Here is a 60948-nt window from a genome sequence, read left to right on the forward strand (position 1 = left end):
TATTTTTGCAGTCAAGCTTCAGCACAATAGGTTAGTATCATAAGGCATAATTATCAGCTAGACTTTTCTAGGCGAGTGTGTGTGCTTAAGACAAGCACGAGACTAAATCAAGCACCTTATACTCGACCATCTACATATAATTGTAATTTTTTTTCTAGCAAATCATTGGGGTTCAACCTATTTGGAAGTATTGATTAATACCAATTCCAATCTATTTCTTTTAGAGTGATCCCTATTCAACGCCTTAGTGAAAATATCAGTAATTTGATCTTCAATTTTATAGAAGTTGATTGAGATATTCCCTTTTTCAACATTGTCTCTAAGAAAGTAATGTTTAATATCAATGTGCTTGGATATCTTGTGTTGACAAGAATTTTTAGCAATATTTATTGGTGTTATAATAGAAAATAAGAACACGATCAACATAAATACCATAATCCCTTAGTTGTTATCTTATCCATAGCAATTGAGCATAGTAAAATGTTGTTGCTACATATTCTGCTTCAGCTGTAGATAAAACCACTGACTTCCACTTCTTTGTTTCCCAAGACACCAGGCAAGAACCAAAAAAGTGTGCTGTTCCTGAAGTGCTTTTCCTATAAACATGAAACCCTGCATAGTCTACATTAGCATAACCAACTAGATCAAAGTTATATCCTCTAGGATACCATAGACATAGATCACGAGTCCCTTTAATATATATGAGTATTCTTTTGATAGCCTTTAGATGAGTTGGGATTTTCCTGTAATCTTGCATACAGTCCCACACTAAATACAATATTAGGCCTGCTTTTTGTGAGATACAACAATGATCCAATCATTCCTCTATACAGCTTTTGATTCACACTTTTCCCTTTTTCATCAAGGTCCAATTTTGTTGCAATGGGAGTATCAATTGAATTAGAAGAGTCCATGTTGAATTTGTTAAATAGTTCTTTGATGTACTTTTGTTGATGGATCATGGTTCTAGTAGCTGTTTGCTTGATTTGTAGCCCTAAAGAGAAGTCCAATTCACCCATTATGCTCATTTTAAAATCATTTCCCATCATTTTAGCAAATTCCTTGCATATTGCTTCAGTAGTAGCCCTAAAGACAATATCAACCACATATACTTGCACAATCAGAAGATTCTTTCCTTTACTCCTCAGAAACAGTGTGTTGTCCACCTTTCCTCTTACAAAGTTATTGGTCAAGAGGAATTTTGAGAGCTTCTCATCCCAAGCTCTTGGAGCCTGTTTCAGTCCATACATTGTCTTGTCTAACTTGAACACATAGTCAGGGAACTCTTCACTCTCAAAGCCAGGAGGTTGTTTAACAAACACTTCCTCCTTCAGGTAACCGTTCAAGAATGCACTCTTCACATCTATTTGATACAGTGTGAACTCCATGTGTGCAACAAAAGCTATTAACATTCTTATAGCTTCCATTCTGGCTACAGGAGCAAATGTCTCATCATAGTCAATGTCTTCTTCTTGATTGTACCCCTAAACCACCAGTCTGAACTTGTTCCTTATGATATTTCCTTGCTCATCCAGCTTGTTTCTGAACATCCATCTGGTACCTATGACAGTTTAGTTCTTGGTTTTTTGCACCAGGTGCCAAACTTTGCTTTTTTCAAGCTGGTTTAGCTTCTCTTTTATGGCTATAATCAAATCTAGATCCTTTTGGAGTTCCTTTATGTTCTTAAGCTCAACCTGTGAGAGGAATGTTGTAAGTGCGCATAAGTTTCTCAGAGATGACCTGATTTGCACTCTAGCATTAGATCAGAGATGATGTTCTCAAGGGAGTGTGAGCTTTGATGCTTCCATGGTCTAACTTGCATGCCCATAGATGGTTCAGCCAAGGAGTGACCCAAAGGCTAGTGTCAGTAATTACAGCTTCATTTGTTTGGTTAGCAGTCAATGTATTTCTCTTTTCTTCTTGTTCTTCTTGATCACTTTTAACTTCCTTAGGATCCCTTGATCCATCTTCAGATTGTTGTTCAGGTTCTTTAGAGGTTCCTTCATTACTGACCCCTATGTCATAGTCTTCATCCTGCAGACCTTTCTCAGCCATGTTGTTAGATTCATCAAAAATAACATGAATATTTTTTTCTACACATATAGTTCTTTTATTAAATACTTTGTAAGCTTTACTATGTAGTGATTAGCCTAGGAAAACTCCTTCATCACTTATGTCATCAAACTTTCCTAGAGCTTCTTTTCCATTGTTGTGCACAAAATATTTGCACCCAAAAGCTTTTAGGTGAGTGATGTTGGACTTTCTACGTCGAAGTAACTCATAGGGAGTCTTCTCATGAATGGGTCTAACCATGCATTTGTTTAGCAAGTAACAAGCAATATTGACTACCTCAGCCCAAAGGCTCTTAGGCAGTCCACTGGAAATTAGCATGGTCCTTCCCATGTCTTCTAGAGGTCTATTCTTTCTTTCCACAACACCATTTTGTTGTGTAGTTCTGGATGCAGAGAAATTATGATCAATGCCATGAGTGCTACAAAACTCAAGGAATTTAGAATTTTCAAATTCAGTCCTATGCTCTATTCTTATACTTGAAACAACACAATTTCTGTTGAATCATTCTAATAAACACACAAAAAACATCAAAAGTTTCATCCTTAGATGCTAGAAACAAGGTCCAAGTGTACCTAGAAAAATCATCAACAATGGCAAATACATACCCCTTGCCTCCATTACTCTTCACTCTCATTGGTCTACATAGGTCGATGTGAAGGAGTTCCAGGGGTTTAGAAGTACTGACAATCCTTTTAGATTTAAAAGATGACTTTACATATTTCCCTCTGACACAAGCATCACACACTTTGTATGATGTAAACTCAACTTTTGGTAGTCCAAGGACCATGTCCTTTGCTGCCAACTTGCTGAGTTGAGATAAACGGGCATGTCCTATTCTTCTATGCTATAACAATGGGTCATCTTCCACTATACTTAAACATGTACGTTCACTCTGAGGAAGAGAAATAATAAATATTTTGTAGACATTGTTATGTCTCTTACATTCCAAAATAACTTTATCAGTATCCAACTTAGTGACAGTGCAGATTTTGGAATTAAACTTTACCTCATTGCCTTTATCACATATTTGAGAAATGCTGAGAAGATTATGTTTAAGGTCCACTACATAGTACACATATTCTATAGCATGAGAGAGTAACTTACCAACCTTACCAATACTTGTTACTTATCCCTTTTTTCCATTTCTAAATGACACATTCCCTTTTTGGAAGGTTGTCAGTGAGAGAAAGTTTTTTTTTCTCCAGTCATATGTCTTGAGCATCCACTATCTAGATACCAGTCTTGATTGTTTCCTCTCACTTTAGACCGCACCAGAAATCACAAGTTAGTCTTGGGAACCCAGACAAGCTTGGTTCCTTTTTTATTTGAAAAATGATGAATCAGATCTCTTCTTGCCTAGAAGGGAAGAGGATTAACAATTCTCTTCTTATTGAACTTAATCCACTTAGTTTGGACAAAGGACTTGACTATGGGCTCTTCTTCCTTCTTCACATTTTTAGAAACGCCAAAGGTGTTCTTAAACTAGCATGAATTAAATCAGGGCAAGTATCTCTTAAGTGTTCTACCTTCCTACAATGAGTGCACGTCTTATTATCAGGAATTCCTACATACTTTGGATCAAACCTGGGTACGATATTTCTATAGCCAATTCCTAATTTATTAGTGCTGTAATTTTCATTTAGCCAATTTAGTGCATCTAAGGATTATGCCACTTGCTTAGCCTAGATAGTTATATTCTGCCTTTTTAAGATTTTCTTGCAATACTTTATTCCTACATTCAGCATCACAAAGACTATCTTTAAGAACTTTTAATTCCTTTTCAAGTTTATCTTGCAGATCACTCATTATTCTCTTACCATGTGTATCAGGTAGCTGCTCATTTTTAGACGTGAGCTCAATAACCTGGTTTTTAAGATCTTTGACCTGTCCTTCAAGATCAGTTTTGTCATAGTCAAGTTTTTTGAGGTCAAGTTTAACACATGAAAGGTTGCTTATTAACTGATCATTTCCAGCACTTAACCTATCCATCTCATCCATCATGGTCACAATTAAAGCCATTAGCTATTTTTAGACATAACATGGATATTTTCTTTCAAGTTAGAAATACTTTACTAGTTTGTTTTATCTTCAGCCTCTGAGTCACTCATGGCCATCATCCCAATCAATTCTTCTTCTATTTGACTTTCTTCAATTGCCATTAAAGCAACTTTAATATTTTTATCTCTAAAATCAGCCTCCAATGTCCTCCATATATCATGTGATAGAGATGTAAGAGGACACTTTGTAGAGAACACTCCTTGGTAAACTTCTGTAGAGCAGATCCTTTGCTTTAGCATTTTTCTAGATTAGTTGACAATCTTCAATATCATAATCCTTCTTTCTTGTAACGACCCGGCCGGTCATTTTAAGAATTTACGCCCTGATCCTCTATTAATTGCTTTCCCCATATTTGTTTCTACTATTGTAAGTTGCCGAGAGAGTTTATTTGGAGTTTCGGAGAGTTTTGGGACACTTAGTCCCTAAATGAGAGTTTAGGTTGTGGAATTTGGGCAGTAGTCAGAACAGTGTGAAGACGGCCTCGGAATGGAATTCTAATAGTTCTGTTAGCTCCGTTGGTTGATTTAGGGTTTGGGAGCGTGTTTGAATTGTATTTTGGAGGCCCGTAGCTAATTTAGGCTTGAAATGCCGAAAGTTGAATTTTTAAAGTTTCCGATTCGATATTGAGATTTTGATCTGAGGGTCAGAATCGAATTCCGGAAGATAGAGTAGCTCCGTAGTATTGAATGTGAAGTGTGTGCAAAATTTTAGGTCTTTCGGATGAGGTTTGATAGACTTTTTGATCGAAAGCGTAATTTGAGAGTTTTTGATGTTCTTAGGCTTGAATCCGATGTTAAATTGGTGTTTTATGTTGTTTTGAGCATTCTGAAGGTTAGAACAAGCTTGAATGATGTTTTAGGATTAGTTGGCATGTTTGGTTAAGGTCCTCGGGGCCTCGGGTGAGTTTCGGATGGTTAAACGGATCATTTCATGTTGGAAAAAGTTGCAGATTTTGCTTCAGGACTGTTGCAGATGTTTTGTTCTTAGCGGTTGAATATAAGGGGCCGTGATTGCGTAGGCTTACTTGAGATAAGGGGCAGAGTTGTTCTACACAATCGTGTGAGATATGGTGCGATTGCGTGGGTCTGTGTGGTATATCTTCGCGAACGCGTGGGGATTGTCGTGATTACGTGAGTCTGAGTGTTATAGCTTCGAGATCGCGTAAGATAAGTTGAGGGCAGTCTATTTTTGTGCTTCGCGATCGCGAGGCTAGTTCTGTGATCGCGATGAAGGAAATAACTAGGTAGTATTTAAAGAGCCAATCCGCGACCCTTATTCATTTCCACCATTTTTGAACGGTATTGAAGCTTTTGAGGGAGATTTTTGAGGAAACCAAAGGGGAATAATTTGGAGGTAATATTCTTGACTTCATAACTTATTTACATGTGATTAAAGGTCTAATTAGCGGTGAAACATTAGGGGGAAATTAGTGCAAAATGGGTAATTAGGACATGAGTAAGAGACCTTAAAATGGGTATTTGAGGGGTCAATTGAACTTCGATTTCAGTGTTCATGATATGTATAGACTCGTGAGAGTATGAGGATTTTGAAAATATAAATTTTACCCGATTCCGAGATGTGGGCCCGATGGGCGTTTTGGTTATTTTACCTAATTTAGCGTATTAGCTTAGAAATTATTTGTAGAATCTGTTACTTGAAGTGTTATTTATATTATGCAATTGAATTGAATAGATTTGGGACATTTGGAGTCGAGTACTCGTGGCAATAATGTGGTTTCGGGTTGATTTTGAGTCGGGTCTAGGTAAGTGGCTTGCCTAACTTTGTGTTGGGGACATTCCCCTTAGGATTGGTATTGTGATAAATGAAATGCCTTATACGTGAGGTAACGAGTGCGTACTTGTGCTAATTATTGAAAATCATGTTTTCATTAAAATAGCTTTAATTGTATTTTTCCTTTCATGCTTATACTACATGGAATTTAAACCTGTTGCTAGCTTAGAGAAGCATGTCTAATTGACTTAATTGCTTTATTTGCTTAAACTGCCTTATTTGTATTATGTGAAGCATGCTAGGTTAGAATTACCTGTTTTACCTTGGTATGAAGTTAAGTTTAATTGAGTATTCTTGTGTTATTTCTGTGTGTTTTACTTTGGGACTACGGGACGGCATCCCGGGAGATCCCCTGTACGTATTTTGGATTTGAACGAAAGTGCAGGATACCGAGAGATCCCCAGCTTGTAGATTGAGGATACCAAGAGATCCTCGGGATACTAAGAGATCCCTAGCATATATTGAGGATACTAAGAGATCCTCGGGATACTGAGAGATCCCCGATTATTATCTTTATGAAGAGTGGTATTCCTTATGATTGTTTTTGTCTTTGTTTCAATTGTTGTTATCCTTATTACCTTATATTAATTCTTACCGTTAGCTTTCAACTGTACTATTTGATCTTATTATGTTATATCTTATGTTTCATTTAATCTCAATAGGGCCTTGACCTTCCTCGTCACTACCCGACCGAGGTTAGGCTTGGCACTTACTGAGTACTGCTGTGGTGTACTCATGCTCTTTCTACGCATGTTTTTCATGTGCAGATCCAGGTACCTCCACTTAGACTTATCACGCTTGAAACGAGGTGCTTGTATAGACTCAGAGGTATATCTGCCGCGTCCGCAGACCGAAGAGTCCCTTTCTACTCTCCCTTTTTGTATTAGGCCTTCTGTACTTTCGTTTCTTTGTTAGATATTCTGGAGTTAGATGCTTGTAGACATTTAAAAGCTTGTGATCATGAGATTCTGGGTTTTGGGAATAGATATGAGTTTCGAGAATTGTTATTGTGTATGTCGAGCGGCATTTTAAACACTATTTTTTTCACTATTTTGGGTTTTAATTATTTCTTCCGCAAATTTTGTTTATTTTTCACATTGTTAGGCTTACCTAGTCGTAGAGACTAGGTGCCATCACGATGGTTCACGGAGGGCAAACCGTGGTCGTGACAAGTTGTTATCAGAGCTCTAAGTTCATAGGAGTCATGAATCACAAGCCGGTTTATTAGAGTCTCGCTGATCGGTACGGAGACGTCTGTACTTATCTACGAGAGTCTACGTAACTGTTAGGAAAATTCCACTTCATTTGATTTCCTTGTCGTGCGAGATTTTGATATCTTCTATATTCTATCTCTTATAGATGGTAAGGACACGTGCTACCCGAGATGATCGGGCACCTACGCCTCTACTGCAGCTATTAGAGGCCGGGGCCGGGGTAGAGGCCGAGGACACACATGAGGTGAAGCCAGAGCACCCGTGCAAACTGCCACCAAGGTACCACCAACAGTTCCAGCCGGAGTCCAGGCACCTGATACGCCTACTGCTACTACTACTCCAGCTCTTCAGGAGACTCTTGCGCAGTTCATGAGCATGTATACCACTCTGGCTCAGGCAGGGTTGCTTCCCCCTACTGCAGACACATCTCAAGCCGGGGGAGGAGCATAGATGCCCGCCGCCTGCACTCTTGAGCAGCGAGTGCATGTTGATCGGGTCCCAGAGATTATTCCTGAATAGCCTGTAGTCCCAAGTTAGCCCGAGGACAGGGTAGAGACTTTAGAGGATGAGCAGCGGAGACTTGAGAGGTTCAAGAAGTATGATCCTCCTGTGTTCAGTGGATTAGCATCAGATGATGCCTTGGAATTTTCTGGAGGAGTGTCACCGTATCCTCCGCACTATGGGTATATCAGGATCGAGTGGGGTTTCTTTCACTACCTTCCAGCTTCAAGGAACAACTTATGAGTGGTGGCGTACCTATGAGTTAGGCAGTCCGGATGAGGCAACTTCACTGTCTTGGACTCGATTTTCGGATATGTTCCTAAGGGAGTGTTTCCTAGGGATGCATGGCACATAGAGTTTGAGCATTTGCACCAGGGTAATATGACTGTCTCAGAGTATGCTATCTGTTACACTAGCTTGGATAGACATGCCCCAGTCTTGGTTTCTATTGTTCGTGAGAGGGTTCGCGGTTTATTGAGGGGCTTATTCACAGCATCAGGTCTAGTGTGGCTCGTGAGTTGGAGATGGATATTTCTTATCAGCAGGTGGTGAGCATTGCTAGGAGGATTGAGGGTATGCATGCTAGAGAGAGAGAGGAGAGGGAGGCCAAGAGGTCTCGAGAGTTGGGCCATTATTCTGGTGCCCGTGCCCCAACTGCAGGTCATCATGGTAAGGGTTATATGAGTAGCCCCGTTCATTCAGATCTTCCAGCAGCCAGTGGTATTCCAGCTCCTCCTAGGCCTCATGAGCCTTATTATGCACCTTCAGTATCTAGTGCACCTCCTACGTGGGGTGCTTTTAGAGGTCTGTCCAGTAGACCTGGCCCGAGCCAATCATAGCTGCCACGTCCTCCCAGAGCTTGTTTTGAGTGTGGTGATACACGCCTTGCGGTGAGGGATTTCCCTAGACTTAGGAGGAGTGCACCTCCACAGACTTCTTAACCACAACGTACCCCATAGAGTTCTCAGGCTATGGTTACAACTCTAGTTGCTACCCCACCTGCCCAGCCAGCTAGATGTGGAGGTTTAGGATGTAGAGATCGCCCTAGAAGGGGAGGCCAGTCCCAATACTATGCCCTTCTTGCCCGTACCGAGGTTGTTGCCTCTGATTATGTCATTAGAGGTATTATACTGGTTTGTCATAGGGATGCATCGGTTCTATTCGATCCAGGCTCCACTTATTCTTATGTGTCTTCTTATTTTGCTCCGCATTTGGGTGTACCTCAGGATTCTTTGAGTTCCCCCATTTATGTTTCTACTCCTGTGGAAGATTCTCTTATTGTGGACCGCATTTATCAGTCGGGTTTGGTTGCTCTTAGTGGTTTCGAGACTAGAGCTGATTTATTGTTGCTCAGCATGGTGGATTTTGATATTATCTTGGGCATGTACTGGTTATCGCCCCATTATGCTATTCTTGATTGTCACACCAAAACCGTGATGCTGGCTATGCCAGGTGTATCGCGTGTTGAGTGGAGAGGTGCTTTAGATCATATTCCCAGTAGAGTTATTTCTTTCCTTAAGGCTCAACGTATGGTTGAGAAGGGGTGTGATGTGTATCTAGCTTATGTGAGAGATGTCAGTATTGATACCCCTTCAATTGATTCAGTCCCAGTAGTACGGGATTTTCCTGATGTATTTCCAGCTGATCTTCCGGGCATGCCGCCTGATAGAGATATTGATTTTGGCATTGATCTATTGCCGGGCACTCAACCCATTTCTATTCCTCTGTATCGTATGGCCCCTCCTAAGTTGAAAGAGTTGAAGGATCAGTTACATGAATTGCTTGATAAGGGTTTTATTCAGCCTAGTGTATTATCTTGGGGTTCTCCTGTCTTGTTTGTGAAGAAAAAGGATGGTTCTATGCGTATGTGTATTGATTATCGCCAGTTGAACAAAGTTACAGTGAAGAACCGATACCTTTTGCCTCATATTGATGATCTGTTTGACCAGTTACAGGGTGCATGAGTGTTTTCTAAGATTGACTTGCGTTCAGGGTACCATCAGTTGAAAATTCGGGAGCCAGATATTCCGAAGACTGCTTTTAGGACTCGGTATGATCATTATGAGTTCCTTGTTATGTCATTTGGGCTGACCAATGCCCCAACCATATCTTGGTATGTTCCGGCCATATCTTGACTCCATTGTCTTTATTGATGATATTTTGGTGTATTTCCGGAGTCGGGAAGATCACGAGAAGCACCTGAGGACAGTGCTTTAGACCTTGAGAGAGAAGAAGTTATATGCTAAGTTCTCGAAATGTGAGTTTTGGTTGGATTATGTGGCATTCTTAGGCCAGGTGATGTCGAGTGAAGGTATTCAAGTGGATCCAAAGAAAGTAGAGGAAATGTAGAGTTGGCCCAAACCATCCTCAGCTACAGAGATCTGTAGTTTTCTTGGCTTGGCGGGTTACTACCGTCATTTTCTAGAGGGGTTTTCATCGATTGCAGCCCCTATGACCAGACTGACCCATAAGGGTGCTCCATTCCAGTTGACGGAAGAGTGTGAGGCGAGCTTTCAGAAGCTCAAGACAGCTTTGACTACAACCCCAATTTTGATATTGCCTACAGGTTTGGGTCTTACATTGTCTATTGTGATGCCTCGAGAATTGTCCTTGGAGCGATTTTGATGCAGGACAGTAGGGTGATTGCCTACGCATCCAGACAGTTGAAGGTGCATTAGAAGAATTATCCTGTCTATGATCTCGAGTTAGCTGCCAGTGTCATTATTTGTACGGTGTTCCTTATGAGATTTATTGATCATCGGAGCTTGCAGCACCTGTTCAAGCAAAAGGATCTAAATTTGCGCCAGAGGAGGTGGTTAGAGTTGTCGAAGGACTATGATATCACTATTTTGTATCACCCGGGCAAGGCCAATATGGTGATCGATGCTTTGAGTCCCCGGGCAGAGAGTTTGGGGAGTTTGGCTTATTTACTAGCATCGGAGAGGCCTATGGCGATGGATGTTCAGGCCTTAGCCAATCAGTTTGTGAGATTGCATCTTTCGAAGCCCGGTCGGATTCTAGCTTTTGTGGTTTCTCTGTCTTCCTTATTTGATCATATCAGGGAGCGTCAGTTTGATGACCCTCATTTGTTTGTCCTCAAGGATAAGGTTCAGCACAGTGATGCCAGAGATGTGACTATTGGTGATGATGGGGTATTGAGGATGCAGGGTCGGGTTTGTGTACCCAATGTATGGGCTTCGGGAGTTGATTTTAGAGGAGGCCCATAGCTCGCGGTATTCCATTCATCCAGGTGTCACGAAGATGTATCAGGATTTAAGACAACACTATTAGTGGAGACGGATGAAGAAAGACATAGTTGGGCTTGTAGCTCAGTGCCTCAATTGTCAGAAGGTGAAGTATGAGCACTAGAGACCAGGTGTGTTGCTTCAGCAGATAGAGATCCCGGAGTAAAAGTGGGAGCGGATCACCATGGACTTTATAGTTGGGCTCCCACGGACTTTGAGGAAGTTCGATGCCATTTGGGTGATTGTGGATCGACTGAACAAGTCCGTGCATTTCATTCCTGTGTGTACTACTTATTCTTCAGAGCGATTGGCTGAGATTTATATCCGGGAGATTGTTCGTCTGCATGGTATTCCAGTTTCCATCATTTCGGATAGAGGTACTCAGTTCACATCATGGTTCTGGAGGGTCGTTCAGCATGAGCTGGGTACTCGGGTGGAGTTGAGTACAACATTTCACCCTCAGATGGACGGACAGTCCGAGCGCACTATTCTGATTCTTGAGAATATGCTCCGTGCATGTGTGATTGATTTTGGAGGGTCTTGGGATCAGTTCTTGCCATTGGAAGAGTTTCCCTACAACAACAGCTATCAGTCCAGCATTTAAATGGCACCGTATGAGGCTTTATATGGTAGGCGGTATAGATCTCCGGTGGGATGGTTTGAGCTGAGTGAGGCTAGATTATTCGGACCAAACATGGTTTAGGATGCTTTGGAGAATGTTAAGGTGATTCAGGATAGATTCCGTACAGCCCAGTCCATACAGAAGAGTTACGCGGACCAAAAGGTTTGTGATGTTTCCTATATGTTTGGAGAGCGGGTTCTGCTTCGGGTTTCACCTATAAAGGGCGTTATGAGATTTGGGAAGAAAGAGAAGTTGAGTCAACTTACCTTATGTGATCGCAACACGCTCCACACGATCGCGAAGCTATAACACTCAGACTCACGCGATCGCAACAATGCCCACGCGTTCGCGAAGTTATACCACACGATCGCATCCTGTCTCACGCGATCGCATAGAACAACTCTGCCCCTTATCTCAAGTAAGCCTACACGCTCGCGTCCCCTTATACGCAATCGCGAAGAACAAAACGTCCGCAACAGACCTGAAGCAAAATCTGCAACTTTTTCCAACATGAAATGATCCGTTTAACCACCCGAAACTCACCTGAGGCCCCTAGGACCTCAACCAAACATGCCAACCAATCCTGAAACATCATTCAAACTTGTTCCAACCTTCAGAATGCTCAAAACAACATCAAAATACCAATTTAGCATCGGATTCAAGCCTAAAACTTCAAAAACTCTCAAATTACGCTTTCGATCAAAAAGTTTATCAAACCTCGTCCGGAAGACCTGAAATTTTGCACACACGTCACATTCAACACTATGGAGCTACTCCAATTTCCGAAATTGCATTCAGACCCTTGGATCAAAATCTCACTATCGAACTGGAAACTTCAAAATTTCAACTTTCAGCATTTCAAGCCTAAATTAGATACGTGCCTCCAAAACACAATCCGAATACTCTCCTAAACTCGAAATCACCTAATGGTGCTAACGGAACCATTGGAATTCCATTCTGAGGTTGTCTTCATACTATTCTGACTACGACTCAAATTCCACAACCTAAACTCTCATTTAAGGACTAAGTGTCCCAAAACTCTCTGAAACTCCGACAACTCATAATAGCAGAAACAAATACGAGGAAAGCAGTTAATAGGGGATCAGGGCGTAAATTCTTAAAACGACCGACTAGATTGTTACATCCTCCCATAATTAAACATTCGTTCGTCCTCGAACGAGTATAGAGACATACTTGAAGTACTGAAAAGATGAGGGTAACGGCTGTGCATTTCCTGCTCGGTCTCCCAGGTCGCCTCCTCAACCGGCTGACCCCGCCACTAAACCTTTACTGATGCAATGTTCTTTGACCTCAGCTTTCGAACCCGCGTGTCCTATATCACCACTGGCTTCTCAACATAAGATAGATCCTTGTCCAACTGGACTGAACTGAAATCCAACACGTGCGATGGATCACCGTGATACCTCCGGAGCATCGAAACATGAAATACTGGATGAACTCCTGCTAAGCTGGGAGGTAAGGCGAGCTCATAAACAACCTCCCCAACATGCCTCAATATCTCAAAAGGGTCAATAAACCTTAGAGGGCAGTCCATTTTTGTGCTTTGCGATTGCGAGGCTAGTTCCACGATCGCGATGAAGGAAATAACTGGGCAGTATTTAAATAGCTAATCCGCGACCCTTCTTCATTTTTCCACCATTTTTGAACGGGATTAAAGCTTTTGAGGGAGATTTTTGAGGAAAACAAAGGGGAATCTCTTGGAGGTAATAGTTTTGACTTCATAACTCATTTATATGTGATTAAAGTCTAATAAGTGGTGAAAATTAAGGAAAAATCAGTGCAAAATGGGTAATTAGGGCTTGAGATTAAGAGACCTTAAAATGGGTATTTGATGGGCCAATTAAACTCCGATTTCAGGGTTCTTGATATGTATAGACTCATGAGAGTATGAGGATTTTGAAAATATAAAATTTACCTGATTCTGAGATGTGGGCCCAAAGGGCATTTTGGTCATTTTACCTAATTTTGCGTATTAGCTTAGAATTTGTTTGTAGAATCAGTTACTTGAAATGTTATTTACATTATGCAATTGAATTGAATAGATTTGGGCCATCTGAAGTCGAGTACTCGTGGTAAGAACGTAGTTTCGGGTTGATTTTGAGTCGGTTCGAGGTAAGTGGTTTGTCTAACCTTGTGTGGGGGACATTCCCCTTAAAATTGGTATTATGATAAATGAAATGCCTTGTACGTGAGATGACAAGTGCGTACTTATGCTAATTGTTGAAAATCCTGCTTTCACTAAAGTAGCTTTAATTGTATTTTTCCTTTCATACTTATACTACTTGGAATTTAAACCTGCTGTTAGCTTAGAGAAGCATGTCTAATTGACTTAATTACTTTATTTGCTTAAACTACCTTATTTGTATTGTGTAAAGCATGCTAGGTTAGAATTACCTGTTTTACCTTGGTATGAAATTGAGTTTAATTGAGTATTCTTGTGTTATTTCTGTGTGTTTTACTTTGGAACTACGGGACGGCATCCCGGGAGATCCCCTGTACGTATTTTGGATTTGAACAAAAGTGCGGGATAACGAGAGATCCCCAACACGTATATTGAGGATACCAAGAGATCCTCGGGATACAACCTTAAGTAGCTCACTGAAGGAAGTGTGAAAGTAAGCAAGCAAAGTCTCAACCCGAAATCAATAGCCCGCAAAAATAGAAAGGAGAAAGCCTATCTCTTTCCAGTAGTATGTAGCTTTACTTCCTTGAACTTCTATGGAGCTGAAAAGGGGGCCGGGCGTAGCACGTTCTTTTTTGGGACACATAGGCTATTACAGACACGTCAAAAAAAACTTTTTAAAGCACGAAATCCCAGAATGGAATCATTGCAGAAGAAAGGTATAACGCCTGGGAACTGGAAGTCAAATATAGTTACTCACCTCACATCCCAATTTCCTCTGTGGGTGTATACCGGCCGGGTTGCTACCCGGAGGACCAACCCTGACTACTGGGACAAGCTTGGTTTCTTCCTGTGGTTACTATTAGAACACAAGCCAAGGAACTCAAAACCACAACACAAGCACCCTTTATTTACTAGTTTTGGAGTTTTCTATTGGCAAAGGAAACCCGGGAATTCAAGATTTTGTTCTGTCCTCCGGACATTTATTATGTTGTCACTACTTCTTGTCAATTTGAATTGCATCAAAGCTCTCGTTCGAACTTCATATATGAGAATTCTAAACAAGAACTCGAGACTTGAAATGAATCCAACTGGAGGTTCTTTCTTAGAGCAAGAATGGAACCGCTATCACTTGTCCTATCATTCGCGATGAGCTTCTTTCATTCGTCAGTATGGGGTAGGTAGAGTCCTTTGCTCGTATGCTTGGCATTACTATAGTCGCACCAGTCTTCCTTCCTTTATAGTGCACATGAAATAGAAACCCCTGGTTCTGGAAGGCACATGAGTCCGAACGCTATGTTGAATGTGCGACTGAGACTACATTACGTAGGTACTTGTGCAGGTGAGCTTAGACTTGGTGAACTCCTGTCATGATGAATTAAACTCTGTTCCATGCCCCGTTTCTTGTCAATCACATCCTCTTACCACAGGTCGCCATTCCATCCTTTTTCAAAAGGGTAGATGTTTTTCTCCTCGATTCATCGAGATTTCAAGTTGACATCGTCTCTCAAACCTATAAGGCCAATGTGACTTAGGGTATTTTAGATTCCGATTCAAAGCAAAGGAAACTTCCTAAGGAAAAGGGCTTTTAGAATCAGCTCTTCTTGAAGTGAAGAAGGAGATGTGGCACAATGCATCGTATCGTCCATAAATAGCAAGAGAACTAGCAATTTCTTATCTTGAATAGGAAAAGAAGGAACTGGCATCGTGCCTTAAGGCTTTATTGGCTAACTCGGAAAGTAGGAATAGAGGAGGCACGAGCCTACCATTAGAAGAAATCAAAGGTAATTAGTTCATCTTTGAATAGGAAGCCCGGTTAACCAAACAAGCTGGAGGGACTTCCTGCCATAGAGGAAAGGAGTCAAGGGAATCAGCTATGGGGATCTCTATAGATGCGGCTTTACCGGGGTTAGCTTGACTTTGACTCTCGCTACGACCCTTCTCTGGATAAATCCGAGTTTGATCTGGATTTCCCCCATTTTTGTATCATAGACCAATGATCTATTTTCATTTCTTGTCTACTATTTTCTTTCCAGTATTTTGATTATGATTATTTTTTAGTATTCTATTTTACGCGTCACAACAATTAGGAATTGAGAATCTATATCTTTAGATCAAAGAAGGGTCTAGCTGTTGGAATAATGGTATCCATTGTTATTTGAGCCCTTGTTGCAAGCAAAGTGTTTTTGAAAAGTGTTAGAAATCGTGGACAATATTTTTTTTCAAGTGCTTCAGCGGGCTTTGGCCTTTTTTTGTTATAGGTATTTAACTGGTTCGGAAGATAAACTATCAGTCAATGACGTTGCCAAGGTAGATGTTTTTCTTTGCCTTTCAAGATATTGCGTATAAAAAGAAAGATAGCCAGTCCTCTTGGGCGGCCGAGAGTATTATGTAAAAAGTACCAAGGAGGATCCACACCAAACCTCGACCCAGCGTCACACATTCTCTAGGTCCAAAGGGATCCAATGCCCAACTACCGACTCCTCCCGGAATTGCGTTATTAGAGCCGAGCCAGGAATGGCCGTTAGTAGACACCCACCACTTTTCACCAATTAGAGAGGCCCTCTTTAATACATTAAGAAAAGATGTTCACAGGGGCCAGAAAGACTCAGTCATAGAAATTTAGAATACCTACGTGGAAAGTTTATTGGAAAGAGGGAACTATTTCTCACCCAACCCTACCTATCCTATGTATTCGAGGGAGAGGCTGGAATCGAAAAAGACCAGGTTCCACACATATGACACAGGCAGAAGGTATGGGACGAGCAGTTTCTTGAAGAGCGAATTCAATCCTATAGTCGTCTTCTTTGTTCGAAAAATGCACAGTGGAAAGGGATGCTAGTCGGCTCCGCGAAGTTGTAGCCCAAAAAAAGAAGATCCAGAGTGATTCCTCACCTATCCTGTCAGGGGCCTAGAGATCCCTCGTATATATTGAGGATACCAAGAGATCATCGGGATACCAAAAGATCCCTAGCATTTATTGAGGATACCAAGATATCCCTAGCATATATTGAGGATACTAAGAGATCCTGGGGATACTGAGAGATCCCCGATTATTATCTTTGTGAAGAGTGGTATTCCTTGTGATTGTTTTTGTCTCTATTTCAGTTGTTGTTATCCTTATTACCATGTATAAATTCTTACCGTTAGCTTTCAATTGTACTGTTTTATCTTATTCTGTTATATCTTATGTTTCATTTAATCTCAGTAGGGCCCTGACCTTCTTTGTCACTACCCGACCGAGGTGAGACTTGGCACTTACTGAGTACCATTGTGGTGTACTCATGACCTTTCTGAGCATGTTTTTTATGTGCAGATCCAGGTACCTCCACTCAGACTTATCACATTTGAGACGAGGCATTTGTAGATATTCTGAGGTATATCTGTCGCGTCCGCAGACCGAAGAGTCCCTTTTTACTATCCCTTTATGTATTAGCCCTTTTGTACTTTCGTTTCTTTGTTAGATATTCTGGAGTTAGATGCTTGTAGACATTTAAAAGTTTGTGATCATGAAATTCCGGGTTTTGGGAAAAGATATTAGTTTCGAGAGTTGTTATTGTGTATGCCGAGCGACATTTTAAACATTGTTTTATTTCATTATTTTGGTTTTTAATTATTTCTTCCGCAAATTTTGTTTATTTTTTGCATTGTTAGACTTACCTAGTCGTAGAGATTAGGTGCCATCATGATGGTTCACGGAGGGCGAATTGGGGTCGTGACATTTCTCTTGGTACATTTGTTTCCTTCACTGTCCATTTTAGTGGGGATAATTGGTCTGTGATTGAAAATTATCCATAAGTCAAAGTCAGTGGCCTGAAGGAAATATACATCTTTCATTCATCATAGTGGTGTCCATCAAATAGAGGAGGTCTTACAATGTGTATTCCTAGATGTACCGGGGGATCAATCTCTACTGCCTGGTGTGCATTCTACCAAAGCATAAATATTTATGGTCTCGTCCTCTTTCTCTTCCTCTTTATCACTTCCACTGTTCTCATATGCTAGAAAATCATGTTTCATGGCTTCAGTAAATTCCTTGCCTAGGATTTTGCCTTTGTTTAGACCACTCTCTTTCATTTTTTCCTTTTTCTCTTTTTCAGCTCTTTCCTTCTTCCATTCAATTTCCCACATTTGGCAGTCTTTTATCATGTGGTCTAGCTTGTTACACTTGTAGCACCCATCGTATGAAGCTTTGTCAATCTATTTATGTTTGCCACTGTCTTCTCTCTTAGATGCATTTTTGGAGTTTTCATGAATTTCTTGAAATTAGAAACCATTGCTAGGTCAAGCTCATCATTGTCAGACTCATCTTCTTCGGATACCTAAGAACCAAGGCCTTATCCCTCCTTGGTTCTTTCATGCGCAGTTCCAGCTTTCTCATCTCATGAATCTTTAAGTTTCTATTAGCTCATCCAGTAAGATATTATCCAACTCCTTTGCTTCTTAAATGGTTGTGACTTTTGATTCCCATTAGACTAGGAGAATCATTATAACCTTGCTAACCAACTCTTCTAAAGTGAATACATTTTCAAGTGATTTCAGTTTATTTGTTATTATGATAAACCTAGCCATCATCTCATGGATGGGTTCAGACTCCTTCATGGAGAAGAGCTCATAGTTCCTAATAAGCAGTTCAATCCTTGATCTCTTCACTTGGTTTGTTCTTTCATGAGCAGTTTGAAGTGCATCTCAGATCTCTTTTGCATCAGAGCATGCATATATCCTGTTGCACTCATCAGGACCAAGTCTATAGATGAGGATCTTCTTGGCCTTCGCATTCTTCTCCATCATTCTGAAGTCTGCTACCACAAATTCAGAGGGCTCTTTGGGAACAATTTCATTTTGCGCATTTTGTTTAGAGGGAGTTAATGGACCTCGATTTACTATGTCCATAGTTCATAGTCTTCAGCCATCAAAAAATCCTCCATTCTTGCTTTCCACCAACTGTAGTATTTTCCATTGAACATGGGTGGTTTAATAGTTGATTGTCCTTTGTTAACCCCAGGTAAGGTACTCATTTTGCTTCCAAGATCTCTCTAGGTGTTAACCGCGTGTGAGAGAACCTGCTCTGATACCAGTTGTTAGTTTGAGTGCCTTTCTGAATTACTAAAAGAACTTGGTTCTTTACCTTACTCATTAAGTGTAAGCGAGATAAACTGTAAAATAAACACAACAATTTTTACGTGAAAAATCACCCGGCTCAAAGGTGCAAAAACCACGACCTACCACGTATGATTTTAACTTCAACTTCACTAAAACAAATGAGCCAAATGTATCGATTACAAGACCTGCAAATCAATACCCTCCAGTTCTCCTACTTCAACTATTTGACTTACAAGTTACTCTAACTTGCAAACTTAAATAATTATTTGAACTCACTCATTATGTATGTTACTTGATTACAACCCGATTTTCAAAAACATATTCACTAACTGACTCAAGAAGAACACTAAGACTAGTAATCAACTTGAGTGTTGAAAATGTAGTTCCACGGTTGATGTGCAAAAGGATGGTCTTAGCAGTCCAAAAAGATAGTATTTTAGTTTCCTTGGCTCCGAGATCTTTTAGAATTCCTATGCATAGCCAGCTTCTCATTTGACAGGACTCCTACAGTTCCAAGGACTCCACAATTACTCCACAAATCTTGTGACTCTTGTCTATCACTTATACAAGCATATCTTCTTGGACAACGACCCTTATCATGTTGGCAACCCTCTTCCAACAAAATCAGACTCGAGTAACTTTGTGAAAATGTTACTGCATTGTAAGAACCTTCAACATCGACCTTCAGGACCTAGTTCTTAGAGCCTTTCATCAGCTAAATCGAGGACCTAGTTCTTAGAGCATTTTCTCTGAACAAACTTTGTTAATCATCAAAATCTCAATACTCAACAATATTTTTTTTTATAAAAGTACATTATGATATGGATATTACTTATCTAGGTGTCTTTGATGTGTCCTCCATATAAAGGAGAGTATACAACACACAGGGCGGAGGCGTTTAAAATACTAGTTTTGATAAAGTTCAGGCGTCTGGATGAAACTTTATGGAATATAGGGATCGAGATGTCAAATCAGAACAAGTACAGATGTCTCTTAGACTATTCTGCCGGAAAAATATAATAAACTACTAATTCAAAAACAAATATAAGGGCTCATAGACTTCTATTCCTGTTGTAAGAGTCAATTTAATTAATTTCCTCTATATATTATTCCCCTTAATTTCGATTCAACTTACAATTTCACCTTAAAGTAGGTTTTAAGAGTCAATTCAACCCCCCTCGTTTATGAGAAGACATTTGGTTGGACTGGAAATTTTCCATTTTATCTAAGCGATGTACATTTAGGATAAAGTTGTCATTATTCAATTTATAAGTTATATCTCATACTATTACTACTCACGTGGTTATTTTAATAAGCGATGAACTAAAATACAAAGATAACATATTTTCACAAATCTTGTTTTTCCGATCAATTTCTTTAATTTACTTTTACCCTACTATTAAATGAGAGAGATAAGGCAAATACAATAATGAGCAAAAACTTTTTAACCCTTTTACTTGACTTTAACTAAAACAAACTATAAGAAGAGCGAGCTAGCAAACAAACTCACTTGGCTATAATTTACTACAAAGTAAAGAACAACTTTTGTCACGTCTTAATATGTTTTAAATACAAGAGCTGTCATCATTCGTGACATTCCAAAATATCTTAATTCCTAAGTATTCAAAGTCCCCTTGAAAATCTATTGAAGTAATTAAGACATTCAAAGTCTCTTGAGAATCTACTAATTAAAGTGAAGGTACAACATTGTAATCATAGTTAAGTAAAGGTGCAATTGAGCTCTCTTTTGTCGCGTGATTAATAAATGGTATGTCCCTTTTATGTCTTTTGTCTTTAACTAATTCCAATTGTGTGTTCCCTAAATACTTCTAATCATAAAGTCAACAATATTAAAAGGAATGTAAAGCCTCCTCCCAACCCATAACAACCCCTTTACGAAAAGCACATGACATTTAGGGTGTGTTTGGTAGGAATGAAAATATTTTTCGAAAAATTCATGTTTGGTTGGCTTAAATAATTTCGAAAATATTTTTCATATGAACTCATTTTCCTCCAATTGGAAGAAAATGTTTTCCTTATCAAGAGAAAGGAAAATATTTTCCAAAACTCTTTCTCAACCTTCCTCACCGTATTCCCTACCCTCACCAACCCACCCCACCCCCACCCAACCCCACCCCACCCCACCCCTACCCACCCCACCCCTCTCTCCAAAAAGGATTTTTCTTCAAATTTTAGTTTTTTTCCGTCACCACCCACCCTGCTATTCCCCCTGCTCCTCCCCCGGAAAAAATTATTTTTTTAATATATTTTTAGTTTTAGTTTTTTCATCTTTCAGTTTACAGCTTCGAAATTTTACAAGTTCCAAAGTTATGAGTTCGGTGGTTTATGTGTTTGGAAGTTTCCGGGCTCGAAAATTCGCGGTTTCGAAAGTTTACGGTTCGGAAGCTTATGAAATTTGTGGGTTCGGAAGGTTGTTGGTTCAAAAGTTTATGGCTTCATGTTTATTGTATCTAAATTATTTATGAATACTCTTGAGAAGTTATTTTCCTTAATTTGCGTATCAAACATCGAAAAATAAATAAAATTATTACTTGTTTTCTAAAAAAACATTTTTCCGTTGTACCATACACAACCTTACTAAGGAAAAGGAAAGGATGATTTTGGAGAGAGAGAATTGTAATATAATAAAGTTTTCATACATTAGGACAACGACTTTGGAAAACATGACGAAAAGGTTACCAATTTTAATATATAATAACTATTACTTAGTAAGATGGCTGTGGTATTCATCATATTTATTCAACTTTTACTATTGAAAGTTTATGTTATTAGTATATTAATATGATTGTACTCAGAATCTATACAAATTGTATCAAGAAAAGCGCAAATTATCTTGAACCTTGACCGAATGCACTGCTTTTTGTTTCCTTTTAGCCGATTGAACAATAGTATATGCAATTGGTTGAATGGGAAAAAAACCAAAATTATGTTTTTGAAAACAACGACATTAATCTTTTATACTAACATCAGGGGTGACAAATGGGTTGTTTGGGCTGAAGTTGGGTGGTTCAAGATAGTGTTTTAAAAGGCATGGGCGTAAGGCGATGCGTTACATATGCCTCAACGAGGCGGGCGTAGCTCTATGTGTATTTAGTTTTTAATATTTTTATAAAATATTGTAATTATAGAAAATATTTATATATAGGTAAAATTGCATAAAAATTAAAGAAAACTATAAATATGTGAAAAATATATATAGATGTGCTCCATCTCCACACAAAAAAAATTAGTCAAAATAATTCATTATACACTACTTACAACTTATAAGCACAAATAACTTGAGTTGAAAAGAATAACGTTTACTACATGGAGGAAGAAAAAGGATGACTAACCTGTAATTTAAACTTTGAACTTGTTGCTATGAAGGAGAATTGAGTTCTCTTTGTATTTGCAAAAATTTTAAAAAATTGACTCGTTGCTTTTGGGAGATTATAGCAGACTAGCGGACAAGATAAAGAATTGGGAAAGACCATAAATTAGGGCTTCTATGGATAAAAAAGGTCTTGACTTTTAAATTTAATAATTCAGTTCCTTTTTAAAATTTTTGAATAATTACAAGCTGACTTTTGAAAATTTGGGTATTATATGAAGGACTTTTGAGAATTTGGGTATTCAGCAAATTTGTTTTAATTTGAAAAAGTCTCTAGGGCTTACGCCTCACTACAAAAACGCGTCTCAAACACTCCGAGCGTATGCCCCAAATTGTAATTTTAACTTAATTACAAGTTGATATACAGTTTACCAATTGTATACAAAATAATGTATTAGAATATAATCTTTCATATTTTCTCTACCTCATTTTCCTAATAGTAGTGTCTAATCTAAGATTGCAAATAAGTTTATTGGCCAATATCCGATCTAATGACTGATGTTAGAATAATCACAAGTTCACACCATTAAACAAACAAAATAGAGGATCGATGAAAACGGTTTGATTCTTATATTGGAAATACGTGTTATCAGAAGAGAAATAAAGAACCTGCAATTGAATACCGAATTGCTCATAAGAAAAACAGTAATATACCTATTCTTTTTTAATAAACATAAAATTTATTAAAACACCATTAGCAACTATTAAAAAGTTTGAAAGCTTTGAATTTGAAAATCGAATTTTGAAAAATTATTATTTGTTTAAATTGGGTGTTGTTGCAAATAATTGCGAATATCCTTTGAAGTTTATAGCTTAATTTTGAGAGAATTTGGTGAAGATTCGAGGTGTTTTTGGTTAGAATTTCATATTGAAACTCGAAAATGAAGACACAAACAAATTATATATATATTTTTTATGTCAGGTGTACAAACAACACAAAAAAATATACAACTAACATAATTGTATATAAATTATATGTAAATTATAGTTTTTGATCGAATTCTAAACAAAAAATTATATTTAAGTTGTAGATAAATTGTAGATATATTGCTGATTTTGACCGGATTTGTATATATTTTTTAAAAAAACTTTAGTTACTTTAAATAGAAAAACTTAGACAAAATCGGGTAAATAAGTTTAAAATCTTGTATATATACGAAAAAGTCCCTAAATAAATGGGCTAATGCCCAATTATGCCCAAAATTCATTTGGGTCAAGATGGGCTAAACAATGAATCATAACCCTACCCACCCAACTTGACCCAAATCTTTTCAATATTCTCAACTTTTAAACAAATTAAAACCCCAATATTATTTTAAACAATCTCCTCCGACTCAAACCATAAATATGTTGTGAATTATATTTCGGTACCTCAAAAATCGCCCAGTGCCTGTCCTTTATATTATTGATATAAAGTTTATTTGTTGTTTTCTATGTTGTGTAAATGTGTTTCTGCTTCTTCTTCTTTTTTTCCAGATTCTTTTATATGTTTGATGATTGTTTTTGCCAACAACAATTAGTTAATAAATTATTCGATGAGTTCTTTTAGTTTAAGTTTCAACATACTTTTTCTTAGGTTATAAGAATTATTCCTCTCACTTTTATATCGTTATCAAATACCTGTTGGTTTAGTTATTAAAAAGATGTCTTGGTAATTAATTAACAATAAATAAAATTACAACTGGAAATATTAAAATGATTTACATGTAATATGAGTAAATGTTTCAGAATATGCATGGCCGCCAAAAAATATTAGCTCCAAAGAAATTATTTTATCCTACTCAAAAGTTAAAAGAAGGAATATTATTAACTGGAATCTTATGATCTGTACATTATATAATATTCCATCCTTTCCCAGTTATTATTAGGAACATGTAAATTGTGTGTCATTATGAATCTGATCATATTCTTTACTCCTTAACTTAATTATGACCTATAAGATTGAGCATTTTCATGGTAAAAATTGCACGGAGCGCCCTATTTGGTCGCCCCCATTTAACATATACCCATTTTTTTAAAAAGTTTTAACTTGTATTCACTTTTTAAATAACTTTAGCCTACTTACTCCTCCTTCATTTCCTTCTTCTTCTTCTTTCTTCTGCTGCTGTGAATATAAAATAATACAAATATTCATAAATACAATTGCTTTTCTTGCTCTTCTTCTTTTATCTGGTACAAGGCAATCACTATTCAGTTTCGGAATACGGTTTATAATGCTCCCTCTCTACCCATTTCTTTTAAATACAGAGAATCCAAACTAGTGATATAGGCCTACCACACATCCCGTGCGGTATTACCTTTGCAATTGAATGGAACCAGAGTCCAGGGAGCCTATGTAGGAACGCATAGACTTAATGCTCAGAAAGCCTAAGAAAGGCAATTGGGAGGGAGTTGAAATTCTCAATATAAGATAAATAAAATGCATATGCACACAGATTGCCGAAATATGACCTCATGAACTAGCGCAACTGAAATGGGTAGAGAGGAAGCATTATAAAGCTTATCCAGGACAAAAACTTCAGCTCTAGAGCTGAAGTTCGCCAGTTACAAAACAAAAACTTCAGCTCTAGAGCTAAACTTCAGGCCCGTTTACTAGAATGCTGAAGTTTTGCGTGATTGCCTTTGCTACTTTAGCCCCATATGCTGAAGTTATGCGAAAAAACGGGTACGTTTGCAATTTTTTTTGCAAATGGGGCACAAGTTAAAACGTGACACAAAAAACGGGTATAGATGCAAATGCCCCTTTGGATCAAAATTGGGCATCATCATGGGTTCATTTGTGATGTGATGGGTTAATTTGGGCTAGCCCAAAACATTATATCTTCAAAATTATTCCAGCCCAAACTCATTAAAACTTGGGAGAAATTTAAAAATAACCAAATTTACAAGAGGCATTCAAAAATAGCCACCATTTTAAAAGTAACTGAAATTTAGTCACTCTTTATGTAAAGATAAATTTGAATGAAAACACTGTTCAAAATACGGAAAAATACTCCAGCATAATATACTGAAGTTCCAATATATTATACTGAAACTTCAGTCTAATATAATGGAGTTCTAGTATAATATATCGGTCTAGCATAATATACTGGAGCCAGCAAAGGATACCGGTCAAATGGATTTAGGTTAGTTTTGCCAACCCTAACTAACATCAATCACACAGTTAGGAAAATCTATATACACGTGATATAAAAATAATATCACAATATTTGTTTGTTAAAAGGAATATTATTACCTTCTTTGATTTGCATGTTAAACACTTCCAACCATAGCAAGCACCCCATGCCTTAAACTTTCATCGAGCAAATCATTCATTATAAAACTAATAATAAAAGTTGTGCATGAGTCATAGATACTCATTCATAACTTTAAAATATAACGAACATGTTGACTGCTTTATTTCTCACCAATTAAGTGCACATATTATAAATAATTATATTTAATTATCTTTTAAGTTATCTGATACCGTATAGAAGTTAATCTCTTTTGCCTAACCAACTCCAACTTGAAAAAAGTGAAAGTTAAAAGTAATTATATCCTTTATTAATCATCATCCATTTTCCACGTTTTTCCTCATCTAATTAAACGTAGAATGTGGTTGGGTTGGGAGAAATTAAAAAATAGCCAGATTTACAAGTGGTCATTCAAAAATAGCCATAATTTTAAAAATAATTGAAATTTGGCCATTTTTCATGTAAAGATAAATCTGAACGAAAACACTATCAAAATTCGAAAAATACTCCAGTATAATATACTGAAATTCCAGTATAATATACTAGAGTTCTGGTATAATATACCGGTCCAGCATAATATACCGGTGCTCCAATCTCTAATATATTATACTGTAACTTTCCGTGTGTTAGAGTTCCAGCATAATATGCTGGAAGTTCATACACAGGTGCACCGATCTCCAGTATATTATGCTGGAACTTTCCGTGTTGCAGCAAAATAATGACTATTTTTCAATGACTTCAAAAATGCTGGCTATTTTTGAATGACCAATCTGAAAATTGGCTAGCCCGTGCTACTCTAAATTGAGAATTATGTTGGGCCGTCAAAATAAGAAGCCCAACTATTTTACTAATTCAAACAAGCTTGCTAATTTGGTCTATTGGAAACAATCTCTCTATCTCCACAAAGGTAGGAGTAAAGTCAGCGTACACACTATCCTCCCCAGACCGCACAATGTGAGATTTGTAAAAATTGCACGGGGCACCCTATTTGGTCGTCCTCATTTAATCTATACCCGCTTTTTTAAAAAGTTTTAACTTGTACCCACTTTTTAAACAACTCCAGGCCTCCTTCTCCTCCTTCGTTTTCTTCTTCTCAAGATTTTCCACTCAACTGCCGCTCACCTCCAAGCTTTCATTAGAAGAGGCATTTTGTGAACAGAGCAAGAAACATACAGATTCTTTCATTGTTTTTTGCTCTAGCTGCATGTTAAACTGTTGATGCATCGTTTTTGCACTTCGTCTCCTTTGTTTCTAGTTAGGTGGATAAGTTTTTGCCTAGGAAATGAATTAGCACAAGATACTCGTAAATTTATATCACAGTACACATGTTTTTGTTTTCAATTACAAAATAATCGAGCTGAAGTTTAGCAAATATAAATAAAAACTTTAGCTCCTAGAATGCCGAAGTTCAGCAAATACAAAACAAACTTCAGCTCCTAGAATGCTGAAGTTCAGCAAATACAAAACAAACTTCAGATTCTAGAATGCTGAAGTTTAGCAAATACTAAACAAATTTTCAGCTCCTAGAATGCTGAAATTCAGCAATTACAAAATAAAAACTTTAGCCAAAACATGTTGTAGTTTTATTGAATTGAAGTTTGTCATTGCACTATGAACTAAAGTTTGCGTGATTGCTTTTGCTACTTCAGGACCGTGTGTCTGAAGTAACCCAAAAAGTGGGTACGCTTGCAATTTTTTTCGCAAAGCGGGTATAAGTTAAAAGGTGACTCAAAAACTGGGTATAGATGCAAATCCCCCGTAAAATTATACTGAGTATGTTGTTGTTATTGTAACAAACCTGCTAATTTCCACCCAACTTTGGACTAGGCAAGTGGTAATCAACAATTATTTTCTGGAAAACAATTTTTTTTTTATAATGTAAAGAGGATATCCGAAAAAAAAGAAGAGAGAGATCCAATTCCGTTAGCAATTAGCAAGTTGAACAACACTTTATGTTGGTCCAAATTTGTCCAACCAGGAAAATGATCAACTAAGGAATAATGTAACTTGATGTTCTTTTTTTTTTTTTTTTAATAATGTAACTTGATGCTTTTTAATTCTCACAAACGGTTTTGTTATCCTTGTCTAGTGCCAGCATTTTCTGTTACAAATCGATAAAATGTTTTTGTGTGCATCTCTCTATTGCCACTGGTTACTAGACGTATTTTCAAAAAATATTTTCTACAAAATATGTTATGTCATCCCAAACACGATTCCATGTCCTCTTAAAACAATTTTCTCTCACCAGAAGCTCCTAAAATTCGTATCCAAACAAATGTAACAAGGTTCATTACGAGGAGATCAAAAAACCAAATAATCATTTATAAATTAATTATTAATCAGTTATACAACAATCCTAAATAAGTTGGGGCAGTTATTGACGCTGATTTACAACAATATTGGGAGGACTCATGATTTTGCAAATATTTTTACGTTGGTCATCTCCCTGCCAAAATTATCTTTTACCTGAACCTGGGACGAGTTATGCGAATTTCACATAGGTGGAGTTAATACTAACCATATCAAACTTGACAAGAAATGTTTTTTACGTCAGCTCGATAAATGCAATAATGCCTTTTTACATAATTTATTATTAGACTTATCATAGTTAATTAATTCATATTTTCATTGATAAACACCGTCAGCCTCTCCCTCCTCGACCAACTCTCTGCCCCCCGCCCACCACCCACTCCTCCGTCGGCCCCCTTTCCATAGTTCTGGGTTAGGGTCAAGATTAAGGGCTAGGACCAGGTTGGGGGTTGAGGTCGAGCTCAGGGCCATGGTTGGGTTTTGTGATCGGGGTTTTGGAGATGTTAAGGTTAAGTTTGGGTCAGAATCAGGATCGGAATTGGGTTCAAGTCGGGTTTTGAGGTCGAGGTTAGAGTTCGTGATCAATATCGGAATTGCGATTCGGAGTCGGGATGAAGATGGAGATGGGGATTGAGATCGGGGTCGAGGTCAGGTTCTTCATGGTCGAAGTTTGGGTTTCGAGGTTGGGGTCGGAATCAGGATCATTCTCCAATCTCTAACTTTGAACCTCGAACCCTACACCAACTCGACCTCGAACCCTGACTTTGACCCCTAATCCTGAATGTTGACCCTAACCTCGACCCAACTCTGACCTAGACCCTAGTAACTGGTCTTGACCTTAGATCTTGATTACAACCCTCACTTGGAAACTCGCCCCGAACTCCGATCTTGACTCGCCCCCCATCCTAAACCTGCCTCTAACATTGACCCTCATCACCAATCTTGTCCCTGAACCTTGGCCCCTACTTCACCCCGACCCTAAACCCCTACAAAGTCTGGACCCCAATCCTACCTCCTACCCTGACCCCGTCCTTAAACTCTGACTCACGTCCTCGATCCTAATATCGATCTCGACTCCAACCCCGACCCCCCACCTTGACCTTAGGCCAGATCTTACTGCCATGCTCTTCCCCCTTCCCTTACCCATTTTGTTTCCTATAGTGGTTTCCTAGATTATGTTTAATATTCAGAAAACTTTTTTGTTAAGTAACCAAATATTTTTTATTTTAAAAATGAGTAAGAAAATCACTTATTTTCTAAGAAAATATTTTTAGAAAAACATCTTCCATGGAAAATATTTCCCTTCATACCAAACTGATAGGTTATATACATCCTTGTTATGTTTTGATGATCTAACAAACTTAATGATAAGAACCAGATAAGGAACCTATTACACATGCTCAAGTACTTAAGGAAAACAAGTCTCACATCGGAGACGTGGTTCAACTCTTCAGAGTCAAATGAACAACAGAGGGAACAGATGACCACCAACTCCCTTGCTGATTGTACTAGTCAACCCCCCAACTACTGTAAAATTGCTGCTTGTACACGCAACAGTGCAAACAGTGCAACACTCAATTTTATGGGGAATGCCCTTGTACCAAACATGCTTGCATCATTTAAGTGAAGTCACCTATGAAATATTAACATTGAAGAAAAGGAAAACAAACTTGCACATTCAAGAATCCATTAAATACTCTCTCAAGTGTGTGTCAATCCTGCAAGTGATACTCAAGGGCATCAAAAAAAAAAAAGAACAACATAACGAAGGACCAGTTTCATGTATTGAGTCATTACATGTCCTTAGTTGTGTTGTGTCACGACCCATTTTCTGAACAAGCCGGGACCGACACTCGATCACTAAACATGACCGAGCTAACCATCTCTGCTTATCAAATCTATTATAATTCCAAACTTTATATGCAACAAGGCAATACTCTAACCAAATACTTTTGATTAATTTAATTATTTAAATAAATCAACTCCAGAACTTTATTCGTAGTAACTACTGAATTAATGCTAAGTTATTATCAAAAACATCTGAACATTAACCCAACGACTATGTCTATGAAGCCTCTACTGATAAACTGACGCACTGCTCAGGACATGAGATTTTCTGGTCAGTTCTCTAAGTAAACAAAGAAATAACTAAATAAAGATAACTTTATGGAATACTCCACGAACAAAAACAGAGCACACTAATAGCAATTGAAGATAAGGAAGTCCTAACCCGTAGCCTACTCGCCTGCAAAATCGGTTCCTACGTTGTACCGCAGACCAACGTAGGTTCCCAAAAGAGAACATCGGTATCATCCATTGTACTCAGTGAGTCTCAACAACAGGGGACGCAACTTTAATACAATACCCATTACGAGCAAAGAATATAAATGCATAGAAAACATAAAGCCTCTAAGAAAAATTCTAATATAATTTGATAATAGTTTATGAATATTCTAAAAGAAATTCTTTTCTTTTTCAAAAAAAAAATTACTTCTCTTTATACTTTGGGAGTTCCAACTATCCTGACTTAATTCTATCTCAGTCACTGTGTGATCAGCATGGGTTCGATCCCAACCTGATCGAATAGGCCCAATCCACGAGGTGTCACTCGCTTCATGGTTCTCAACGCTCATGTATCATACCTTAGCATGGCTAAGTAATTTCTCAGCAACGAGTCCCTCGGCTCGTGTGCTCCCTACTTTAGCACAAGTAGTTTCAGGAAGTCAATGCCTTGGTCAGGAACCTCGGCCTGGACGATGACCCCTTCTCAGAATAAAGGATACTCCCAAAAATCTTTTCTTTCTACATCTTCTTGTGACTTTTCAAGTCTAAATCTTTTCATTTTGGAACATCATGTACATGCTCATGCTGTTATACTTAAATGTAAAGCATTGCATAAGAATTAAATAAACATCTAGAAGTATTTCTAAAGATTCTTACTGTTACACCTCCTTTTACGCACCCGCGAGGGCGCAAGGGAGTTTTTTCCAATTAAAGGACAATCGAAACGGGATTTGTTTAATTATTTCAGAGTCGCCACTTGGGAGATTTAGGGTGTCCCAAGTCACCAATTTTAATCCCGAATCGAGGAAAATAATGACTCTATATTACAGTCTGCGTACCAGAAATCCGGATAAGGAATTCTGTTAACCCGGGAGAAGGTGTTAGGCATTCCCGAGTTCCGTGGTTCTAGCACGGTCGCTCAACTGTTATATTCGGCTTGATTATCTGATTTTATACAAGTGTGAACTTATGTGCAAAATTTAACTTTTAACCGCTTTTATCATTTACTGTTTTTATCAAGAATTGCAACGTTGTGAAAATGTATCTCGAACCACGTTACAATCAATGTACCCGTGGTCGTCGACACACTTTGACTCCGTTGAGATTTGGATTTGGGTCACATCAATGTGCACCCGAGTTTAAGGAAATTAAATTATTAAAGGCGCGCCTAAAGCGACTAGCGTATTTATTTTGGGTAGGACCGTGGAATTTTACTAAACGGTCCATCCCGAAGCCTAAACAATTTTTAAAGCAATATTTATTGAGGGCCCCGCAATTTGTATTTTTATTTGGCGAGGCTCACCTCGTTCTTTATTTCTAATGAATTTGCAACGTCATGGACATGCATCTCGAACCACGAGATTTGCTAAACGGCCCGTCCCGGAATCTAAGTGTTTAATACATATATTTTGTGAGGGCTACGCAATCTGTACATTTTTATTTGGCGAAGCTCGTCTCGTTTTTATTATTTGAGGGCAAACTTAAGGCAACTACGATTTTCTACTAATGAAATCATCTGAGGTTAAACAAAAAAACAACGATTCTAACAGGTAATAATATCCATGGTAAAAATGAAAAAATAGAATAAACTCGTTCATATGCTCACATTTACTTTGGGCATGCAGTAACTAAACATAGAATAAACATTTTTAACACAACAACAAAAATTGCATTGTTGACATTCATCAATACTCTCATTCGCCTTGAACCATAATATACGAAATGAACGAAATTAAACAAAGGATGAAGAACAATAACCTTTGAACTTCGACAACCTCAGAACGACAAACACGACCCCGACGGGACTCAAGCTGGACTTCACTGAACGAGGAACAACAACGAAACCCCGGAACAAACTCAACGAACCGGACCTCGACTCAACTTTTGGACTTTGGACTGGAACTCGACTTCAATTCGACCTCACTGACGGACTGTTTGGTCGACGACTGTGGGGTCAACGGGCAGTGTTTAATGGCTGGAGGCATCGCTGGACATGGGGACGACGGACAACAGTGGTCGTCGGGGCAGTGACGAAGGGGGTGTTTGGACGACGCAGCAGCGATGGCTGCTGCTTGACGGGTGGTTGTTTGGGTGTTGCTGGGGTGCGAGGGGACATTTGGGAGTGTGACGCAACAGCAGCAGCAACAGCTGCTGCTCGACGGGGGTCCGGTGGTCGTGAGGCAGGTCAGTTTTGGGGTAGGGATCATTAACGGAGGTGGAGGGGTCGTGGTGTAGGTGATGGACTGGTTGCGACGAGCAGTGGTCGACGAGCCCATTTGGTTGTTTGACGGAGCTAGGGTTTTTGATCTTCTTCCAAAGAGGAAGAAGATGAACAGTGATTCGGACGTGAGGTTAGGTTGTTGCTGTTGGTCGTGGTGTTGGGGGAAGGTGACGGACTGGTAAGGAATGGAGTTGGAGGTTGACGACGAGGTTAGGTTGTTGCTGTTGGTCGTGGTGCTGGGGGAAGGTGACGGGGTGGTGTTCGGACAGTGGAGGTGACGACGCTGCTGCTACTCGTCGGACTGGGTAGTGATGATAGTGGAGCTGGGAGGAGGAGGGTGGTCCGTTGGAGCAGGTGGTCGACGAGCAGGTGCCAGATTGGTGCGGGAGGGCTGCCGGAAGGGATGGAGGGAGCCGGTGGTTTTTGGAGCAGTCTTCGATAGTAGGGTTTTTCTGGTTTTCGTAGGGTTTCTTCTTCTTCTTTTGAAGAAGAAGATGTACAGTACCCTTTTCCAAAAATTCAAAAAAGTCCCCTTTCCTTTGGCCTTCGTCCGTGTATTTGATGGGTTTGCCCCAAAAAATGAGCCCACGCGTGGTGGGGTTCAAGGTTTGTGTCCCCCACGCGTGGTGGGGTTCCACATGTGTCCTGGACACGGTTTATTATGGGCTAGGTCCGAAATTAGGCCTAAAACCGGGTAGTTTGAACCCGAATATTATTCTTTTGCCCGGACCCGAGAAATAGGAAAACATTGCTTAACTAGTCCTATGTAAGCAAAATAACTACCAAAAATAAGACTAGTATTCAAACAAAACTATATTTCTTTTAAAATATTTTTTCAAGATTTAAAATAGCTACAAAATATTAATAAAACTATTTTTGTAATTTTCGTTTTTTTAATAAAGACAAAAATATGAAGTAATATTTTTTGTATTTTTCAAAATTATAATGACTGAAAACATTAATAGAACTATATATTTTTTGTAATTTTTGAATTTATATAAAGTACCAAAATAAAGTACAATTTTTTGTATTTTTCAAGTTTATGAGAGATACATAAACTAAAATTTATATATATATTTTTTTGAAATTTTCTTTTTGCAACGAAATAAAGTAAAAATAGTTAAAATAGCTATACTAGACCCAATTTCACATATTCACGCTAAAAATGTGAAAATTCTCGGGGAGGGTCAAAAATCACGTGCTTACAGCTGCCCCTCTTTGACTGGAAACACGAAGAGTTTTCCGACAAAGAACGACTAGACGTGTTTTTGACCCGACCATTACTTGGACGGACTACACTTAAGGAAAGGGAGGGAATGTGACCGAGCCCTGGTATCTGAGCTGCCTACATATCCTTGGTTATACAGGAATCAGGCCACGTGTAGTTCGGAAATGAGAGAGATAGTGAAGTGTACCGAGGTGAAGAGCCGATCGAGGTGCCGTTCCGTTGAGGTTCCGGTCCGCGGTCCTGTCATTACAACAAAAATGAAAACTGAAAAAGACTAACTAAGCCTATCAGCTACTAGTTACAAGGATTCCTATCTCTTAAGTCTTCTGAAACTTGGTCTTGAGTCTTGAATGGTGCTTCATACAGACTTTGGATTTGAATCTTGATACTTGCTAGTTGTAGGCGCTAGTTCTTGAACAGATCACTTCTGTTCTCCACTTCCGTATTTTGGGCTCTTTTCTTTCTTTTTTTTTCTTCTTTTTTTTTCTTCTTTTTTGTTTTGTTTTTGTGACCAGCTTCTGTTGATCATCCCAGAGTATTGATTCGCGTTCTTGAGGCGAGCTTCTAACTTGGATTGAATGCTGGGGATTTCTGTTGTAATCCTTCTGCTTTCCAGTGGGTCACTGCTTGATCTTTGACAGGCGGACTCCTGACTTCTTCGATCTTTGACATACCACAAACTCCGTTCTACAGGCGGGTCCCTGACAATCAAAACAAACAAAATTTCCTAACCCAGTTTGTACTGGGAAGGTTTGTGAGTCGTTAGCAAAATCGTAGCCCACTGATACTACTGATGCAGTGCTGAGAGTGAACTAAACACTAGATTAGGATGTATTCCCTTGTTATACAGGTGGGCGCCTAACTTCAATGCTTGAAATGTAAGGACTGAAATGTATTCCTCTGTTCTATGGGCAGGCTCCCAACTTCAACACTTGTAATGAAAAAGACTGAAATGTATTCCTCTCGTTATACAGGTGGGCGCCTGGCAAGAAATTTAAAGACTGGAATGTATGCCTCTATTCTTTGGGCGGGCTCCCAATTTCAACACTTGAAAGTAAAGACTGAAATGTATTCCTCTCGTTATACAGGTGGGCGCCTGGTTTCTTCCTTACTTTTGTCCTTATTCTCCAGGTGGACGCCTGATTTCTATTTTTCTTTATCCTTGTTCTCCAGGTGGACGCCTGATTTCTTCTTCTCTTTTGTCCTTATTCTCCAGGTGGACGCCTGATTACTTCTTTTCTTTGTCCTTGTTCTCCAAGTGGACGCCTGATTTCTATTTTTCTTTGTCCTTGTTCTCCAGGTGGACGCCTGATTTTTCTTTGCTTTTGTCCTTATTCTCCAGGTGGACGCCTGATTACTTCTTTTCTTTGTCCTTGTTCTCCAGGTGGACGCCTGATTTCTATTTTTCTTTGTCCTTGTTCTCCAGGTGGACGCCTGATTTCTATTTTTCTTTGTCCTTGTTCTCCAGGTGGACGCCTGATTTCTTCTTTTCTTCGACATACAACAAACTCCGTTCTATAGGTGGGTCTCCTATTGGTAAGATTAAACTTAGGAAGTGCGTCTCCTATAGTGAAACTAAACTGAGGAAGTGCGTCTCCTATTGGTAAGATTAAACTTAGGAAGTGCGTCTCCTATGGTGAAACTAAACTGAGGAAGTGCGTCTCTTATTGGTAATGTCATGCCTGCATTCATACTTGTGGGCGACCTAGAATATGGAATGAACAGACAAAATGTATTCCCGCATTATACTGGTGGGCGACCTAGAACTTAAATGTATTCCCGCATTTTACTGGTGGGCGACCTAGAACTTAAAAGTATTCCCGCATTATACTGGTGGGCGACCTAGAACTTAAATGTATTCCCGCATTTTACTGGTGGGCGACCTAGAACTTAAAAGTATTCCCGCATTTTACTGGTGGGCGACCTAGAACTTAAATGTATTCCCGCATTTTATTGGTGGGCGACCTAGAACTTAAAAGTATTCCCGCATTTTACTGGTGGGCGACCTAGAACTTAAAAGTATTCCCGCATTTTACTGGTGGGCGACCTAGAACTTAAATGTATTCCCGCATTATACTGGTGGGCGACCTAGAACTTAAATGTATTCCCGCATTTTACTGGTGGGCGACCTAGAACTTAAAAGTATTCCCGCATTTTACTAGTGGGCGACCTAGAACTTAAATGTATTCTCGCATTTTACTAGTGGGCGACCTAGAACTTAAAAGTATTCCCGCATTATACTGGTGGGCGACCTAGAACTTAAAAGTATTCCCGCATTTTACTGGTGGGCGACCTAGAACTTAAATGTATTCCCGCATTATACTGGTGGGCGACCTAGAACTTAAATGTATTCCCGAATTATACTGGTGGGCGACCTAGAACTTAAATGTATTCCCGCATTTTACTGGTGGGCGACCTAGAACTTAAAAGTATTCCCGCATTTTACTGGTGGGCGACCTAGAACTTAAATGTATTCCCGCATTTTACTTGTGGGCGACCTAGAACTTTAAAGTATTCCCGCATTATACTGGTGGGCGACCTAGAACTTAAAAGTATTCCCGCATTTTACTGGTGGGCGACCTAGAACATAAATATATTCCCGCATTATACTGGTGGGCGACCTAGAACTTAAATGTATTCCCGCATTTTAGTGGTGGGCGACCTAGAACTTAAAAGTATTCCCGCCTTTTACTGGTGGGCAACCTAGAACTTAAAAGTATTTCCGCATTTTACTGGTGGGCGACCTAGAACTTAAAAGTATTCCCGCATTTTACTGGTGGGCGACCTAGAATTTAAATGTATTCCCGCATTATACTGGTGGGTGACCTAGAACTTAAAAGTATTCCCGCATTTTACTGGTGGGCGACCTAGAACTTAAATGTATTCCCGCATTATACTGGTGGGCGACCTAGAACTTAAAAGTATTCCCGCATTATACTGGTGGGCGACCTAGAACTTAAAAGTATTCCCGCATTTTACTGGTGGGCGACCTAGAACTTAAATGTATTCCCGCATTATACTGGTGGGCGACCTAGAACTTAAAAGTATTCCCGCATTATACTGGTGGGCGACCTAGAACTTAAAAGTATTCCCGCATTTTACTGGTGGGCAACCTAGAACTTAAAAGTATTCCCGCATTTTACTGGTGGGCGACCTAGAACTTAAATGTATTCCCGCATTTTACTGGTGGGCGACCTAGAACTTAAATGTATTCCCGCATTTTACTGGTGGGCGACCTAGAACTTAAAAGTATTCCCGCATTTTACTGGTGGGCGACCTAGAACTTAAATGTATTCCCGCATTTTACTGGTGGGCGACCTAGAACTTAAATGTATTCCCGCATTTTACTGGTGGGCGACCTAGAACTTAAAAGTATTCCCGCATTTTACTGGTGGGCGACCTAGAACTTAAAAGTATTCCCGCATTTTACTGGTGGGCGACCTAGAACTTAAAAGTATTCCCGCATTTTACTGGTGGGCGACCTAGAACTTAAATGTATTCCCGCATTATACTGGTGGGCGACCTAGAACTTAAAAGTATTCCCGCATTTTACTTGTGGGCGACCTAGAACTTAAATGTATTCCAGTTGCTTCCCCGTTCTTCCGAGAAAATTTCCGACAATCGGCAGAAAATTTTCTGCCCCGGTTTTTGGTGGTTTCCCTGGCGTTGCGTCTTGCTGCCATTATCAATCCTTTGTTCTCCTGCAGCAGACAAAAGGATTTAGTCAGTTTTAATCGTGGTGGTAGAGGGTGCCTTTCCGGCGAACGATTTTTCTCTCTTCCCCTTTTCTTGCTCTATGTACCCATAATTGATTAATGGGCAGAGTTGCCTGCTGGGGGTCTCTAGCCTGCTGGTAATTGGCTTTCAATTAATCCCCTTTTCTGCTTTCTCTTTAAGCACATGCTGTGGTAATCTGCTTTTACTCCTGAAACCATTCCCTTTGGAGCTTACTTCCTCCAAAACTGCGAGGTACGATTATTGCATTGCCTAGGGCCGGCTTTTAAGACTGTTTGTGTTATCCTGCATTGGATGAACTCCCCTTCGGTCTCTGGTAGTAAGCTTTGAAAAATCCCTTTCAAGACAAATTTTTAGGAAGAGGAAATAAAAGATAGAAAAGGAGAAAATCTTTCTGAACCAATATTTGGTGGGATAAGAAACTCAGAAGAACTTATCTGGAGGACCTGACTGGTTCTCGTGATCATGTCGTGCACCATAGATTCTCTACCCAGTCTATTTGTATCAATCGATTTGCCTGATGGTCTAACTTGCTGGGGATGATAAATGAGTGTCCATTCCGTTGCGAATGTGGTAGCTTTTGTTGATTTGTCTTGTCGCCTCATAGTGCCCTTCGAGGGGTTTTCACTAATGAGACTCTCTCTTTTCTCTCATCTCCCGGCGCCTTATGGTGCCTGTGAAGGTTTTCACCAATAAGACTCTCTCTTTTCTCTCATCTCCCGGCGCCTTATGGTGCCTGTGAAGGTTTTCACCAATAAGACTCTCTCATTTCATATTCCTCATCTTACATCGCTTCTCGGTGCCTGTGAAGGTTTTCACCGATAAGACTCTCTTCTTTTATTTCTTTCGAGGAATCGGGGTGTTGTAGATACGACCCTCTCTTCTGGAGATTCCTTTGATTATCGATTCATTCCCAATCTTACGATCCTCTTCTTTGCTGGGGATCGGTGTATTATTCTCGGTCTTATTTGCCTGACTCGACATCTCTTGAACATTGATCGGGAGGTCTTTTGGACGTTGATGTTGGCACTGGTGTGGGGTTAAAGAAAGGCTATAAGAATGAAAATAATTTGATGGGTGATGTGCTACAACTTTTGGAATCAAACCTTTGTTGGAACTTAAAACATAACCTCTACCCCAGTTTTCTTGCTTGGGGAATTTATTTTTTACACTTATGTTGCGCTATGTGCGTTACGCACACTATGCCTATTATGCACACTATGTACATTATACATCCTATATTTGCTATGATGCATACTATGACCGAGCCGTGAGGTGCCTACGTATCCTCTTTGAGGAATCAGGTCAAACGTAGTTCCCACTTCCTCTTTTTCATTTGATTTTCTTTTTTTTTTTTCTTTTTTTTTAATTCTTTTTTGCATAGCTTCTTCCTTTGAAGACTACCTCCCTTGAGAGTCGTTTTGCCTTTCCCCGAAAGGAACCGCTGAGGATACCGAATTTCCAACCTTGTGTTGGACTCCTCGCAACTGTTAGGGATAACACTGTTGGGAAATTATTTACTCACCTGTTGGGGGTAAAATGTTATCAGCTGGGGGTGCCTGACTTCCAGAAAATTTTCTAAATGGAAGGAAAATTTTCTGCCCCAGTTTGATAATATCCCTTGTGGCATGCATTTCTGCATCAATGCCATTTCCTTTACCTGTTTCAAATCAAACAAAATTTGTTAGTTTAAAACATGGTGGTTGGTTGTGATACTCCCAACGGGATGACTTTTCCTTTTTTCCTTCCTTGCTTTGCGTTGCACAACTTGTTGGGGACGATTTTATTTGCTGGGTACAATCCCTTTCTGCTGGGGATATCCCTCTTCTTTTGTGGCATAGCTCAGAAACTGGCATTTCCCCGACCTTTTAGTTTAGTATGGATTTCGCCAAATCATGCTCACTGCTTTCCTTGCTTTGTTCATGGGCTTGGCCTTGAGGTTTATAGCTTTTGATAAAGGCAATGGTATCCCTCTTGACGCTTGTCAATCCTTCTGTCAATTCCCCTTTGCTGGGGATATATTTTTGACACTGGCCTCGCGTTTGTTCCCTGGTGACTATACCACTTGGATGTACTAGTCAGATATCATTTTGGAAAGCTGATGGCCTATTTTGAAGTCAATTCATACTTGTTCTGACCAGACAGACTCTATCGGGGGGGTTTTCTATGAAAGGAGAAAGATAACAGAAACAAAATAAAAGACAAAGGAAACGATGACTCTTTTACAAAAGAAACTATAAATAAAAACCTATCAAACGCAGATACCGACTCTAATGGCCATGACATGCGTATGTGGCCTATCCTCTGCCGTCAATCATCTTTTAAGATCTTCCATTGGCGATTCCCCCTCTGATTCTCAATCTTATTCGACTTGTAGTGCCCGAAGGGTTTTCACTATCAAGTCTCTCTCATTTTGGTTTTCTCTCAGCTTTCATCGCCTTATGGTGCCTGTGAAGGTTTTCACCAATAAGACTCTCTCGTTTTATATCTCTCTCCAGCTGGGGATTTTGGAGTGTTTCTGGTATGACTCTTTCTGTTGGAGATTAGAGTCCTTTCTGCTGTGGAACAGAATGTTATGTTCGCCGGTAAGACTCTTCATTTGTCTGACTTGGCATCTTTTGAAGACTGATCAGAAGGTCTTTCTTTGGACCGTAATGTGGGTTTTGGATAGGCTATAAAGAAAGAGTATAAAAAGCTCAAAAATACATTAATTTTTGGGTTATTAGTTACAACTTTCGGAATTAGATTTATTTACAACAAACGCAACTTTTGCCCCAGTTTCTTGCTTGGGGATATTTTAATTGATTTTTTTTCTCATCATTTTTTTCATTTTTCAAAACTATGACCGAGCCGTGAAGCGCCTACGTATCCTCTTTGAGGAATCAGGTCAAACGTAGTTCCCAATTCCTCTTTTTTCTTGTGACTTTCTTTTCACTCATTTCTTATCTTTCTTTTCTTTTTCTTTTGATTTTTTTCTCTCTTTTTTCGTTTTGTTGTTTTCTTTATTTCTCTTTTTCTTCTTTTTTTTTTCGTTGCTACTGATTCCGAACGAGGGGTATGAAAGAAAAATAAATAAGGCTCAAAAAGGGGTAACGAAGGATAAAAGTGTTTGGGTAGCAGAACAAAATGCCTTCGTCATTCCAGTCTTCAAAATATGCCAAGTGCGAACAACACGATTTAAATTTGTAGTCTCTTCTGATGGTGTTGGACTTGACAATTATATTCAACATTTGTTTGTTCATTTGTCACTTCTAACGCACCGTTGGGCGACACTCTAACTCTCATTATCTTGAACAACCCTCATGCCAGTTTGGCGAATCTTGCTTTTAACGGTTTTCTTTGTGCTTAACTTGCCCCAGTTCCACATGACTCGAGCTCTGAATAATCTCAAACCGTCCTTATTTTCTTTAAATGGTCTGATCGCCTTTCCGGGGTTTTATGATTAACTTTTAAGATTAGGCCCAAACTGGGTGCGCATGTCATGTCCCTAGAATCGGCATTGAACGAAATGATAAAAGGACTAAACAAAAGACGACTGGAACTAACAAAAGACCGACTTTGTATTAGACTACCGGCGAAATGGTTTGAATAATAAAACAAACAAAACAACCAGAATAAAATCCTAACACAAACTGGACAAAATTTAAACAAACTGCTATGACAAAATGGAAAGATAAGAAGGTTTGACACAGGACAAAATCCCAATTACAACCTTAATAATCCGAACAACAGAAATGACCACAAAATAAGCCACCACAAGCTTCTCTCTTGCTGACCAAGGAACGAAGCATCCTCCCACTTTATCAAAAATTGGCATCTTAGCCACTGAGCTTTGCATCAATACTGCCAAGACTATTACACGCTTCAACATCGTCACCCTCTGTCAGCAAGTTCTTGATAGGGTTCGAGTGCTCCATGTCACTGTCATTAATCACAATCCGCCCTTCTTGGATCATTTTCTCCACTTCCTTTTTCAAAGTACGACAGCTCTCAACGTTGTGCCCTACGACATTGGAGTGGTATGCGCATCGCGCTGCCGGATCAAAGTTCCTTGCAAGTGGATCTGGAGTACATGCGGGGAGTGGCTCAATCAAGCCAGCATGCCTTAGCCTTCCAAACAGACTGGCATAAGATACTCCGATAGGGGTTAGTTCATGCCATATATTAGTTAACATAAATCCAAGAAGGAATTATCTTTGAGATTATAAGAAGTCAATCCTATTGGTCTTAAGTGATACAAGAGTGTATAAGGGTGATTAACCAGTATTAGAAGTTAAACGAATCAAGGATGTTGTAACTCGTATTTTCAGGTAATCTAGCGGTGCTTAATACACTCAAGAGGTCATTTATTAAGGTATTTTAATCATATAATATCCGTATCATAAGTCTTGAAGTCAAACGAGTTATGAAACAAAAGTCGACAAAAGTTGTCGCAACTTAGGTTCATAATTTTACTTAAACATTAGGTCAAATGTTTCTAATATTTTCTCATAATTTACAAGAAATTACGGGGTGATCTACCCACAAAATTAAAGATCTATGAGTCTAGTTTCCAATGCATTAAACCGTTCATCGATACAATCTCGGAGTAGAGAGATATTCGCGTTTTCGCGAGACTGCGCCAAGCACCTCTCTATGGGGCCCACTAAGTCGGTTTAAGATATTTGGACCTATATAGGATGACTACAACCCGTTTTAAGTCATTTCTTTTCACTATTTTCAGACCTTAGAACCCTAGGAACATCCTCTCAAGGTTCTCTCAAGATTCAAGACCCAAAAAAAGGGCAAACAACACAAATCAAGTGTCGGGAATTCCGTGGCGCTAGTAAGTCTCTTGTTCTTCTTGTTGTTGCTCATTTTTGTGTCGTTCCAGCCCGTGTGGGAGGTTGTTTTAAAGGGTTTATGTTCTGTAAATACTCCCTCATGTTCTTAATATCAATCCTAGGTGATTTCAAGCCTTCTAAAGTGATTCTAGTGCCGAAAAACACTAATTGATCGCTAGTTTCGTTTTTTTGTTGTGTGGCAGCATTGGAGGGATATTTCATGGAAATTTAAGGTCAAATTGGAGTTGTTCTTTCTGTATAAAGGTAAGTAACCTCTTACTCTATATGTATTTAAGATTATCCAAGTTGCGGCTAAGCCATTGAAGCTAGAACTTGTGAGATATATATCGAAAGGTTTGGTAGTAATGTTATTGTTTTGTGGACTGTTTTGCGTTGTTGTTGGGCTGCGTATTTTACTACTATCTTGTGGAGTTTTGGAGGAGGAAGGGTGTGGGGAAACACCATATATATGTAGGGTTATGGGCTGATAGTTATTCGTAACATTTCCAGATTGTTTGACACGACTACGGTGGTCGTCGTATGTATGGAGTGATTAGGCTGTGTGTGGACTATATTGGGAGGCTCAATATGTTTATTATTGATGTTGTTTGGGCTGTTTGGTGACTATTTTGAATGGTGTGAGGTCATATATATAGGGGAGGTGCTGTCCGTTTCATCGTAAAATAGGTTGTGGTCGATACATAATAGTTATGACGCTTAAATGATAACGATAGTATCGTTTCTCTTATTGTAGACTAAGGAGTTTTGACAATTGCATAGCTTGAGATTGGGGAAGTATATACAAGGTATGTGAGGCTATCCCTTTCCTTCTTTTGCACGACTCCGATTGTACATAATGTAATGAACGAGCTTCCAAAGATACTCTACTCTTAGAAGCTAGCAGTACTTACATTGTTTTCCCTCTTATGGAACGATTGATGTTAATGTTGCTTCTCTTATTCTTATGTTATCAATGTTATTGGTACTTCCTGATTCTTATAAGGTTCATAGTGAAGAGTTAGTCCTAATAACGTGTACAGAGGATACCGACCTTACGTCACTCCGAAAGGTTTAGAATGTGATTCCATGAGTCGAGCATGCATTATATATATGTATCTATTTTACTCTACCGAGCCACGCTATAGTTGGCCGGGTACGGCACCTATTGTGCAACCACTGATCAGTTGGGTTTTACCGAGCTCCACGTGGCCGGGTACGATTCTACCGAGCCTATTATGGCCGGGTACGATATGATGATGATGATGCCCACAGAGGCGAATGCTTTAAAGGTTTATGTATTTATACATATGTATCATGCATTTCATGTAAGTAGCCCTCAGAGGTACTAAGATGTTACAGGTGGTATATTCTTTATCCTTGCTTACATTACTGATCGTATTTATGGTTCCTTGCCTTACATACTCAGTACTTTATTCGTACTGACGTCCTTTTATTTGTGGACGCTGCATGTCGTGCTGCAGGTCCTGATAGACAGACAGGTGCAGCTCCCCCACCACAGTAGACTGTCCAGTTCAGCGGTGATTGGCGAGATCCCTTCTCCGGACTTGCCTTGGTCTTGGTATGCAATTTTTGTTATAGACATTATGGGTATGTCGGGGCCCTGTTCCGGCTATGTTGCAACACTTATGTTCTTTTAGAGGCTCATAGACAGGTGTCGGCTCATGTATAGTTTGGTATGCCTTGTCGGCTAGTTTTTGTTGTATAGTCTTTCATAGTAGCGTGGTAGCTCATACCTTATATGTAGTTTCTTGATTGTCTGGTCATCCCCTGCTATGTATGTTCATGCCGTCATATTTTATTGCTGGTTGTCCATGATCTAGGTCTACCATTTATATTGATCTCTTTAGCCTTAAAAGATAATAATGAAGGTTAGATGAAATGTACGTTGGTGCTCGGCAAGTGTGGTCGGGTGCTAGTCATGGCCCTTCAGTTTGGGTCGTGACAAACTTGGTATCAGAGCAAGTCTGTCCTAGGGGTTGTCTATGAGCCGTGTCTAGTAGAGTCTTGATTATGGATGTGTAGCGTGCCACATTTATAATCAGGAGGCTACATGACATCTAGGGTTGTTACCTTCTTCCTGAATCTAGATCGTGCGTAGAGTTGAGTCGTAAGTGTTCGTCTCTAATATTCACCTTATTTTTTTTCACTGATGCCTTCGACTTGGAAGCAAACGATTAGTAGACGGCTTGATACAGCAGCGGGAGAGGGTACCAGTCAGGTGCCCCAAGTCAGAGCAGGACAAAGTGAGGCTCAAAGTGAGATGCCCTCTCATACCTCATCTACTCCATCTCCTCCAGAGGATATTAGAAGGCACCCAGCGCCTCCAGTTCCTCCGTCTGGCACTCCAGACCAGGATATGCAGAGTGCTTTGCAGTTATTGACTAGCTTGGTAGCTGCTCAGGCTCAGAGGCAGAATACAGGTGCTGCTGAGAAACCAGTTAGTACAAGAGTTCGTGATTTTATTAATTTAGACCCTCCAGTGTTTACCGGATCAGACCCCAAGGAGGACCCACAGACTTTTATTGACCAGGTTCATCGTACACTTCGGGTTATGCATGTTAGTGATACAGAGGCAGTAGAGTTGGCTTCTTATCGGCTACGGGATTTAGCGGTTCTCTGGTATGATAGTTGGGAGAGATCCAGGGGTCCGAACCCTCCTCCAGCTGTGTGGAAGGAATTTTCTGAGGCCTTTCTTCGTCACTACTTGCCAGTTGAGATACGACGAGCTAGAGCTGATAAGTTCTTGAACCTTAGACAAGGTAATATGAGTGTGCGAGAGTACAGTATGCAGTTTGATTCTTTGGCAAGGTATGCTCCCCATATGGTGGCCGAGATGAGTGATAGGGTGCATATGTTCGTGAATGGGTTGGGACCACATCTAATAAATGAGTGTACGACAGCCTCCTTGGTGGAGGGCATGGATATTTCCCGTATTCAAGCTTATGCCCAGACCCTAGAGGATCGTAAGCGCCAGCAGAGGGCAGTTAGGGAGCAGGATAGAGGCCAGCATAAGAGGGCGAGATTTGCAGGGTATTCTGATGACTTCAGAGGCCGCATCAGGCCACAGTTTTCGAGGAGTTCGGCGCCACCTGTAGCTAGTGCTCCTCCACAGTTTCAGAGGCCTCGATATGATCGATCCTATTCTGGTCCAGGTCAGAGTTCGCGGGCATCTGGCTCGCAACATCACAGGGATACTAGTCAGATGAGACCCCCAACACCACATTGTGATCAGTGCGGCAAGGCCCACTTTGGACTGTGTCGTCGAGGTTCTGATGCATGCTATTCGTGCGGGCAGCCTGGCCATATGATGCGGGATTGTCCTAATAGAGGAGGTGATGGTATGGCTCAGCCGACTGGATCTGTGTCTGGTTCTTCCTCATCAGTTCGACCTCCAGCACGGGGTTTTCAGCAGTCGACAGGTCGTGGTAGGGGTAGAGGTGCAGTGCCGAGTTCGAGTGGTGCTCAAAATCGAACCTATGCTCTAGTAGGTCGACAGGATCTCGAGTCGTCTCCAGATGTTGTTACAGGTATTATATCTGTATTTTCTTATGATGTATATGCGCTTGATTGATCCGGGATCTACATTATCATATGTTACACCCTTTGTGGCTAATAAGTTTGGCATTGAACCTGAATTGATAAGTAAACCCCTCGTGGTATCTACTCCGATAGGAGATTCTGTGATTGCTAGAAGGGTATATAGAGGTTGCACTGTGATGATTTGTAGTCGTCAAACCTCGGCAAATTTATTTGAGTTAGAAATGGTTGATTTTGATGTGATAATGGGAATGGACTGGTTGGCCTCATGCTATGCAAATGTTGACTGTCGTACGAAGATGGTTAGGTTCCAATTTCCGGGTGAACCCGTCATTGAATGGAAAGGGAACATTGCTACACCGAAAGGTAGGTTTATTTCCTATCTTAAGGCAAGGAAAATGATCTCAAAAGGTTACATTTATCATCTCGTTCGCGTTAGGGATGCGGAGGCGAAACCGCCTACTTTACAATCAATCCCTGTGGTTAACGAATTCCCAGATGTTTTCCCAGATGAACTCCCAGGCCTTCCTCCTGAAAGGGAGATTGAGTTTAGCATTGATGTGTTGCCTGACACTCAACCGATCTCTATTCCTCCATACAGAATGGCCCCGACAGAGTTGCGAGAGTTGAAGGTGCAGTTGAAGGACTTGCTGGATAAGGGCTTTATTAGGCCTAGCACTTCACCTTGGGGTGCACCAGTCCTATTCGTGCGGAAGAAAGACGGGTCGTTACGGATGTGTATCGACTATCGACAGTTGAATAAGTCTACTATAAAGAACAAGTATCCACTTCCAAGAATTGATGACCTGTTTGACCAACTCCAGGGTGCCAAGTATTTCTCTAAGATTGATTTACGTTCAGGGTATCATCAGGTGAGGGTTAGGGAGAAGGATATTCCAAAGACGGCCTTCCGGACAAGATATGGGCACTTTGAGTTCTTGGTGATGTCGTTCGGGCTAACAAATGCCCCAGCAGCTTTTATGGATCTCATGAATACTATATTCAGGCCCTATCTTGATGTGTTCGTGATTGTATTCATTGATGACATTCTAGTGTATTCTCGTTCGGAGGTGGAACATGCGGGCCACTTGCGGATAGTATTACAGACGCTTCAGGATCGTAAGTTATATGCTAAGCTCTCCAAATGTGAATTCTGGCTGAACTCAGTAGCATTCCTTGGCCATGTGATATCTGATGAGGGTATTAGTGTCGACACTCAGAAGATCGATGCAGTAAAGAATTGGCCGAGACCTACAACACCATCAGAAGTCCGCAGCTTCCTAGGGCTAGCAGGATATTATAGGCGGTTTGTAGAAGGATTTTCCTCTATATCATCACCATTGACTAAGTTAACACAAAAAGCTACCAAATTCCAGTGGTCTGACACTTGTGAACGTAGTTTTCAGGAGTTGAAGAATCGATTGACATCTGCACCAGTGCTCACTCTTCCTGAAGGAACAGAAGGTTATGTGGTATATTGTGATGCCTCAGGTATAGGTTTGGGGTGCGTATTGATGCAGCATGGGAATGTGATTGCTTATGCATCAAGACAATTGAAGAAGCATGAAAAGAATTATCCAACCCATGATTTGGAATTGGCTGCAGTAATATATGCTTTGAAGATATGGCGGCACTACTTATACGGCGTCCATGTTGACATCTACACAGATCACAAGAGTTTACAATACATCTTCAAGCAGAAAGAGTTGAATTTGAGGCAGCGTAGGTGGCTTGAATTATTGAAAGACTACGACGTCGAGATATTGTATCATCCCGGTAAAGCCAATGTTGTGGCAGACGCTCTCAGCCGTAAATCAATGGGAAGCTTAGTACATATTGAGGCAGGTAGATGGGGGTTGATTAAAGAGCTTCATCAGCTAGCCAATATGAGAATCAGATTGTTAGACTCTGATGACGGAGGTGTTACTGTACAGAATACATCAGAATCATCTTTGGTAGCCGAGGTAAAAGCACGACAATATGAAGATCCTATCTTAGTACGATTAAGAGAAAGCATTCAACAGTGTAAAAGTATGGCTTTTAGGATCGGAAAAGATGGGGCACTGAGATACCAGAGCCGATTGTGTGTGCCTAATGTGGCAGGGTTGCGAGAGAAGATTATGAATGAGATTCATCAATCCCGATATTCCATCCATCCCGGCTCGACAAAGATGTATCATGATGTCAAGGAGCAGTATTGGTGGGATAATATGAAGAAGTCTATTGCTGAATTTGTAGCCCAGTGTCCCAATTGTCAACAAGTAAAGATAGAACATCAGAAACCCGGTGGATTGCTTCAAAATATAGAGATTCCGACCTGGAAGTGGGAGGTGATTAATATGGACTTCATTATTGGATTACCTCGCTCTTATCATAAGTTTGACTCCATCTGGGTGATAATTGATCGACTTACAAAATGTGCCCATTTTCTGCCAGTGAAGACAACTTACGCGGCTGAAGATTATGCAAAGTTGTATATCAAGGAGATTGTTAGGCTTCATGGTGTGCCCATATCTATTATATCAGACCGAGGAGCTCAATTTACGGCTAACTTTTGGAGGTCTTTCCAGAAGGGTTTAGGCACACAAGTAAATCTCAGCACTGCATTTCATCCGCAGACTGACGGACAGGCTGAACGTACCATTCAGACACTGGAAGATATGCTACGAGCATGTGTTCTAGATTTTAAGGGGAATTGGGATGATCATCTTCCACTCATAGAATTCGCCTATAACAATAGCTACCATTCCAGTATTAAAATGGCCCCATACGAGGCACTATACGGGAGGAGATGTAGATCACCAGTTGGATGGTTCGAAGTCGGTGAAACAGAATTATATGGGCCAGATTTGATTCACCAAGCTATTGAGAAGGTGAAAGTGATACAGGAGCGATTGAGGACGGCACAAAGCAGGCAAAAATCTTATTCTGATGTCCGACGTCGTGATCTAGAGTTTGAGGTTGGTGATTGGGTTTTCCTGAGGATCTCACCAATGAAGGGTATTATGCATTTTGGGAAGAAAGGTAAGCTGAGTCCAAGGTATATCGGGCCGTATAAAATTCTTCGACGGATTGGACAGGTTGCTTATGAGTTAGAATTGCCATCCGAATTGGAATTTGTCCACCCGGTATTCCATGTATCTATGTTGAGAAAATGTATTGGAGACCCTTCTCGAGTCGTCCCTATCAAAGATGTACAAGTTACAAAGGACCTATCATATGAAGAAGTGCCAGTGGCGATATTAGATCGGCAAGTCCGCAAGCTGAGAACAAAAGATGTAGCTTCCGTCAAAGTATTGTGGAGGAACAAAAATATGGAAGAAATGACATGGGAAGCAGAAAAGGAGATGAAGTCAAAATACCCTTACTTATTCCAGAATGAAGATAACAAGGATGCTGGTGGAAGACAGGATACATTGGAAGAAGAAACGGCTCTATGAGGTAAGCAATAATTTGAGAATACTCCTCCTTAATACAAAATGGTGATATGTAGATAATGTAAATACGCATAATGCTTTGTGTAGCCTTGTGAAGCCATATGTTGGGCTTAATTACATGCAAGTTTTGCTAGTGACCATTTTATAGGGGAAAATTGATCGGAAATTTCCATTGGAATCCACGATGATTTAAACTCCCCATAAACCCTTACATTCGAGGACGAATGTTCCTAAGGGGGGGAGGGTGTTACAACCCATATCCACATGTGTTAGTTCATGCCATATATTAGTTAACATAAATCCAAGAAGGAATTATCTTTGAGATTATAAGAAGTCAATCCTATTGGTCTTAAGTGATACAAGAGTGTATAAGGGTGATTAACCAGTATTAGAAGTTAAACGAATCAAGGATGTTGTAACTCGTATTTTCAGGTAATCTAGCGGTGCTTAATACACTCAAGAGGTCATTTATTAAGGTATTTTAATCATATAATATCCGTATCATAAGTCTTGAAGTCAAACGAGTTATGAAACAAAAGTCGACAAAAGTTGTCGCAACTTAGGTTCATAATTTTACTTAAACATTAGGTCAAATGTTTCTAATCTTTTCTCATAATTTACAAGGAATTACGGGGTGATCTACCCACCAAATTAAAGATCTATGAGTCTAGTTTCCAACGCATTAAACCGTTCATCGATACGATCTCGGAGTAGAGAGATATTCGCGTTTTTGCAAGACTGCGCCAAGCACCTCTCTATGGGGCCCACTAAGTCGGTTTAAGATATTTGGACCTATATAGGATGACTCCAACCCGTTTTAAGTCATTTCTTTTCACTATTTTCAGACCTTAGAACCCTAGGAACATCCTCTCAAGGTTCTCTCAAGATTCAAGACCCAAAAAAGGGCAAACAACACAAATCAAGTGTCGGGAATTCCGTGGCGCTAGTAAGTCTCTTGTTCTTCTTGTTGTTGCTCATTTTTGTGTCGTTCCAGCCCGTGTGGGAGGTTGTTTTAAAGGGTTTATGTTCTGTAAATACTCCCTCATGTTCTTAATATCAATCCTAGGTGATTTCAAGCCTTCTAAAGTGATTCTAGTGCCGAAAAACACTAATTGATCGCTAGTTTCGTTTTTTTTGTTGTGTGGCAGCATTGGAGGGATATTTCATGGAAATTTAAGGTCAAATTGGAGTTGTTATTTCTGTATAAAGGTAAGGAACCTCTTACTCTATATGTATTTAAGATTATCCAAGTTGCGGCTAAGCCATTGAAGCTAGAACTTGTGAGATATATATCGAAAGGTTTGGTAGTAATGTTATTGTTTTGTGGACTGTTTTGCGTTGTTGTTGGGCTGCGTATTTTACTACTATCTTGTGGAGTTTTGGAGGAGGAAGGGTGTGGGGAAACACCATATATATGTAGGGTTATGGGCTGATAGTTATTCGTAACATTTCCAGATTGTTTGACACGACTACGGTGGTCGTCGTATGTATGGAGTGATTAGGCTGTGTGTGGACTATATTGGGAGGCTCAATATGTTTATTATTGATGTTGTTTGGGCTGTTTGGTGACTATTTTGAATGGTGTGAGGTCATATATATAGGGGAGGTGCTGTCCGTTTCATCGTAAAATAGGTTGTGGTCGATACATAATAGTTATGACGCTTAAATGATAACGATAGTATCGTTTCTCTTATTGTAGACTAAGGAGTTTTGACAATTGCATAGCTTGAGATTGGGGAAGTATATACAAGGTATGTGAGGCTATCCCTTTCCTTCTTTTGCACGACTCCGATTGTACATAATGTAATGAACGAGCTTCCAAAGATACTCTACTCTTAGAAGCTAGCAGTACTTACATTGTTTTCCCTCTTATAGAACGATTGATGTTAATGTTGCTTCTCTTATTCTTATGTTATCAATGTTATTGGTACTTCCTGATTCTTATAAGGTTCATAGTGAAGAGTTAGTCCTAATAACGTGTACAGAGGATACCGACCTTACGTCACTCTGAAAGGTTTAGAATGTGATTCCATGAGTCGAGCATGCATTATATATATGTATCTATTTTACTCTACCGAGCCACGCTATAGTTGGCCGGGTACGGCACCTATTGTGCAACCACTGATCAGTTGGGTTTTACCGAGCTCCACGTGGCCGGGTACGATTCTACCGAGCCTATTATGGCCGGGTACGATATGATGATGATGATGCCCACAGAGGCGAATGCTTTAAAGGTTTATGTATTTATACATATGTATCATGCATTTCATGTAAGTAGCCCTCAGAGGTACTAAGATGTTACAGGTGGTATATTCTTTATCCTTGCTTACATTACTGATCGTATTTATGGTTCCTTGCCTTACATACTCAGTACTTTATTCGTACTGACGTCCTTTTATTTGTGGACGCTGCATGTCGTGCTGCAGGTCCTGATAGACAGACAGGTGCAGCTCCCCCACCACAGTAGACTGTCCAGTTCAGCGGTGATTGGCGAGATCCCTTCTCCGGACTTGCCTTGGTCTTGGTATGCAATTTTTGTTATAGACATTATGGGTATGTCGGGGCCCTGTTCCGGCTATGTTGCAACACTTATGTTCTTTTAGAGGCTCATAGACAGGTGTCGGCTCATGTATAGTTTGGTATGCCTTGTCGGCTAGTTTTTGTTGTATAGTCTTTCATAGTAGCGTGGTAGCTCATACCTTATATGTAGTTTCTTGATTGTCTGGTCATCCCCTGCTATGTATGTTCATGCCGTCATATTTTATTGCTGGTTGTCCATGATCTAGGTCTACCATTTATATTGATCTCTTTAGCCTTAAAAGATAATAATGAAGGTTAGATGAAATGTACGTTGGTGCTCGGCAAGTGTGGTCGGGTGCTAGTCATGGCCCTTCAGTTTGGGTCGTGACAAACTTGGTATCAGAGCAAGTCTGTCCTAGGGGTTGTCTATGAGCCGTGTCTAGTAGAGTCTTGATTATGGATGTGTAGCGCGCCACATTTATAATCAGGAGGCTACATGACATCTAGGGTTGTTACCTTCTTCCTGAATCTAGTGGAGCCGGGTGCCTGGAAAGTGAAGTATGGAGGGGAAAGAAGTGGTGTTGGGGAGCGGAGAAGCATTGAGGAGTGATGGAGCTACTCGGGTAGCTGGGAAAGCTGCCATAAGTGGGTTGGGATGGAGAGTATGGGGGATCTTCCATTATGGTGTTGGGTGCTTGGGAAATGACCGAGCTCAAGAGACTTGGCGGTGGAGGGGGTGGTGCTTTTCCCGTTATCCATGCCTGATACATGTCTGCCACATGCTGTCTCAGCATTCTCACTTCTTCTACCAACCCGCTGTTCCGTTCGATCAATTGTTGTCGGTCATCAGTACCGACCCACTCGGTTCTGCGGTTCTGAGCCATTGTCCTTTGATTTTGCTTTGCAGGGAGGAGTTACCACAACCAACCACTTTCTATATATGGACACATCAAAGGGAAGCCATCACGTTAGTGTTAGGGCATTGGACATACAATCATATATCAGAGATACAATGTACCTAAGCAGTTAGACAATTGTGCCCCCTGAAAATCTTCCACACTCTCTTTTATTTATTTATTATTATAATTTTTTTTTATTTTTTTTATTTATTTTAGTGGTGGTCGAATCTTATGGAGATTGCCTACGTATCACGTCCCCGCGTGAATCAGACCTTGCGTAGTTCGGACCAATAAAAGATAAACAACAGTAAACATTTTTCAATTTTCATATTAGAACAAACTGAGTTTCAAAGGTTTGAAGATGACCTACAAACTTGAAACTCAAGCAACCCACGTTATTCTAATCAAGAGATTTATAAACTCAAAAACAAAAGGCTAGCTCCCTTTCTCTGTTCGACAAATGCAACCAAATAGTTATTTTTGCAAATGTGGCCCCTTCCAATTTTCACACGAATTTTGAGGTCGGGGAGGATTATTTTGACACTTTACAAACTTGTCCATTCTTTTACGAAAATAACCTTTCGACAACTGAAAGATACTCTAAGGCTATTTCGGCAAGAACGGTTTAAGACGCGGCCGAAGCTGACTCGGCTTATTATGACAAAATTTGAACGGTATTCCCCTGACCGTCGACTCTTTTTTTTTCAAATTATAATAAAAACTTGGTGTTGCAAAACACGATCCTTCAGCGTCTCGGGGACGAAGCTTTTTAAGGCTGTGTGGGTCAACTAGACCAAACTCCTAGACATGACCCAAAAAGTGGTTGTTTATGCAAAGTCAGCCTTCCGGCGTCCCTTTCGGGAACATTCGGCTATTTATGACAAACAGCATCTCCTGACATAGTTATGACTCTTTTATTGTTTTTCGAAAATAGGAAACCCAATACTGCAAACAAGGCCTGTCAACGTCTCGGGGACGAAGATTTTTAAGGCGGTGTGGGTCAATCGGACCAAATCTTAAAAAATGACCCAAAGGTGGCTGTTTATGCAAAGTCAGCCTTCCGGCGTCCCTTTCGGGAACATTCGGCTATGTCTTGATAAAACAGCGTCACCCGACTTCTTTATGACAAAAATTAAAATTTGACATATATATTTTTTTTATGATTATTATTTGTTTGTTTTTGGCTTTTTAGCAAAACGGCGGGGTTGGGCCCGATGAGGGTTGCCTACGTATCTCACATCCGGTGAGAATCAAACCCGCGTAGTTCGGGCAATCAGGAATAAGTAGATGAACTAACTTTTTTTTTTTTTGTGAATTTGTGAAAGAACTACTTTAAAAGAAGAAATGAAGTATTTTTTTTTGGATTTTTGATTGATCTTTTTTTTTTTTGAAAGAAATACTTCTAAGATATATTTTTGAATTTCATTTGCTTTTTTTTTTTATTCTAAAGAAGAAGAAGAAAATACTTTTTTGGGATTTTACCTTTAATAAAAGAAATGCTTCTAAAATGTTTTTTTTTGAATTTTGAATTTTCTTTTCAATTTTTGAAAGAAGAATCAAAATATTTTCGGATTTGTTTTTTATTTTATATTATATATTTTTATTATATATATATATATTATTTTTTTAGAAAAACAATTAGAAAGACTTTCTAAAGAAGTCAATAATGGAAAATATTTTTGGATCATCTGTTTTGAAAATTGGAATTCTAAAAACTTTTGGCAAGACCAATGTTCTTGCAACAGATAAAGATATATATACATTTTTTTGGAAATAAAGAAAAACTTTTGGATTTTTTTATATATATATTTGCAATAATAAAACCACTTTCAACGCCCGACTCCCCTTTTTTTTTATAACATAATAAAACTTATTGGACTTTTTGGACTTTTGACATTTTTCAAAACAAGGCTTGCTAATAAAACAAACTTAATAAGACACATTTTTTTTCATTTTCTCAAAATTTTGGCAGAGCTACGACTCTACTCGGACTCTTTCACGGTTTTCTAATATGTGGAAAATGATGACAATATACAAAATCTTTTTAATTTTCATGCTTTTTTTTTCTTTTTTATATGTATATATATATATTTTTTTATGTTTATTATTATTTTCAAAAATGTGGCATGGGAAACATAAGGATTTCCAAGACATCTTGGATTCCGCAACTGTTCCCCATGCGCTTTTCCCAACATGTGAAGCATGGGGGACATAGGGAATTCCAAGACTTCTTGAATTCCACAATGTTCCCCATGTGCTTAATTAACATAATAACATGCTTATCTAAAAAAGTCGTGCAACTTTCTTATTTGACGTGATCAGCATGATAAGGAGTGTCATTTGTCCGCAAATATCATTGATCCGCCAAATGACTCATTCACCCTTGAATAAATACAACATGTAGCACATAGGATGCCATAAGATGGTCTATTATTTTCAGGTTGCTTGTCCTAGACGGACCCAACCCCTATGTTGAGTCCCCTAAGTCAAATGCACATGATGCAAATAAACGTTCCTACTAGGGATCCGGCATGTGGCTTTGTTATACTAGGTTCAAAAACCTGGGTCGGTGTTCTAGACAGTGTACCCGAGCGGACAACTCGAGCTGAGGAAGGAGCTCCTTTCCGGGAACCAAAAGGCCAGCCGGCTTAGAAACTTTCCGAGCCTCTTTTATTCAGGGTATGACACTAACAGAATAGGGAGTCTCAACCAGTAAGCACATCCCCGGAGGTAAGAAGAGAAAGGTTTCGGCACAGTTTATATACAGTTCAAATAATATCAAAGTGGTAAAAGCAGCATTTAGCACATTAGGCTCAAAACATGTAATAATCAGATAATAAATAAAGCCAAATAATAACAATTATTCTAAGCTCGAATTCTTAACCCTGAACCAGTGGTTCTGGGCTTTTCCCCAGCAGAGTCGCCAGAGCTGTCACACCTCCTTTTTACGCACCCGCGAGGGCGCAAGGGAGTTTTTTCCAATTAAAGGACAATCGAAACGGGATTGGTTTAATTATTTCAGAGTCGCCACTTGGGAGATTTAGGGTGTCCCAAGTCACCAATTTTAATCCCGAATCGAGGAAAATAATGACTCTATATTACAGTCTGCGTACCAGAAATCCGGATAAGGAATTCTGTTAACCCGGGAGAAGGTGTTAGGCATTCCCGAGTTCCGTGGTTCTAGCACGGTCGCTCAACTGTTATATTCGGCTTGATTATCTGATTTTATACAAGTGTGAACTTATGTGCAAAATTTAACTTTTAACCGCTTTTATCATTTACTGTTTTTATCAAGAATTGCAACGTTGTGAAAATGTATCTCGAACCACGTTACAATCAATGTACCCGTGGTCGTCGACACACTTTGACTCCGTTGAGATTTGGATTTGGGTCACATCAATGTGCACCCGAGTTTAAGGAAATTGAATTATTAAAGGCGCGCCTAAAGCGACTAGCGTATTGTTATTTTGGGGAAGGCCGTAAAATTCGCTAAACGGCCTGTCCCGAATTCTAAGTGTTTTAATATATATACATTTAGAGGGCCCCGCAACTTTGTATTTTTTATTTGGCGAGGCTCATCTCATTCTTATTTTTAAAGGAATTTGCAACGTCGTGGACATGCATCTCGAACCACGTTACAATTAATGTACCCGCGACTTTAGAGACACATTTCAACTTCGTTGAGATTTGGATTTGGGTCACATAAATGTGCACCCGAGTTTAGGGAGATAACATTTTTAAAGGCACGCCTAAAGCAACTAGCGCATTGTTATTTTTGGGTGGGGCCGTGAGATTTGCTAAACGGCCCGTCCCGGAATCTAAGTATTTAATACATATATTTTGTGAGGGCTACGCAATCTGTACATTTTTATTTGGCGAAGCTCGTCTCGTTTTTATTATTTGAGGGCAAACTTAAGGCAACTACGATTTTCTACTAATGAAATCATCCGAGGTTAAACAAAAAAACAACGATTCTAACAGGTAATAACATCCATGGTAAAAATGAAAAAATAGAATAAACTCGTTCATATGCTCACACTTACTTTGGGCATGCAGTAACTAAACATAGAATAAACATTTTTAACACAACAACAAAAATTGCATTGTTGACATTCATCAATACTCTCATTCGCCTTGAACCATAATATACGAAATGAACGAAATTAAACAAAGGATGAAGAACAATAACCTTTGAACTTCGACAACCTCAGAACGACAAACACGACCCCGACGGGACTCAAGCTGGACTTCACTGAACGAGGAACAACAACGAAACCCCGGAACAAACTCAACGAACCGGACCTCGACTCAACTTTTGGACTGGAACTCGACTTCAATTCGACCTCACTGACGGACTGTTTGGTTGACGACTGTGGGGTCAACGGGCAGTTTTTAATGGCCGGAGGCATCGCTGGACATGGGGACGACGAACAGCAGTGGTCGTCGGGGCAGTGACGAAGGGGGTGTTTGGACGACGCAACAGCGATGGCTGCTGCTTGACGGGTGGTTGTTTGGGTGTTGCTGGGGTGCGAGGGGACATTTGGGAGTGTGACGCAACAGCAGCAGCAACAGCTGCTGCTCAACGGGGGTCCGGTGGTCGTGAGGCAGGTCGGTTTTGGGGTAGGGATCATTAACGGAGGTGGAAGGGTCGTGGTGTAGGTGATGGAATGGTTGCGACGAGCAGTGGTCGACGAGCCCGTTTGGTTGTTTGACGGAGCTAGGGTTTTTGATCTTCTTCCAAAGAGGAAGAAGATGAACAGTGATTCGGACGTGAGGTTAGGTTGTTGCTGTTGGTCGTGGTGCTGGGGGAAGGTGACGGACTGGTAAGGAATGGAGTTGGAGGTTGACGACGAGGTTAGGTTGTTGCTATTGGTCGTGGTGCTGGGGGAAGGTGACAGGGTGGTGTTCGGACAGTGGAGGTGACGACGCTGCTGCTACTCGTCGGACTGGGTAGTGATGATGGTGGAGCTGGGAGGAGGAGGGTGGTCCGTTGGAGCAGGTGGTCGACGAGCAGGTGCCGGATTGGTGCGGGAGGGCTGCCGGAAGGGATGGAGGGAGCCGGTGGTTTTTGGAGCAGTCTTCGATAGTAGGGTTTTTCTGGTTTTCGTAGGGTTTCTTCTTCTTCTTTTGAAGAAAAAGATGTACAGTACCCTTTTCCAAAAATTCAAAAAAGTCCCCTTTCCTTTGGCCTTCGTCCGTGTATTTGATGGGTTTGCCCCAAAAAATGAGCCCACGCGTGGTGGGGTTCAAGGTTTGTGTCCCCCACGCGTGGTGGGGTTCCCCATGTATCCTGGACACGGTTTATTATGGGCTAGGTCCGAAATTAGGCCTAAAACCGGGTAGTTTGAACCCGAATATTATTCTTTTGCCCGTACCCGAGAAATAGGAAAACGTTTCTTAACTAGTCCTATGTAAGCAAAATAACTACCAAAAATAAGACTAGTATTCAAACAAAACTATATTTCTTTTAAAATATTTTTTCAAGATTTAAAATAGATACAAAATATTAATAAAACTATTTTTGTAATTTTCGTTTTTTTAATAAAGACAAAAATATGAAGTAATATTTTTTGTATTTTTCAAAATTATAATGACTGCAAACATTAATAGAACTATATATTTTTTGTAATTTTTGAATTTATATAAAGTACCAAAATAAAGTACATTTTTTTGTATTTTTCAAGTTTATGAGAGATACATAAACTAAAATTTATATATATATTTTTTTGAAAATTTCTTTTTGCAACGAAATAAAGTAAAAATAGTTAAAATAGCTATACTAGACCCAATTTCACATATTCACGCTAAAAATGTGAAAATTCTCGGGGAGGGTCAAAAATCACATGCTTACACTTACTTCTTCATAAATTTTCAACATGAAAAATAGCATATAAGAATAACACAAAAATCTGAAAATTTATGCACATATCATAATAAATCATCTGAACTTTTGCTAGAACAATTCTAAGTTAATAGGTACTCACTCGCTCCAATTAAGTAAATATAAACTCTTTTAAGCAATTCATCAAACACCTTGTATGCGTGCTTTTGTGAGTTAATTAAAACAGGGTTATATCAACTCACCTCAAAACTTCTCGAGCCAATACGTAGACCTCAGTCCAATTTATACCCGTCAAACAATCGATTCTACAACAACCAATGCATTTTAATTAATTTTAAAGTTTCGCACCTAAACACGGAACTTTACTGTTGATATAGAGAAAGAAGGGAATTAACTATTCTATTATTACTTATTACTATTGTAGAGTAATTGACAATAGAGAATTTTATATACGCGAGTTCAAAAATTAGTGATTTGTATAGAACCGTAGAATTTTCTTTTTGTTCCTGCGTGCCTTGCGATTGCTGCGTAAAAGAACAACGTTCTGTTTTTGCTTTTTGGTATAAGCTGCATTCTGTCTTGTTTTGGTGCAAGACTTTACTTAAAGTCTTGCATTCCACAAGGCACGTGCTTCCTTTTTTTTCCCTTTTTTTTGGGTTAACTTAACTAATAATTAATGATACCCACCTTTAATAATTAACAATATTAAAACTATTAATATTTCTCTAATTGTATATCCAATTATATATATATATATATATATATTCCTATAGGCAAGATAAAAATAATAAAAATGGTAATAATTTATTTCTATAGTTAGTGTGTCTCGAAACTTTTAAAAATTTGAGGAGTGTTACAATCTTCCCTCCTTAAAAACATTCGTCCTCGAATGTTGCTAGGGCCTTATCCTTAAGCTAACAATCATCCCTTAGGTCCTTGAACCTCTTAAGTTTTCTTAGCACTACCGATTCTTCCAAGGGACTCAAAATTTTGGTTAACTTCCTAAATTTTCAAAAATTTCGGCAGAGTTTCTCTTGTAAATTGGACTATCCAAAAAAAATATCCATGTCACAAATACCACAACCGCATCAACAAAAACCAAATATACCATAACAGGTCATTCATAGGTACCATACACAGCTCATAAATTAATTATTCACACTCCGACAAGGAGGTACCACAATAACTAACAAGAATCTAAAGCACAACAACTCTAGCACAAGTAAATCACTTTAATGAATTAAATTTACTATGGCATAAACTAAATTACTACAACAACTAGGTATAATCTAGGAAGGGCAGAAAAACTTGCTAACTTGTATTTAATAAATGAAATATAAATGTCAAACCAAACTTAGGTTCACATACCTTTTTCCTCAAATAAATATGGATATTTCTTTCTCATATCTTCCTCAACCTCCCACGTAGCCTCTTTTGAATCATGATTACTCCACAAAACTTTTACCGATGCTATATCTTTTGTTCTCAACTTTCTTACTTGCCTATCGAGAATTTCTATAGGTACTTCTTCATAAGTCAAGCCTTCTTTAATTTCTATGGTATCGGCAGGTATTATATGCGACTCATCATGAATGTACTTTCGAAGCTTAGACACATGAAAGATAGGATGAATAGAGGATAACTCAATGGGTAGCGCTAGCTTATAAGCCACGTTTCCTTTCTTTTCTAGAATTTCCGATAAATCTAGGCTAAGTTTCCCTTTCTTACCAAACCTCATAACTCCTTTCATTGGTGAAACTTTCAAAAATACCTTATCACCAACCATGAACTCTAAGTCACGATGCCTCTTGTCAGAATAAGACTTTTGACGACTCTGAGCCGCTTTCAGTCTTTCTCTGATTAGCAGGACTTTCTCTAAGGCCACACAAACAAACTCTGGACTAATCAATGGCACCTCTGCTGGTTCAAACCAACACACTGGAGACCTACATCTTTGCCCATACAACGCGTCATAAGGAGCCATACCAACGCTAGCCTGATAGCTGTTATTGTAAGCAAATTTTATAAGTGGCAAGTGATCATCCCAATTACCTCCAAAATCTATAACACATGCTCGCAACATATCTTCGAGAGTCTGAATGGTCCTTTCTGCCTGACCATCGGTCTATGGATGGAAAGCGGTGCTCAAATTGACCTTGGTACCTAATCTTTTCTGAAATGCCTGCCAAAAAAGTGCTGTGAACTGAGGGCCTCTGTCAGATATGATTGAAACTGGAGTACCATGCAATCAGACTATTTCTGTGATGTACAACTGCGGATACTGCTCTGCAGAATCTGTCGTCTTTACTGGTAGGAAATGCACAGACTTTGTCAGTCGGTCTACAATATCCCAAATTGAATCATGCTTATGGTATGTGCGAGGTGGACCTACTACGAAATCCATATTAATCATATCCCATTTCCATTGTGGTATTTCTATATCTTGAGCTATGCCACCAGGACTCTGATGCTCGGCTTTGATTTGCTGGCAATTCAAACATTTAGCCACATGCTCCACTACTTTATTCTTCATGCATTTCCACCAATACAACTCTTTCAAGTCCAGATACATTTTGGTAGCACCTGGGTGGATAAAGTACCTCGAACTGTGAGCTTCTTCCATTATGGCCTTCCTAAGACCATCTACATTAGACACACATAATTGATCATTCAACTTCAAAACTTCGTCACTTCCTAGAGTGAAAGTAGTGATTTCTT

General features: G+C 39.6%; 1 protein-coding gene across 1 annotated transcript; it reads right to left on the minus strand.

Moving 5' to 3' along the window:
* Positions 1-18336: 18336 nt before the first annotated feature.
* On the minus strand, positions 18337-60313 carry LOC138879510 (uncharacterized). The gene is made up of 2 exons (XM_070159125.1): positions 59599-60313; positions 18337-18446 (listed from the first exon to the last, which is right to left on the minus strand). Exons 1-2 carry the CDS (start codon positions 60311-60313, stop codon positions 18337-18339), a joined length of 825 nt encoding a protein of 274 aa, XP_070015226.1.
* Positions 60314-60948: the final 635 nt, after the last annotated feature.

This window comes from Nicotiana sylvestris, chromosome 10 (genome assembly GCF_000393655.2).
Source record: "Nicotiana sylvestris chromosome 10, ASM39365v2, whole genome shotgun sequence".
NCBI classification, from domain to species: domain Eukaryota; kingdom Viridiplantae; phylum Streptophyta; class Magnoliopsida; order Solanales; family Solanaceae; genus Nicotiana; species Nicotiana sylvestris.

Excerpts from the sequence above, each read along its gene's own strand:
- LOC138879510 (XM_070159125.1), bottom strand. The coding sequence starts at position 60,313 with ATGTTGCGAGCATGTGTTATAGATTTTGGAGGTAATTGGGATGATCAC. Across the intron at positions 18,447-59,598 it reads ATATTTATTTGAGGAAAAAG|ACTTCAGAATGATGGAGAAG; the intron begins GTATGTGAACCT and ends TTGTGGTAGCAG.